General features: G+C 41.7%; 1 protein-coding gene and 1 pseudogene across 1 annotated transcript; both read right to left on the reverse strand.

Annotated features, from left to right (window-relative positions):
- Window positions 1–3768: 3768 nt before the first annotated feature.
- On the reverse strand, window positions 3769–38657 carry Tnfaip8l3 (TNF alpha induced protein 8 like 3). The gene is made up of 2 exons (XM_026393181.2): window positions 38574–38657; window positions 3769–4331 (listed from the first exon to the last, which is right to left on the reverse strand). The coding sequence occupies exons 1-2, from the start codon at window positions 38623–38625 to the stop codon at window positions 3769–3771; spliced, it is 615 nt and encodes a 204-aa protein (XP_026248966.1). The 5' UTR covers window positions 38626–38657.
- LOC113186235 (small nucleolar RNA U13) lies at window positions 20943–21028 on the reverse strand (annotated as a pseudogene).
- Window positions 38658–72089: the final 33432 nt, after the last annotated feature.

The raw sequence follows: 72089 nt of genomic DNA on the forward strand, positions 1-72089 counted from the left end.
GATCACAAGTTCCAAGCCAGCCTCAGCAAAAGCAAGGAGCTAAGCAATTCAGTGAGATCCTGTCTCTAAATAAAATATGAAATGGGGCTGGGGATGTGGCTCAGTGGTTGAATGCCCCTGAGTTCCATTCCTGGTTATCCCCCTGTACCCAGAAAAAAAAAAGAGTATATATGGGATTGGTTTGGCTCTGTATTTTTAGATGAGTGTGGGATTATTTGCCTGGACAACCCAGCTCATTCTGGCTGCTGTTAATAAACTTGGGGTACATCCAGCTGCCCTTGTAGTAGAGAACCCATTGGTTCCCTCACTGGGGGAGCCTAAGGCAGTGGAAAATGTTTCAGTCCATGCCACTATACTTGCTGAGACCTGCTGATGGAAACACTGATCTTTCCTTGCCTGGAATAGGAAGGACCGAGTTTCTTTAGATACTTGTGGGCTGTCAAAACCCAACACAACCTTCTTTCTACCACCACTGCTGTGCCTGTGGCCTGCTATGCCTGCAGCCCTCTTTGGCTGGGAATCCTGCCTTCTTTCCCCATTATCTCACATGGGCTAAAAGCAGTTCCACCCATTCCTTTTGCATTTGAGTTCTCTATAATGTCCACTTATTTAATGGAAAATGAGCCAATTTCTAGAATGATGTCTTGAACTAGAAGGAAGTCCTTAGTAAGACAAGTATACCTAGAAAGGCCTTAAAGCCTCTACCTGTGTAAATCCAGCTACTGCCAGACCAATGCCCAGCAGGCAGATGGAAGGAAGGGGAGCACTGTAACTGCAACTCCTACCAGGACTGCCAAATGGCCAGTTAACCACCCCAGTCCAGAGGTGCATAGGGCATCATCATTCAGCCCTTGAGTCAGAGAGGAAGATCAGGTCACGTTTGTGAAATGTGGAGAACAGGGACTGACTTAACTCTTCCATATACCTTAGTGGACATCGTTCCCATGAATTTACTGTGTTCTGTGGGTGAGAAGCTTAACTGGATAGTTTGCATGATGTTGACATAGGAGCCAGTTGAGGCTGAAGGGCCAAAGTAGGCTTAGTGGGTATGGTGTCACACCTCCTATAAACCATCTCTCACTGTTCACAATGCTTCTGCTAGAGAGAGACTGCTGCAGTCTGGCTGGGCACAATTCAGGAGCCACTTGTCAAAAGAAACGAACTTTATTTTTAGAACCACACACGCCAAACAAAACAGCTCCTCAGGAAAACCCCTCAGAGCCCAACTGCCACCACCGGCTTCCCACAAGCCTCTCTCCCAACCACCAGCCTCTCCACCTCCCACAATCCTCCTGCTCTTGAGGCCGATTGGCTGGGTCGCATGGGCGGAGCCAAAATAGTCTCCCAATGAGCAGCTCCGTAGTCTGAAAGGGCAGGGAAACAGCCCAATGAGCATCACCACAGAGGAGCCAATCAGCTAGATGTTGCTGGGGCCGCTGTGAGCCAATCATCAGCTGGCAGTCTGAAAGTTTGCTGTGTGAGTCTGAAAGTTTGCTGGGGCTAAACTGCTTGCAGAACTTGCCTGGACTATGTATCACTTGTATGCATTGTGAACTCACCTGTATGCATTGTGAACTATCTGTTGGTGCATCGACTTGTAGTAGTGTTGGGGTATTTTTGCTGATGATGTCATCGGTGGCACAATTTTCCCAAAAGGAGCCGTCAATTGGCTTGGTGTATCTTCCTCCCTTCTGCTTGTAATGATCGTTCAGCTAAAATTTGGGGGCCAACAGAGGTGAGGCAAAGAACCTCACCCCCGCGCTGGTACAAAGACCTCTCCACAGGTGTGGCTGTATACTGGACCGGTAGTCAGTGACGGGTAAGATCCAATTGCAATGGTACCAACCTAAGACAGGAGGCTGACACCTTGAGGTCAGCTCATCCAATAACGGGTAAGGACCATATGTACTATTGGACAACCTAAGGCAGGCACAGTCCCTAAGCCACATGCTTGTTGTTTAAACAGAGAGGGGGAGATGTTGAGAGCCACAGCCGAAGGGGCCCCAGCAAACTTTCAGACTGCCAGCTGATGATTGGCTCACAGCGGCCCCAGCAACATCTAGCTGATTGGCTCCTCTGTGGTGATGCTCATTGGGCTGTTTCCCTGCCCTTTCAGACCACGGAGCTGCTCATTGGGAGACTATTTTGGCTCCGCCCATGTGACCCAGTCAATCGGCCTCAAGAGCAGGAGGATTGTGGGAGGTGGAGAGGCTGGTGGTTGGGAGAGAGGCTTGTGGGAAGCCGGTGGTGGCAGTTGGGCTCTGAGGGGTTTTCCTGAGGAGCTGTTTTGTTTGGCGTGTGTGGTTCTAAAAATAAAGTTTGTTTCTTTTGACAAGTGGCTCCTGAGTTGTGCCCAGCCAGACTGCGGCAAGAGACCATGGGGCTGAGCTAGTGTGTTTTGTTTTTGTTTTTGTTTTATTGTTATTGTTTTTTGAGACAAGGTCTCTCTAAGTTGCCCAGGCTGGCCTCAAGCTTGCAATCCTCCTGTCTCAGCCTCAGGAGCAGCTGGAATTACAGGTGTGTGCTACCATGTACAGCTTAGTGTGGTTTACATGATCATAAGATATAAGCATCGTGCCCTGATGTTGATTAAGACTATGATGGCAAGATGCCCAGGGTCTCAGTGTGAAAGTGAGGCTGAGACATTTAATTACCTGTGTGTTAGCTTCCACTTATCCCCTCCAAGACACACCCACATGTGCTCCCTGGGGCTACTTCCCCTTGGGGTGTGAGTGTTGACCTCTTGCTCTTCATTTTCTTCTTTCTTCCAATACTTTTACTCAACTCCAGGGAATTTTCTTTTTGAATCACAACTCCAAGACTTGTTTGAAGGGTAAATTGAATTTATTAATGAATCAGAGAAAACAGCACAAAATGACCATGAAAAGCCAAGAAAGATGAATAGGGGTTCACTCTGCCTGACTCTCCCGTGCTTATTGGAATAAAGCCTCCCTGGGTCGAAAGGATGGAGCCCCTTCATGAGGGAAGGCTGGTCCTGCAGGGGGAGCATAGTGTTCCTCTGCTTCTGTGTTATGACTCCAAAACTCTCTCTCCATACCCTGTGGAAACTTTCCTTCCACTGGGTTATAAGTCTGCTCATCTAAGACCTAAACAACTTAGAAAGAATGTTTTTAAAGACTTTTTTTAAAATTTTAAGCATACTTTTTGACACCTTTGGATTTCATTTTATTTTGTTTGAAGCAGCATATTTAGAGAGAGATTCAAGCCCGACCCATTTTTAATGCTGCTAAACAATCTAGACCTAGGTTTATCCCTTTCACACTCAGAGAGAAAATATTAAGATCTTACATTAGACTTTTCCACATTAGCATGACCATACATCATCTCATTTGATCCTCACAAGAGCCCTGTGAGGTAGGCAGACAGGCATCATGGCTCCAGAACACAGAGGACAGAGTTGTAACTGGGAGAGGTGATAAGTGAATTCATGTCCTCTGGCTCCTGGTCCAGGGCTCCTTCCACTCTAAGATGAACTGAGCTCATCATTATGAGCAAAGCAGCCTTTTTGCTTAGAATAAATGAACTGTCATTTGGGCTTGCAAACACAGGCAATTTAAAGTACAGACCTCATCAGAGAACTACGGAGTAAACACACCTGAGCTCAGTTCAGCGTCAGCATTAGATGGATGAATAGGACAGAACATGGACATCTTTGACAAGGGTTTCTGCTTGTTTTCTTGATTCTCACCTGGACCATGTTGGATGTTGTAACTTTAAAGCAGCAAAGTCCAGGAGGAGAGTAGCCATTCAAAGGACTTTTTCATCTAGTAATTTATTGATTCCTTCACAAATCCTCTTGAGGTTGGGCCTACAGTCTCCATCTAGACTATAGAGGGTGGATAGGAATTCCACATCAGCAAAGTGGTTGAAGACATGGTTGATGCGCCCATGGGTCCTGGGCGTCAGGTGCCGCTGCACCAGTTCATGAACCAGTTCCTTGCACTCATGCAGGAGCTTGGAGAGCACGTTCTTATCGAAAGTGTATTCTACCTCATAGAAGCTGACCATAGTCATGGCGGTCTGGTTCAACTTCTTCCGGAACTTCTCCACAATAACAACCTCTTCCTGATTGAACTGGTTGTTCCTATAGAGAATCCCAATTTTGATTGCCACCTTGATTAAGTCTTTCATTATCTTGTGGGCTTCCTTCTTGTTGTGGGTGTGCTCTTTGGTGACTTTGTAGAGCTCATCAAAGATCTCACTGCTGGTGTCGTCAATCAACATGTTGACCACAGTTTTGCTTGCTATTTTGCTCAGAATCTTCTTCTGGGCTTGAATGGCAAGACTCTTTGAACTAAACACATCAGAACCTGTAGTAAGAAAAGAAAGAAATGTTATAGGAATATGAGAATTGTTAATTATGTTTCTAAAAACTCATGTCTTTATACCATAACTCCCTAACTGAACTCCACACAAGCCTGGTGGCCCCACATTCTCTTCACATGCTGTGCCTCTTTGCCCTTTGGAACCTTCTTAACTGTTCTTGTGCTCTTTGCAAGGGAAGTGGTCTCCTCTTGTCCAGGCTACATCTCACTATTTTGGATCTTCAAGCATAAAATATTTTTTTTTTTTTATTCTACTAGCTCATGGAGAACTCCTACAATTGCTGCCACCATGGAAACATTCAGTTTCACAAATTACACAGGAGCAAATTATTGCATAATGACAGGGATCAGTAGAACCAAAGCAGTAGGCACCAAGGGCCTTCCACGGCCCCAGTAAGCTCTCTCTCCAAAGTCTAAGACTATAGGATCTTTAAGCAACTTGACATCCAAGTGAACCTGACATAGTCAGGATTTTCCCTTCAGCCTCAGAGCAAAGAGAATAAACACATATCATATAGAACATAAAAGGAATGAATTGTGTCTCCTGACTACCCCCAAGAAAGCTCTGATTTCCTGATTTATGCTTTTCCAGAGTTTGAGACAAATGTTATTCTTGCCCAGTGTGATCATCCACTGTGGTCTCCAGACTTTGTGTGAATAACTTTTGCTCAAAAAAAAATCAAATATGTCCCCCTATGACAAATGTTTAGAAGCACTAGGATTTTCAAAAGATTGTGCTGTAAGCTTTCAAGTCAGTAATGGCCCTGTCACTGAAACATGTCTATGTCTCCTCAGGTGATTATTCCAAAAGGAACAATGAAATATAGATGGATCTGTCTTGAAATATAAAAAAATGAGTCATTACTTTATAGTCACAGCTTCTAAAAACTGCCTAAGAAAAAGGTCTGTTATCATTTGGATCTTTAATGTACCCTGAAAAGCCTATGTGTTAGGCAATTCCGGAATATTCAGAGGTGGGATGATGAGATTATGACAGCTGTAATTCATCAGTAGATTAATCCATTCAATAGATTAATAATTTGAATGGACTACTGGGTGGTAAACTGTAGTCTGGTGGTAAACTGTAGAATGGCTGGAGAAAGCAGGTCATTGGAAGCATGCCTTTGGGGACTATATCTTATCCATGGATTCTTGTTCTCTCTCTGCTTCCTGGCTGCCATGACCCTCTGCCATGATGTTCTGCTTCATCTTGGTCTAATTTTTAAAGAAGACCTTGCTGTGCACCCTTTAAATGGACAATAATGGATATCATATCACAATGGTACTTGAATTACCTCATACTTCTGATCTCTAGAAATATACAATGGTGCATTAGTGTTTTAAGCCACTAACCTTGTGATAAATAGTTACAGAAGCAATTGGAAATTAATTCAGGTGAGTAGAATTCAAACTTCCTTTTTTATTTTTTGAGACAGAATATTACTGTTGTCCATGCCATCCTTAAATTCCTGCACTCAAGCAATCCTCCTGCCTCAGCCTCCTGAGTAGCTGGAACTGTAGGTGCATGTTCATTTCCCAATATTATTTGATCAAGGAAATCTTTCTGTCTTCTTAGTAGAGCAATCACCTGTCAGGTGTGCCAGCAATCAGGAGTTTCCCAGATAGTGGACTTCACTGACAAATTTGAAAAAGTCCCAGGCAAATTAGGACAAGTTGGTCACTTTACTTTTATTCTTGAAGTATTAGTGATATGTGTATCATTGAGATTAAAAAATGAAGAACAGAGATGCAAAAAAAAAAAAAGAAAACATTTCAGAAAGTGGAAGCAGATAATGTTTAATTAATGGGTAAGATGCTTCCAGATACAGCAGGGTAAGCTGTACACTCTACATATTGCCACACTTCTCACTCCTTTCTACCTGCTTTTCAATTTTAGTGTCATGGGCTGGGGGTGTAGATCAGTGGTTGAGGGCTTGCCTAACATATGTGAGGCCTTGAATTTGATCTCCAGCACTGCGATTAATTAATTAAACTAATTCTAGAGTCAATTAATTAATTAAACTAATTCATTTTTATCCCCTTTAGACCAAGGACTCTTTATTCCTTTTTTTTTTCCTATAGTTATTCAGCACTTACTATTAGCTTGATTCTGTATGAAGTATTATGGAAAAATCCCCCCAAAAGTATTCAGTTGGGTCTTATTTTGAATATGGTTCTGCAGGGAGGCAAGATATAGATAACAAAACAAAATGCAGAAACATGAAAACAGCCTAAATTAGCATGAGTGGTAATTGTTGGCATGAGCTCTGAGGACTCTGAAGGTAGATTTGAATGTAGGTAGATGGAGACAGCTACAATGTTAGAAAGTAGTTTCTAAAGTCAGGATACAGGCCAGTAATTTTCACCAAGATGGTAAGTCCCTTGGTGGTTTCCCTGATGTTTCCAGTCATCTTTCTTGTAACAAAAAACCCCCAAAACAAAACAAAAACAAATAAACTTATTTTGTACCTACATGTGAATTAGGAGTACAAACTTCTAGGGTGAGAGCTTAGAAGGATCACAGTGTGAACAACATCTCTGAAGACTTAAAGATCAAAACTCTAGAGCAGAAAAACTCAAATGTTATAGATAAACAAAATCACTGGAAAGCTTTTAGGAAAAAAATTCACCACCAACACCAATGATCCCAAGCTGTCACAAGCTCCCTAAGTGATTATGACATGTTAAATGTGCCCCACCATGTATCCTGTGAGTCCTGTTCTGTCCTCTAGGATAGAAGGATCTGTAGTCAAGTTCAATGAGTTTGTAGATGACTAAATATTAAGGCTGGCTCTTGATGGTTCACCATACAAGTAGTTTACTAAGGCTTTGAGCAGTCCTGTAAGAAAGATAGCTGCATGTATGATTTTATTTAGTCCACTTCCCAAACTTTCTGGAGACACACACACACACACACACACACACACACACACACACACCCCACACACATCTTTTACATGTAGAAAATAATGGGAAGGATGAAGAGAAATAAAATAAAGACAGTCTGGTCAACAGAACACTTTTAATACCTCCCAAAGATATGTCAGGGCACAGTGGGGAGATGCCACTTCTTATGGTTTGGATATGAGGTATGTCCCCCCTCCAAAACTCCTGTTAATGCAGGAATATTCAGAGGTAAAATGATTAGATTATTAAACTGTAACCTGATCAGTCCATCCTAGTTTGAATGAACTGACTGGGTGGTAACTGTTGGCAGGTGGGGTTTGACAGGAGTAGGTGGACCACTGAGGGCATTCCCTGGAAAGTTTGTTCTTCCTACAGCCCCTTCCTGTCCTTCTTTTTCTGCTTCTGACCCATCTATGAGATGAGCCATTTTCCTGTGCTCTGGGCCCTTCCACCATGATGTGCTGCATCACCTTAGGCCCAGAGCAATGTGGTCAGCCATCTGAGGACTGAGACATCTGAATCTGTGAGCCCCAAATAAACTTTTCCTCCTCTAAGTTGTTCTTGTTGGGTATTTTGGTCACAGTGATGAAAAGCTAACTAAAATACCACCGTTCCACCATGCATACATGATGTTACAATGATTTGAGGGAGAGGGTGTGCCCTGAGGGGCAGTCTGATTCAGAAGATTTTGCACAAGCAAGGGAAATCTTGGCCTTGCTTCCATCCATCCTTTTGTCTCAGTCTTCTGCAAAGGGACCGTGTTGGTGACCTATAAGAAGGGATACTGTAGGCAGAGAGGAAGAGCATGAGTTAGGCTTTGAGAGTCAAGGTCAGGAGTATGCTTGGAATATTTGGGGGAATAGGCCTAACTAGTGGACATATGCTTCTTGGTGGAAAATACCAAGATATCCAGGATAGGCCTTGGCAAAACCCATTTTCTCATCCCTGTATACAATCCTGAGGAAAGCTCTTTTGGCTAAGGATAAATTTCTTTTGACTATGTTTGAACAAAAGTTCCCATTCTCTAGCGACGAAAGGTAAGAGATTAAATATGATACTTCAGAGCCTCTAAACATAGAGGTATAAATATGATTATACAGCAATAATATAGCTCCCCTGACCAGCATAATGAGACAACATTGATGAAGCTGAAAAATCCATCCTTGTAGAAAGAAATGGAAACTTTCTGAACTAAGATTGATGGGAGAGCTCGAGTAAAGGAATGTGAAGTCAATGCTTTGAAAGTAAGTATCCTTAGGACATTTATTAAAAAAGGAAAAGTACCAGGACTATGTTGGGAGAATGGTATGACAGGAATAGGGAACTAGTTTAGGGAGACAGAAAGCAAAAGATAATCTAAGTGGGGACTTCACTGGGACTAGTCTGAGTTACTGCTTTTATAAATGATGTTCATCCAGAGAATAAGTGATGTTTCCATGATTCTAGAAAACACCAACCTTTCTCAGATGGTGAAATGCCACCCTGATGGTGATAAACAGCAAGATCTTACCAAGCCGGATGAATGGGCCTAAAAGAGGCAGATGAGCCTGGTAAGATGAGCATGGTAATAACAAGGTAATAGATTTGAGGAAAGATGAAATAAATGATGATTATAGAAGATTATAGCCTCTGAGCTGTCAGCTATCGCCTAGGAGAGTACTTTGAGCCTCACCCAGGATGTGGAGGTGGAGAGGGACCAGGGGACAGCTCTTCTGTCACTCACAGGACTCTGCAACTTCTCTACCTCTATAAGAAGGGTGTGGAAAAAACTTGAATATAAATATGGAGAGTTGTATCAAAATTAGATAGCTTGAAATTATGTGTAATAGCCAGCATACAGACAGTATCACTTGACTTCTGTAAAAGCTTAAGATGAAGGCAGGAAAGCAAATTAGCTAAAAAATGTTAAGTCGAAGTTAACAGTGGACATGGTATCCAGACAAAAATAACCTGTGGTGCTTTATGAGCACCACCTGTCACGACAGAGGACCCAGGGTACAGGGAAGGTGGGAGGGAAGGCCCCAGGTCATGGGGGGCAGGGTAAGACCCTGTGCCAGAGGAAGATCTGTGGTAGTCCATGCTTCTGACTCTCGATCACTTACTTTAAATATTGGGGGGAAAACTTCAAGCAAGCTTCCTTGAGATGGAGCAGGCTCACAACTACTTTGAACTTATAGGAACTATCCTGCTCAACTGCTTATGCACCCAGAAAAGATGAGTGGTCCGGTTATGTTCCTCATGTTATACCCATCACTACTGATGAGGAGCCAGGAGCTGGAAGCGGGGGGTGAGGGCCTCCCCTCTTCCTTCTCATTCATTTCCTTTTCTCCTCTGGGTGAATGATGAGGAAGAGATTGGCTACAGGAGTAATGTAGTTGGCAGGAAGGGATGCCCATGACAAGAAGACATGGTTTCTGCTTTAATTCTTGGTTGTCCTTAAGTAGCAATGGGGACAAGATTATCAAGGAGCCTTGAGTAATGTTTTGAAATGTAAGTGTAACACAGTTGTGGTTTCCAGAAAGACTAACTGAGTTATGGCATCTTCAGGGGAGTCAAACTAGTTAAACCATTTTTCTTCACTAGTATAAAACTGTTATTTGTATACTACTGGAATATCAAAGAAAGAACAGGGAGCTAGAGGAAATAGAATAAAATGAAATTGTTAAGGGATGGTGGGGCCTTTGAGTTAGGGACAAGCAAAAACCTTGATCTCCAACCTCATGGAAAAGTGATCAAAGCTTAGAAGCTCATGAGAAATGCTTTTTGTTGATCTGATCCCTTTCATACTTGAGTGAGATGGTATTTTTGAGGCTTAAGAAAGACATTCAGAGGGCTGAGGTTGTGGCTCAGTGGTAGAGTGCTTGCCTAGCACATGGGAGGCACTGGGTTTGATCCTTAGCACCACATAAAAATAAAAAGAAAGAGAGGAAGGAAGGTAGGTATTATTTCCATCTACAAACTTGAAAAAATATTTAAAAAAAGAAAGGCATTCAGAGACATTTAAAATGCATCCACAATATAACTTAGATGAACAAGGAGGGTTAGGGTTAGTCCTTGAGGACTTCTGTTGGTTTGGTCTCTCCCTAACTTTCCAGAAGAGCCCCACCTGCCTTAAAGACAAATCCTCTGGTGAAATGATGAGAAAGGTCTTCTAAGAAGACTTGAGCTCCCCTAAATTTCCATTACCTGCAACAAGAAGAAAGTAGTTTGTGTGTTCTATGGACAGGGACACCATGACTTAAAGGGCAGCTGCCTCCACCAACACCACTGGTGTGGTGCACAAAATGAAAACATTAGAATCTTTATTTATGTTTTATTGTAATGGAGAAAATAAACTTTACTAATATCTAATACAGAGACTGACCCTGGTCCCCACTGGTGTGTGGCATTCTGAAGGAAGAAAAAGTTACTCAGCATGGTATGTGAGTGTGTGTATGTGTGTGTGTGTGTGTGTGTGTGTGTGTATGTGTGTGTGTGTAGTGGGTGTCTAGTGTATACCTCACTTGTCTGTGCCCTTTTAGAAGTTTTGCTTTATTTCAGCATATGTTTATGTATGCTTGGTTAAACAGGCTCACTGATTATATTATTTAGTTCTAACTAAACTAACCATTGCAAAACAGACTGGTGTTTTAGAAAGATTTCTGTAAGAAACAAAACCAAGGACTGAAGACCATGCATTAATCATGTAAGTACATGCAAACCATGAGGGGATGGCAGAGCTGGTGATTGTGTTCCTCGTGGCAAGAGCTTTTCCACAGCCAAACTATAAGGGAAAAGTAATGGTCTAACCAGATCTGATAAGAATTGAGCCATAAATATTTCAAAATTTTTAATAAGATGATTTGAAATATGGATTTCAAACACTTTTATTTGCCTTGAGTTATTTCCCAAAGGCAATAGGAAGACTTAACAGTTAACAAGACAATTTTTTTTGTATTTCATGTTTGAGGTAGGGTCTCACTGTGTTGCTCATGCTGGCCTTGAACCTAGGATCCTGCTCCCCGAGTTGCTGGGATTACATTTGTACACCATGGAGACTAGCTTTAGCAAAACAGTTAAATGCATTGTTATTGATCTTTAGCTTCTCCTTTGGGAGACAGGAAAAGCAATAAAGAGTGGCATGGATGCTGAGGGAGAGGGATAAGCCAAGGATGATACTGAATGTTTTTTCTAACCAGGAGACTCATTTGAGTAGGGGGACTTTTAGGTGCCATCAACTGAAATGGGCATCTTGGAGAAGCCAGTATAGCAGGAAGATGAATTCAACCTGAGTTGCCAGTGCCCATGGGTGTCTGGGTGGAGATGGGTGCACTACCCTGTTCAATCAGGCACCTTAAATCTCACTCATATGACCCCAAGCTTCCTATTTTCCCATGCAAATGCTAAGAAACAGATGATAAGAAGACAATTTTCCTGAAACAATTATCTAGCTAGGGACCCTGAGGGATAATCAGGCTCTTCCTTCAAAATGGAAATACCTGCTTATCCTATTAAAGTGGGTTCTCTATTCCCTGTAGTTAGAGCCACACTGTATAACTTCTTGGAATTCTCTTTCTCCCTTTGTGGCCCACCACAAAACCACCCTTTCTCCACCCAGTGAGAATAGGTGATTTAAAATTTAGTGTGTACTCTACAGAAAAAATAAAAACCATTATGCATGGAGAAAAAGATAGGGTAGAGAGGCAAAGGCAGGTTTGCGTGCAGGAGGATTGGTGTGGAGGGTGGAAGAAGGAAGGACTGAAATACCTGAGACAAACCCATAACAGAGGGTGTTGCACTGGACCATCATCACTCCTGAGACATGTGGTTAGTCATTTTGCCTCCAACTTATGCTTGAGCACCCCCAAATCTTGCCTTTTCCTCAAGCCTGTGAGCAGGCAGAGTTTGGCTTTGCCCATGGTAGATGCTTAGTCCTAGCAATTGATTCATTCAGAGACAGAACTGGGGATGGATGTGTTTGTGGGGATGAGGCATGGTGGACTTTCCTAGTTATACTGGACGTTTCAGCATGCTAAGCAAGGACATATAAAAGCAACTATAGTCAAAACAGACATTTCTTATAGGAAAGGAGATTCAGATATCTTCAGAAACCTTACAATGAGTAATCACCCTTGAAAAGCAGCACTAGACAATAAGAAGAAGACCAAGGGTCTTTTCATTCTTACTATCTTTCAATAACATATTGAAGAGAGACTGGCAGGGATAGTTGTGAAAACTTTTAGTTCATTATCTCATCTGGTCCTCAACCTCTCAGTCAAACACCTATCAGCACCAAGAAATATGTAACTCAACTAAGGATAAGCTAGAGATAAGGATCAAAACCACAATTTGTTTAACTGTTTTGCTAAAGCTGGTCTCAATGGTGTAAAAATGTAATCCCAGCAACTCAGGGGGCCAAGGCAGGAGGATTGGGGGCTCAAGGCCAGCATGCATAACACAGCAAGACCCCATCTCAAACACAAAATACAAAAAACTATCTTGCTTCCTGTTAAGGCTTCCTACTGTCTTTGGGAAATAACTCAAGGCAAGTAAAGGTGTTTGAAATCTACATTTCAAATCATCTTATTAAAGCTTTTTAGCATGAATTTGTACCTAAGGTGGCTTACACCGTGTATTTGAATCTCAACAATTCTGCAAGAGAGGAAGCTCTCTTCCATTGCATAGAGGAGGAGACTGAGGCACAGCCTGTAGAAGTAATTCACTCAAAGCTCTGGTGCTAATAAATAGCAGAGCTGCCATTGGGCCCAAGTTCACCAGACACCAAACAAAGCCTGCAATCTTAGCCTTTCTGAATCTACCTTCAGAAAATTGCTCTTGGCTTCCTAATGACTATGATTTCTCACTTATTAGAAATGTTAAGTGGGCTGGGGATGTGGCTCAAGTGGCAGCGTGCTCGCCTGGCATGCATGCAGCCCGGGTTCAATCCTCAGCACCACATACAAAGATGTTGTGTCCGCCGAAACTAAAAAAAAAATAAATAAATAAATATTTTTTTTAAAAAAAAGAAATGTTAAGTAGGCCTCAATTTAAATCTCCATGTAGCTAGGAGAGTTAACATCCCATCATTAAAAAAATACAAAAAGGACATCTTATGATAGCACAATATTGTGTATTCATCAAAACTTGAAGATAGATGTAGCATTTATTTTTAGAGGGGGATTATATATATTTCAACAGAATTATATATTGGTTTTGTTTTTCATATTGATTTTATAGCCAGCTCTGAAAAGTGAATGAGTGTTTGATAATTTTACTTACCAGAGCTAACTGAAGCAGACACTGTGAAGTCACTGGGGGGTGAATCATCTCCAACTCAACAGGTTAATTATGGAGATCTGAGAGATATTTTTGTCTCACTGCAGCAGAAGAGCAACCATCACTAAAACAACATCTACTTACAAGATTCCTTTAAACAAAGATTACCTACCCCCACCCTGTTGCATCTAACAAATAACTAGTATCTCTCTGAATGGTAGATCATATTCAGGTTCAATAATAATAATAGAATCTACTTATGTGGTGTTGCTTATATGAAGTGCTTCATGCAAAACAATTAATCATATTCTTGCAGAAACGAATCATCATCACCACTACCACCACCACACCATCATCATCATGGTCACCACCATTAGCAGCAGCAGCAGCAGCAGCAGCAGCTATAACATTTGAGATGAGCAAAGAGAGATGAGATAGCTTGTCTAAACCTACTACTTAGGAAGTGGCAGAGCTGGATTGTGCCATCTGTCTTATAGTCTTATGCTTCAACCCACCATACTGAACTGCCATGCAGGGGGTGACAAACCAATTAGTTTAAATGCTTCTTGAATTGCTGCCACTTAAAAATGGAGTTAGAGCAGTTTTATTTCCCCTCGGAAGAATTAATTTCTTTTTAAAAACCCACAGCACATCTAAAACATCTAGAAAAAAACCAAACACTTGTGTGGTCACCACTCAAAAGCAACAAGTCTTAATATTTTGGCCTTAAAGACAGGGGGAAGTAAGGAGAGGGGACCTCCCTCTCTTCTGCTTCTACCTCCTCAGATCTAACTGGAATCCAGGAGTTGATGTGCCTTAGCTCATCTCTGCTTTTTTTTTTTTTTAAATTTTTGCCTCATTGTACGAGTGTGCCTGCATCAACATTATATTGAAAATCATTTTTAAACTTCACATTAAAATGTGTCACTACATATTACACATATCCTTCTGCAACTTTTCATTCAACATCATGCTTTCTAAATTTACCTAGTCATTTAGTTGCCTGTATGAAAATATCCCTGTATTTCCTGTTGATGGGCATTTAAATTATTTCCACTTTCTGCACATTCACAACAGCCTCCCAGAGTCTACACCTAGGGCAAGCCTGCCAAGTCTGTAGCAAGAGCTGCCAAGTGCTCCCCAGTGACACTGCACTCATTTTCGCTCCCAGCAGCAGCGTCTGAGTTCCTGGGGTTCTGCTTCCTCATCAACACTTCAAGTGGTCCAACTTTTTAATTTTTGCCAATCTGATAGGTACAAAGTGGAATCTTGTGTTAATATGCATTTCCCTGACTGCTAGTGAAATTTGATGTTTTTGTGTTTACTGGGCATTTAGGTTTTTCTCTTCCGTGAAATGCTCATTCATATAATATACTCATACTTTTTCAATTAGATTGCATGTCTTTTTCCTGTTCACTGGTAACAGGTTTTTAAATTTTTTTTGTTTTTAGTTGTTGATAGACCTTTGTTTATTTATATGCAGTGCTGAGAATCAAACCCAGTGCCTCACACATGCCAGGCAAGTGCATTACCACTGAGCCACAATCCCAGCCCTTGATAGCAGTTTTATATACTAAGGATTCTTATCTTCCACTGATCTCACATGAGTTGCACATACCTCCTCCCAGTCTGTAGTATTCACTCTTACTTTTATTATGGTGCCTTTAGTCATACAGAAAATTTAAATGTTAACATTGTCACATTTTTCAATCTTTCCCTTGATGGTTGATGGGTTTTTATATCTCATTTTAAAAATTCCTTTCCTGCCATGAGGTGATAAGAGTCATGTATTTTCCAGAAGTTTTAAGGTTTTGCTTTTCACATTGAGATCTTTGATCCATCTGGAATCTATTTTATGATGTCAAGAATTTTTTTCTCCTCACAATTTATTCTTTTTATTGAATAGTTTATCCTTTCTGCTACTGATCTGTTAGCCCCTCCTTTTTCTTATCAAGTTTCCATATTTCATGCATCTGTTTCTAATCTTTTTACTCCTCCATTCCACTAGTATTTTTTGTTACCAATAACATATTTTCTTAATTACCAATACTCTTAAATTATGATAGACCAAAAGGAAGTCCCTTCTCTTTATTCTGCTTAGAAATTGTCTTGATTCTCACTTTTATTCTTCCATATGAATTTTTTTTTTGTACTGGAGATTAAATCCAGGGACGTTTTACCCCTGAGCTAAGACCCCAGCCCTTTTTATTTTTTGAGACAGGGTCTCACTAAATTGCTTAGGGCCTCGATAAGTTGCTGAGGCTGGCCTTGAACTTGTGATCCTCCTGCCTTAGTCTCCCAAGTTATTGGGATTACACACGACGCCACTGCACTGGGCTTCCACATGAATTTTAGAATCATTTGATCAAATGCAATACCACCCTTTATTAATCTTAAGTAAGCTGTTATCTTTAATATAGAAACTTCAAATCCATTAACATGATATTATTTCCACTTAGTTAGACCTTCTTTGTTCTCCAGTAATGTTTATGGCTCTTCTCCATAAAGCTCTTGCATTTTTTTTCCATCAGATTTCCTTTAAGGTAGCATAGAGTTTCAATTGCTCCTGTTAGCATAAATTTTTTTCTATTACAATCATTGAATGGTTGTTAATGATGGATAGGAATCCAAATGGTTCCTGTATATTTATCTCTAATTGAGAAATTTTGCTGAGCTCTGTTATTAGGTTTTATTTATATCTCTTGGATTTTTTTATGTATACAACATTGCTTGCATAAAATTTTTCTTCTACCTCCTTTTTTCTTGCTTGCTTTATGCCATGGTGGGAACACCCCATACAATTTGGATAGTAAGAATGCTATTTGGCATCCCTGCTTTATTCTTTAATTTTAAAAGGATTACCTCTAAAATTTTCCCAATAAATATGATGAGCTTTTGATGTGTTCCACTTATCAAGTTAAAAAAATCTTTCTCCTATTCCTATTTTGCTAAGGTTTTTTGTTTTGCTTTAAAGTAGAAATGCACACATAACTATAATACTTTCTTTGAACCTATTGAGATGATCATACAGTTTATCTCTTTTAATATGTGAACTTATCAATTATAAAAAGGCTTTTTTATTTAAACCATCATTGCATACCCAGGATAAGCCTTTCCTGGTCTTAATGTGTGTGTATTTACTATATTGGTAAATCTATTATTAATATTGTATTTAGCATTTTGAAGCTATACTCAAAAGTGAGTTGGTCTATAATTTCTCCCTGGTGCTTTCCTTGTCCCATTTTGATGTTAGAGTAAACTAGCCTCATAACATGAATTGAGTAGCTTTCCTTCTTTTCTTGTTCTCTGAGGTTGCTTATGTAAGATATGTAAGGTGGGATTAACAGTTTTTGATGCTTTTAGTAAAAATTGCCCACTTAAGACTAGTGTATATTTTGAAAAGGTGAGGACTCAGGTTATGTAATATTTGTTTATTCAGGTGTAGCAGGCAATCATCTCCTAAAACAGCAATACTTTTGGTATTTTATTTAACAACAGTCTTTCCTTCCTTTTTCCTCCCTCTCTCCCCGTCTCTCCTTCCTTCCTCCCTCACTCCATCCTTTCTTCCTTCCTCTCTCCCTCCCACTCTCCCTTCCTTCCTTTCTTATTTTCCTCCCTTCCAGAGAGCATCCACAAAGGAGGAAGCTGCTCTGAATGGCAGATCACTCTCAGGAATAAAGTGATAAATGTGATTCACTAGTATAATTTGTAATACTATTCTCCTTGTTTTATTTTAAGAGGGGGAGACTAAGCAGTTATTTCTTCTCAAAGTTGTTTCTTTCTTTAATAATTTTATCATCAAAAATGTTACATGAGCACTGCAAAAAGTCATAAAATATAGATAAGCTAACAGAAGAAAATGAGCCCCCATCATCCCAGTATGCATCACAGTTAGCAAGTGTATGTTCTTCCAAACATGCATATTCACAAATGTAGGATCTATGAACACTTGGTTTTTTTCACCTGAGTTTTCATTCAACATTTTGACAATGATTTTCCATGTCAATAAATATATATAATCTTTTGTAAATGACAAAAAATTTTTGTCACCATTACTTCTATCAGTTCCCTCTTTTAATTTTTTTTTTTAGTTTTAGAAGGACACAATATGTTTATTTATTTTTTATGTGGTGCTGAGGATGAAACGTAGTACCCCACACATGGGAGGCAAGCACTCTACCACTGAGCTACAAGCCCAGCCCCTATCAGTTTCCTCTTGATAGACTTCAAACTGTTTCCAGTTTTTGCTATTGAGAATCTGGGGAAAATAGCAAATGACTCAGCTCTATGCTTTGGGGAAAGTTGTCTAAAGGTATGTTTTTGCACATGATAGGAGTCCCTGCTAATGTCCCTTCCTAGACCATGAAATGGCTGGAGACACTGAGGAGGAGTCTCAGAAGCAGACCCTCTGGTTCATCCTACCCTCTGGTTCATTCCAGTCCTCCTGGCAGAGGCCTGCTTATCCAAAGTCAGTTAGAGAACATGCTGAAATTAGAAGTCAAAGGTGGCTCATAAGGATGGCTTTGCCCTAACCCACTGGCTGAAGACAGTTCAACAAGAGCCAAATACAGCAGATATCAGGCCCTGTGGGTCCTAGCTGCCAACCACACCCTGACCTTCTCATGCCTACAGCCAAGTCTGATGGACCCTGCCTAGGTGGAAGAGGCTCAACTGAAGCCTGTCTGTGGTGGCTGAAAGCCCCCTCCCACCATGAGCCCCTGGCCAACCCTCACTCCTTCCCCCAGGGAGGGTGTCCTTTGCATTCATCTTCACCTCAATCCTTTCCGTGCTGCACTGTAATTGACTCTGCTTTCCACACCTGGGGCTGAGTTCTTGGGGACTGATGCTCAGATGATTTATGTGACATTACAAGTGCCTGCTTTGTAGAAGTAATCCAATAAATGTCTCTTAAATGAGTGATGAAATGAGTGATTTACCATGGTCTTTCTCATTCCTTGAGGCCCACATTCTATCTGTTCAGGATCCACAGTTGGAAGTAGGTGTGTATTGACAAAATGCAGATCGAATTGCATATACTCCAATGCCTTCTCACCTCAGCACAGGATTTACCCCTTGCCTTTCACTCCATGCTACCTGCCTGGCCTAGTCTTCACCCCATCAAACAGCAGCATCACCTGGGGCCAGATGCATTGCCTACCACACCCTTAGTGTTTAATTCCAGCAGGAACCCTCTCCATGACACTAGCACCTATCCCTCCTGCCACACCTAGAACCTCCCCATTTGTGCCCCTTCACACTCATGAGCTATTTTAATATCGAGGAGTTGTTGGGCATGGGAATAGCACAAGCCATGTTCTGTCTCTCTGGCGATCCTCTCTCTCTCTGCTGGCAGCTCCCAAACTGTTCACCACAGCAGGCACTCAAAAACCCAGGCTCAGGCCACCAGACTGCTAACAAGGACGCCAGTAGGATGCCATATTCAGAGTCATGGGAGGATGCCAACAGGGTAATATGTGAAATTAGTAAGTAGACTGAAGCAATAAAAATGTCAGTCTGGAATTCAATTTTTGAATTCCACCTATAATGTTAAAAAGCAGGCAATAAAATGGATCAAAATCTAGTCTAATTTGAAAAAATAAAATGTGACCTGAGGCAATAGGTATCTGAGTCTAAAGGACTGAGGCTCCTGAAAGATACTATAGTTAAATACAGCAACATTTAAACCCTCAGTTTACTAAGGTTACAAAAGGTTAAAAAAAATAAAAATAAAAAAGCTGTTAGCTACATTAGGGAAGTTAGAACAAATGAGGGAGAATAAACCAGAAGGTACTTCTGGATGGGAGACATTTCATAGATAGAACTATGTCTTGTTCAATGTTCTACTTTATTTTGGAGGGAAGGGTAAAATATGAATTTTGTACAATGATATTTTGGGTTTCAGTCACATTGAATGTGTAACAGCAGGAAAGGGGATGATGTAATATATTACTTATAATATCCCTTATGTATATGTTGTAGTAAAATTGTTGGTTTTTTTTTTCCATGAATTTGAGATCTGAGACAAGAGTCAAATCACATTTCTAATTTCTGCTGGTGCCAAGCCTATGGAATGACAGTGTTGAGGGATGCAGTTTGTAGATGGGAGGTGGGATTGGCCCCTAAAGGGGGTCCTGAGATGGCTCCCAAGTTCTCCAGGGACACCTGTTTGGATGGAGCCAAGGGTCAGACCCATTCATATTGCCCAAGAGAAAGGACCAACCAGCAGTGGCAGCCTGACTTCCTGGAAGTTACTAAGAACTGTGTCTTTCTCTGAGGCTTCCTTTCTAAACTAGATTGTCCCTGTACTTGGTTCTACAGTAGGGAATGGCTCAGAATAAAAATTTTTAGACCTTAGGTAATGTAAAACAGTATCACCAAAAGGCTTCACCATTTCCCAGCCAAGTCACCAGGTATAGTCACTCAAAGATGCTGAGAAAGGCTGTCCTGAGGAGTGGAGAAGCCAGGATGTGGCATGGGGTTGCTCCCCAAAGACAGGGAAACACAGACAGCTGATCAGGGAACCTGACTCAGGCCACTGATCTGGGAGAGGAGGACAGAGTCAGCTGCCAGTCCCACCCCTGCACCCCCAAGTACTCATGGGGGCGCTCATCCTCACCTTCCTGATTTCTGGCCTTTTAAATGAAGAAGCTGACTAGGTGATTCTGCTGATTTGTTTTATATTCTCAGTTGTGACCCCTACAGAATCAGAAACTGAATATGTGCCTTTTTTTCCATTAAAAAACCAACACAGGGCAACATCAGATGTGAACATGGGCCAGGTCACCAGCTTTTTTTTTTTTTTTTCCTCATGCTAGCTCCCTGCCCTGCAAATTCTTGCCCTGTTCTACTCTTGCCATCTTCTTAAATGGAGTGCCCCCTGCTTTGAACAATCTGGCCTTAGAGCCTCTAGCTTTCCCTTCCTGTGGCTTTCCTCCAGCATGCCTCCTTCTCCCCCGTTTCTTTGGGGCCCTTGACTCCCAACCAGGCCTCATCCTGTGCTGACCACAGAGCACATGGGGCATGCTGGCTCTCCCCATACCTCTTACTGTGCTGGCCTCAGTGCCCACAGACTAAGCTGCAGACTGGTAACCCTGCCAGGCCTTCCAGCCCCAGCAAGCACTGATGCAGCTGCCTGTGGGAACTGTCTGGAAACCTCAAGGCCAGCTCTTCCCACTAGGCCTGGCATCCCTGTGTCTCCAAGAGAAGTTGCTCATCCTTCCTCCAGGATCACCCCATTTTGCTTTGTGTATCTTCTCCCTAGATCCAAGTATCACTTACTGTCCTCCAGCAACACCTCCCCACAGTGGGGCTTACTCAAGGACCTCCAGCCTGGCTTCATTGGCTTCTTCCCTGGCAGTTTCAGGATGGGGCACCTTTGACTGTTGTGCCACCAACATGTGTCAGGAACTTGATGATGATTTTTTTTTTTCTTTTTGTCAGGCGGGTAACAATGTTTAGAGGAAGGCACATCGCTCATGATAGCATGAATACCCAATCATCACACTTATGAACCAAAGGATCTTGATAATGAATTTAAACCTCCAAAAGCAAATGGCAACTGGTCAGCCTGGGGAACTGTGGTTTTGTCCTTCCCTGGCTTTCACTCGGAACTTGATAGTTACTGCTGTCACCAATGCCATAAATGGTCTTTTCTCTTTTTCTTTCCTTCTTTCTTTATTTCCCTTCTTCCTTCCTTCCTTCCCTCCCTCCTTCTCTTCTTTCTTTCTTTTTTTCTTCTTTTTTTTGGATTGCTGAATACTATTTTATTGTATAGCTCACTTTTTGGTTTTATTTTTGATTAACATGTATTAGTTATACATATTGAAGGAGTTCAAGGTGATATTTCAATATGCAAATATGCATATGGTATCCACTGATCAAATCCAGCCTCTCTTTATCCAACCCCAACCCTCTTCCCAGTCTCTAGTAATCAGTATTCTACATTTGGATCCTCTTCTAAATACATTTCCATATTTGAGAAAGAACATGTGGTATTCTCCTTTCTGTGTCTGATTTATTTCACTTATCATCATACCCTTCAGCTCCATGCATTTTGCTACACATGACAGATTTCATTCCTCTTTATGGCTGAATAGTATTCCATAATGTATGTGTACCACATTTTGTTTGTCCATTCATCTGTTGACAGGCATCTAGACTAATTCCATATCTTTGCTATTATGAATAGCAGTGTAATAAACATGGATATGCAAGTTTCTCTTTTGTATGCTGACTTCATTTCCTTTGGATATACCCAGGAGTAGGATAACTGGATCATGTGGTAAATCTAGTTTTAGTTTTACTAGGCATGCTCCCTACCACTGAACTATAGCCCCAGACCTCTAATTTTAGTTTTAAAAGGAATTTCCACACAGTTCTCCATAGTGGTTGTACTAATTTACATTTCCATTAATAGTGTGTGAGACACTTTTTAAAAAAATAGACATTTTTAATTGGAGTAAGATGGTCTCTCGTTTTGATTTGCATTTCACTGATGGCTAATGATATTGAACATTTTCTCATTTATTTATTGGCCTACCAAATGGTCTTTTAATTGTCTCTGAGAAGCGTTTGGAAACATGGGAGGGCATTTTTTATTTTCACAGTGTGAGTGGGTGTTTTTCAGGCTGTTGGGAGCGAGCAGGTATGCTAACTATCCTGTAATCCAGGACAGAAAACGCCAAGGGGATTGCCCTGAGACACCTACTTCTCAGTCTTCATCTAACCTGGCCTCCAGCAGGTCTCTGTCTTCCTGATCACAGCTCTGTGTCCTTCTCAGACTCCTTCTGGGCTCCTCTTCTTCTGACAATGCCTTAAGATTGTGTGTTCTCCTGGGTTTCCTTAAGGCCTTCTCCACCACATGCTCTCTGTGAGTGATAGGTGCCACTCCTCTTCCATGTGTTGATCCCTTCTCAATATGTCCTCAATCCAGTCTTATCTCCAGAGGTCCACCCCATTTCTAACTGCTTGCCTGGTTTCTTCACCTGTATTCCCAGACCCATCAACCTCCACATGTTCAAAATCTCATCATCTTCTTTCTTTACCCCCAGAAGCCCTCTCCTGGTATTAGGTGTGACTGCCCCTTGCCTCATGTCAAGACAGGAATCTGGGGGCCATCCTTGCCTTATTTCTCTCCTTTAGTTCCCACATCTAGTGGGGTACCAGCAGTCTATTCAGCTCCCTTCATTATCTTCAAATGCATCTGTTTTCCTCACACACTGCGTAGCACAGATCCTGATTATTACCCACCTGAATGCTTATCTGCCTCCTCACTCATCTCTCTACCCCAGCTTCCAAGCCTGGGTGCAGCTTGGATCATGTTAGTCCTTTAGAAGGAACCTTCACTAGCTTCCCAAAACCTTCAGGATAAAGAAAAAGCCTCTAGAGCAGGGCGCAGGCCACTGAGCTGATGATCTATCTACTGTTCACCCACTACATGTCTGAGTTTTCAACTCTGGGCTGCACTCTGGTCTTTCCTGTACCAGGCTCTCTCATGCCTGGTCCCTTTTGTCTCTGCACATTCAGTCCCTCATGCGTGGACAACTTAACTCCTCCCAGCCCAATTCCTACTCAACCTCCAGGGCTCCATTTGAAGGACCTTGGATCTCTGGGTGATTTCTCTGCCCTTAGCTGCCCTCCAGCACACTCATTCCCTTGTATAGCCATCTATCATCCATTAATCATCCACTAGCTAGATGTGCAACTTCATCTTCCCAACAGTCTGTGAGCTCCCAGAGGGCAGGAATCGTGGTTTATTCATGTTCCCAGCAGCTGCATCCCAGGATTGAAACATAGAAAATGTTCATTATGCGAATGTATATCTCTTAGTCCTGACATTTTATTGAAAGGCATTCGCACTCACGTCAGGAGCAGTAATGGTAAGGGGAACTGGCATATCCTTGGACACTGAAACCTATTTCCTCCAACTGGGGGCCTGAGGCCCCATCACCGTGCTCCTTCCCCAGTGAGAGGGACCAGGGAAGGGGACTATGTTTGCCACATTACTCCCTAGACTAACTGGCTACTTTTATTTTTTTAACTTTTTAAAATATTTATTTTCAAAGTAATACATAGTACATTATTACTTTCAAAGTCAAAAACAAAATGTGGCCTCTTCTGGCCTGCCTCTGACGCTGGCTCTTTAAAGAGAAAACATTTTGAACTGTTTTAGCTGTTTCGATGAGTAATTACCTCTATGTATTTAAATTACATGCTTATACTGTTAGTTCTTGATTTTATTGACTTTCAATTTCCTACTATGGAAGAAGAGAATTTAGCTCTCTTCCTCATTCATTTCTCCTTCCACCTTCCAATTTGGTTCTCTTTCAACATTTGGTTAAATCACACTTCAGCAATTATAGGACTGGGATTTAGATGCCACTCACAGCTTAGTCATGGCAGTCTGCATTTCCTTTCTTATTCGTCTTGTTTTCCCAGGAGTTAACACTTCTTGTTTATCTTTTGGTTAGTTTTCTATATGTCTGGAGCTTACTCACTCCCAAAGTTTCCAGCAGAATATAAAATTTTTCCTGATAAATTCAAACACATCAACTACTTGACTACTTCCATTTTTTTCCTTGGAGGTCCTCCTGGGAACCCTGTCCGGTCCCCGTACCTCATATCTGGGCATGTTTCCCTCTACATCTGATATAGGCTGTCATCCCAGCTTCTCCTTCCTTGTTTGCCTCTTCTCCCCGTGTCTGTCTCTTGGTTCTCAGATTCTATGGCTCCTCTTTCTTTATATCTTACCTTGTTTCCAGTGCAGCACTGTGACTAGCACAGATATCAATAAACTACCTTAAAACGCCAGAGAAGAAAGGGCTAAAGCAAAACAGAAAATATGATGTAGGTTCTTCTATATACACTTAAAGTGCAACTATTTAAAAATGTAAGCAATATCTACCATGTCTCACAATGACTTTATTCCACTTATGCACTTGACAGGTGGCTGCGCTGGATTGAGAACTCGGCCAGGAATCATTTACCTGGAGGATGCAGAGACATTGTACCACTGTTGTCCAGCACTCTGGTTGCTCTTTAGAATACAAGTATGTTGGTAAAAGGCCTGATTGATTTTTCTGGAAGCTTTTAAGACTTTTACTTCAGGACTAGTCTCCAGGAATGGCCACACTATTTGGAGTTTCTGCCGTCCTAGTCCCTCTGATGCCCAGAGGGCTCATGAGGGAGGGTAGGGGCCTAAGGCTAAGGAAATGGAGAGGAACTTCTAGTGTCCCAAATGCTGCAGGAGAAGGGGACAGCAGGAGGAGGCAGAGAGCTGGGACCAGGGGTTTGGGGAGGATGAGGAAAAGTCAGGAGGAGGAACTGCTTGTGGCAGGGGTGGGGGGCAAGAGGGATAGGGCCCCACAGGGAAGCACATTTTTCTTTAAGCTTCAGACTTTTTAAGGTTCAGAGGGACTATTCCTCCAGGAGGAGGGGCCCACAGAAGCTAGGGCAGCAATGACTGGATGACCAGCTGCAGGCCAAATGACTTTGGAGAAAATGGGCCTGTCTTATGGCACCCCTGCCACATGCCCCTGATGTCCTGATCATCAGGCCTGTGACTCCTTGTTCCTTGCCTGGCCTTGATTCTTCTAGTTACCTTCTAGTTATCATCCAGCTTGCTCAGACTACGTTCCACTCTCACGGGGCTATGGGAATTTGATGGAGATATTTTTTTTTTTTTAATGAGAAATCTTAATTTTTTTTATTGGTTGTTCACAACATTACAAAGCTCTTGACATATCATATTTCATACATTAGATTGAAGTGGGTTATGAACTCCCAATTTTTACCCCAAATGCAGATTGCAGAATCACATCGGTTACACATCCACAATTTTACATAATGCCCTATTAGCAATTGTTGATGGAGATATTTTTATGTGGAGTTTTTCTTTTTCTTTTCTGAGGTATTGAGGCTTGAACTCAGGGCTCATGCATGCTGGGCAATTGCTCTACATTCCCCAGCTTTTTTTTTTTTAACAAAACAACAAAGCACCCAAGATAGTTAGAAACACTTCTTTACCCATCCCTGAGCCTCATCTCATTATTTACCTACTCCTGGGTGAGGGGAAAATCTGGGTGAGGGGTACTTAGCCCATGATCTTACTGCACTCGCTGGGCCTAGTGTGTGCTGTGTATCGCTCTTAGCACCATGCCTATTTTTCTTATCTCATTCTGCCTCATCTTCTCTGATCTCTCCTTTAAAAATCGCACTGGTCATATCCACTCATTTGCAGATAATTAGGAGAGACAGTTTCTTAATAATAAGGGAACTGCTTTCCACTTGAAAACTAAGTGATTTTTTTAAATGAGAGAGAGAGAGAATAGTCTATTATAGTTTTTGTATATGAAAAGGGGTTAAAATAATAGTTTTTTAATAACATGAGCCAATAAAATAAATATAGACAAAATCCTGGCTGATAGGGAATACCAATCACCAATGGTGATTGGGACTAAGTTACAACTGGGTTAAGTTGCTGATAAATGTGAGCCTAACCAGTGAGCACTTCTTTTTCCTACAAGTTTCCTGACAGGGCTTCCTCTGTTTAGTAGGCTAGAGTGGAATGAGGAGGTAGGGAGATAATAAAGAATTGTGGCTACCATATGGTCTCTTATTTTCAGCTCCAAAATATACAAGAAATCTTCAATTAAATTTCTGTCTAATTACATTATACTTAATATCACACAATTCCTCAATGAATTTTTTTGGGGGGAATGAGAATGATGGACTCATGTTGATGGTGGCAACCTGAAAGCTAATAATCCTGTTAAAACAAACTTTAGATGTTCTTATTTTCCCCCTAATTTTAGAAGTAATACAAAATCCAAATATATAAATGAATATTGCTCATATTTAGGACAAGACTGAATTTTAGAAAAAGGGTCACAGAGAGAGTGAGGGTCAGAGACACCAGGTGTTCACATGCTAGTCAGCAAACAACTGCAAGTTCACATTTCAAGAAAGCCAAAAAGGCTGAGTCCACAAGCTCACCCAGCAGGTCCTATTAGCCTGCAAGGCACAGTGCTGTTGGCCGGTCTGTGACCTCAAATACATGACTTCATTACCTAACCTGTCCACACTTCTTCATGTCCAGGTGGGGCCCATAGGAGAGGATGGTGATGGGTGGAGGCACCAGAGAAAGAGGGAGCTGAAGTCAGGTCAGTGATGAGCGGGAAGAGGGCTGAGGACAGAGCCTGGATGATCCCCACTAGGTGGGTAGGGGAAGCCCATGAGAGCACCTGGAAGAAAAGACAGAGGAAGAAGAGGAACTGGGACAAGAATAAGATTGAAGGGAGAGGAAGGAGGGCACTGGGACGAAACTGCCAGAAAGTCAGAAGGACTAGCAGTGGACCAGACTGCTGGATCACTCTTGGATGTTGCTTTTATTTTGTTTTATGGTGCTGGGGATGGAACTCAGGGTCTTGTACAAGCTAAGCAGGCACTCTACCATGGAGCACACTCCCAGCCCTTGGTTGTTGCTTATAAAACATTTCCTGCTGAAAGCTATGTACACTTACTGAGAAAAAAATCTGGAAGAAGAGAACCAAGAAGGAAATTAAAATTACTAATAAATTTGTCACCTGGAGTGATTTATTTTGTTTGAGCATTAAAAATAATTTAAGTGGTTGTGTGTGTGAATGTGAGGGGTGTTTCTTCTCTACTCCATATACAAAAGGGTGTGTAGACAGAGGTATGTGTGTATGCATATATGTATATACATACATAAAACAAAATTGAGTGGCAAAGCGCCTGCCTTGCATTTGCAAAGCCCTCGGTTTGATCCCCCCAAAACAAAACAAAACAAAAAAAAGAACCCCACCAAAAAAAAATAAGATTAAAAAAAAAAAAACCCTTTTCAGGGCTGGGGTTGTGGCTCAGCGGTACAGCACTCACCTAGCGTGCTGAGGCCCTGGGGTCAATCATCAGCACCACATAAAAATAAATAAATAAAATAAAGGTACTGTGACCATCTACAACTAAAATAAATATTAAAAAAATTGATTGTTGATCCTTTTTTGTATAACATTAAAATGTGAACACTTCCCTATACCATTAAATGTTCTTCAAATTAATAAAATTTGAATAACAGCTGAATAAAATAGTATACTATGTGAAAATATCATTATGTATTTAATTATTCAGTAAATTAATATTGAATATTGAAATTGTTTATTTAGGCTGTATATTGAGTTCTGTTTTTCTCTCTAATTCCTGCCTTTTGGAGCAGTTATTTATTTATTTATTTATTTATTTTCCCAGCACTGAGGATTGAACCCAGGGGCACTTTACACTTAACTACAACCCCAGTCCTTTTTATTTAAAAAAATATTTTTAGTTGTAGGTGGACACAATACCTTTATTTTATTTTTATGTGGTCCTGAAAATCAAACCCAGGGCGTCATGAGTACTAGGCAAGTGCTCCACCACTGAGCCACAACCCCAGCCCATACCCAGTCCTTTTTATTTTTATTTTGAGACAGAGTCTAAGTTGCTGAGGGTCTTGTTGCTTGCTGAGGCTGGCCTTGAACTTGTGATCCTTCTACCTCAGCCTCCTGAGTTGCTGGGTTTACAGGTGTGCACCATGGTACCCATGTGGGACAGTTTTAAATAGTAAAAAGCGCCACTTGCTTTGTAACTGGGATAATTCAATGTCTCTGACTCTGTTTCTTTATTGTAAATTGGCATTAATAATACCTGCCTTATCCATGTCATGGTTTTGCTAAGAGATCATATGGGAAGGATATTTCATATATGAGTTCTAAAGAGTTTACTTTGGGTGACTTGGTGGCTTCTAGCAGAGCAGGGAAAGGTGAGGAAAAGACAATGGTCTGGATTCACTGTGCTGAGGTCTCTCCTGAACCATGAGGAAAGGCCCAGGGTCTCTGGAAAATGAGAATCTTGATCAGGAATAGGACTGGGCTGGACTTTGGCTTCAGGGAATCTTCAGTTTCATGTCATGAAAATGAATGGGCTTTTCCAAAAGAAAATGTTTTGTCAGAAAAGAGTAAGGCCAAGACCCCTTGGTGGGGGACACAGCCATGGGGGGGTGGGGGGTAGGGGAGGAGCCAAGAGGGTAATTATGAGGGAGATAGCAGTAGCCATGGAGGAAAAGCATAGGGAAATCAGGATGATATGCAGGCAGGGAAGTAAAATGTTTTTAAAAATGGGGGTGAGGTTGGGATTATGGAAATCCGTTTAAACAGTTCTGCCAGTGTCATTTAACAAGAACTAATCAATGAAATATGAAGTTAAATCCTGAAGGTAGAGAGGCCTAATGCAGATAAACAAATTTCCCAATTTCTTTACAATTAAAAATTAATCCAAAGAAAAATAAAACATAATTGGAAAATTAGAGGCCAATAAATTGTTTCTTGAAGCTAGTAGCTATTAAATATCAAAGTAAATTTACCTTTCAAGTTGTCACTGGACATTGTAAAACCTACCAACCCCATCTCAAATCTGAGAAAGGGGAGTGGGCGTGGCCCAGGGCAGGAGGCTGCTGGGCCAAGTGCAGGTGTGGGGGGCTGTGGTGGTCTGATCTCTGCGTGGATACACACAGGATGAAGAAACTTAAGACAGGAAAAGGAGGCAAGAGGTAGGGGTGATAAGAACACAGTGGAAGGTGTCAGAAGGGAAAAAAAGCAGCAATCTTTTGATATTTTAAAACCTAAAATGCCTCTGATCCTATTTTTTAAAGTTGTGTGTTTGGGGGAGAGGTTAGACAAGCTAGAGAATGTGGTCTCCAGTTGCAGGGCAGCCAGATGTTTTTTGGATCCCCACGTAAACATTTCAGAAGGGTGACTCTTGTTCTCTTATCAAACCCTCTTCTTTCCCATCTTTTCAGGGTTCCTTTTGAACTACTCTCTTTTCTTTGGGAAAACTACATTTGCTTCTGTGGCTCAATCCAATTTTCTTCTTTGTACTGTTTTCACATAGTCCACCTTGAGTTTGCACTCTTGTAGTCACTAAATAATGTCACTAAAAATCAAAAACTTAGAGACAACTCTGGAAACTAAACATGAGCCATCTAGCACAGAATCTCAGCTTCTTTCCACGAATGCTGCAGCCTCAGCTTCGAGTTTTCTCTCCCATGTAGTCCAAGTGGTCACCATGCCCTGCAGAGACTACATCTGAAATTACTCTAAATGTTGGTGTGAACAAAATTAGACCCAACTTAAGTCCACTCTGAAAAGGGAACATTTGTCTTTGGCATTGTTCTTCACTCTGTTTGTTGACCATATTTTTTTTTCCCTCTCTGTCTCCTCTCACCAGACCCCTATGGGGGATGCCCATGGCTCTGAGGTCTTTCAAGGACCTTTTCTCCCTGGCAGATGCTTTGTGCTGACTCTCCCCTTCTTCTCTCCTTCGGTGGTTTGAATATGTTTTGTTCCCTCTAAAACTCTGTTGAACCTTAATTGCCAATGTAATAGTACTGACAGGTGGTGGGACCTTTAAGAAGTGACCTGGTGAGGGGGACATTGCCCTCATGTATAGGTTAACATCCTCTTTGAGACTGGATTAGTTGCCATGAAAGTGGGTCATTACCTAGTGAGGCTGCCCCTTGTGTTTTCTCTCTTTCATACGTGCCCTTTTGCCCTTCTATTTTCCTACTCTGTGGTGATTCAACCATCAGATGCTGACCTTCCCAACCTCTAGGGCTGTGAGCCAAAATAAGCTTCTTTTCTCTATAAATAACCAAGTTTTAGGTATTCTGTTATAGCCACAGAAAACAGACTAAGAAACCTCCCCAAACACCCTTTAAGAGCCCCTGTTCTGGATCCTAAACCAGCCGATCCATGCCTGTGTGTTATTGGGTTAATGCAGGGAATGTCTGCAGCTTATAACATCGTGAGATACAATGCCCTAAGTAACAGAGGGAGCCCCAGGGTCAGGGTTCTGGGCACTATGGAAGTTGAATGAGGATGAAAAGCAGCCTGGTGGCATCCATCAATCCAACTATGTAGTCCTCCCCTTACAACAGAAGCGTCTTTGGATTCATTTCCATGTATGAACTGTGTAATTCTGAGCAAGTTACCTTTCTGTGCCTCCATTTCCTAATCTAGAAAATGGGACTATTTATAGTCCTTAGCCCAGAAAATGGCTTGGTATGAGGGTTAAATACCATACAATTAACTGAGTCTCTAAGACATTGAAAGTTCTTAGTAAATATAAGATAAATAATAAAAATGTAATATATCACTATTATTTCACCAGTATCAGCCCTCTAGGGATGGCCCTTAGCTGGCAAGACCATCTTTGTGGTTTCTCATCTTGTTTGACCACAACTCTTTAAAACTCTAGTTTCTTTTACCAGACAACTCTTATCCCAGTCTTTCCTCCCTGATTTTATCAATCCAATCCACAGAAAATCAAGGAACTAGGCCTCAAATGTGGTAGGAAAGCTGCCGCAGACAGCCACCATTTCTCCCTCCTCTATTCTATTCCATATTTGCTTACCTTCCCCCACAGAACCCGCAGACCCCAAATCAGGAGCATGGGAAATGCATGTTCACCAGCAATAGCTCTTTACAGAATTTTCTGCCTCATGTGAAACTGAATACCTTTACTATAAAAATATAAACAGGGGGTCTCCACCAGCTTTGTATTGCTAACATGCTTCATTTTGGGGGCTACAACAGTTCACAGAAAGCATATTTTACTTTTGAAACAGAACCTAGCAGCCAGTGGTTGCCCTTGTGGTTTTTCCACAGTTTAAAGCAATATTGGATACCACTAAAGTGCTTCCCCCCGCCCTGCCTGAGAACTGAATTACAAAATCCTGGTTTCTATTAGGGTGTGTCTAGCACTTTCTGTGCTGCCAAGCCCTCCATTTTTATAGTCTGCACACTGGTAGATTTTCCATGAACGGGCTCAAATTTATTCCCAGGCAATGATGTTTAGGAAACCCAAGATGAACGTGAAGATTGTTCTAAAGTAGCCTCAGAATTTGTGCCATACAGTTGCCTAAAAAGAACATTTCTGATGTATTAAAAAAACATATTATACTTTAGTATATGCAGAAGGAAAAGAGTATTCACTCTTCTTATATTTTTTGGGGGGGGGTTATTGGAAGAAGTTTATATTTTAAATTCTTCCTTCTTTTCTTCTTTGTTTCGGTGGTGCTGGGGATTGAACCCAGGGCTTGGCGCATGCTGGGCAAGCCCTCTACCACTGAGTCATACCCCCCATCCTACCCTTTTATTTCTATACTTGTATAGAATACAGCCCAAACACCCACCTACACAGGCATTTTACATAAAGAGTTGGAAGGCAAGTGACTGAAAACAAAACAAAATTATTTATATAGTGTTTTTTATAGAGATTTACATGTGGATTCCAAAAGGAGTCAATGGTAACTCTGGAGGAAAATGAAACAGAAAAGTGCTAATGGAAAGTGTGACTATAATTTAGTTTGGCTGACAAATGAAAAAGCAGGTGTTATATATATATATTTTTTAAAGAGAAAAATAGCATAGGAAATAGAGCTTTATATGTACATATTGCACACATTCTCCATTTCCAGAAGCCTTCCCATAAAACTCCAAAACCACATTGCCCCACTTGCCAAATCCTACATTATTTATTGCTGGTGCAACCCAATCTTACAGCTCGTTTTGGGTGAGTGTTTTTCTCTCCCTAACACAGCTACAAACTTCTTGAAAGCAGGACCACATCTAATTTCATTTCTGTATACTACCATAGCACCCAGCACCTCTCTGAACAAAAAAGATGATCTACCAATATCTGTTGGATTGTGGGGACTGAACAGTTGAGTGCAGAGCTATGAGGTCTAGGATGACTAATCTAATCCAGCAGTCTTCACTGTCTTAAAGAGGTCTTGGTAAAGTTAGCAGCTTGACAGCCATCCACTGAATTCAGCTGGTAGACAGGGCCATTGCCACTATTGAAACTTCCGTAAAGAATCAGGTAGGTCATTGTGCTATCATGTACTATCCATATCCCCTTCAGGAATGAAGGACTTCCTCCACAAGTTTCTAGGAGCTCTGCCTGCAGAAGCCCACAACTGAAGGGAACAGTCTGACTCAAGGTCACACATTATTAGAAGGTCTGAGTCCCTCATCCCACCTCAGGGCAGCTCTGAAGGACCATCTAGCTCCAGAGCCTTCTGTGGGCTCTTCTGGGGCTGTCATTGGGTCTACATTGCTGCTCAGCTTCTCCCTCTGCCCAGTCTGGCTCCCTCCCCCGCTTCCCTTCTGCAGGTATTAATCCTAAGAAAAGTTCCAAATAATCCTTCTACATGATAACCTCTGCCTCAGAATCTACTTCCTGGGGAACCAACCTACAACACTATCAATCCATGCATATTGCATCCATCTATCTCTCCAGCCAGCCAGCATCCTGCTACTGTGTTTAGGGCACCTGGATGGTGTGGTGGTAGGTAACACAGAAGAAAAAGATCCATTCCTTGCCCTAAGGGAGCTAACTAATAGTCCAGTACAAGAACAACTAAAAATATGTAATATTAAGTGGCTGGTGCCAAGGGAGAACACATAAACAATAACATTGTTGAGGGTGTAACCCTAGGCAAGGGAGGTCAGGAGTTTTCACACACTGGCTTAGCTGTGACTATCGGTACCTATGTACTGCCTCCCCATCCAATTTCAAGCTTGGGAGGACGGAACAGGCTGTGTCCTTATCTCTATTCACATTCCCCATAATTTCTAACAGAGTCCAAGACAGTGCAAGAAATCTTAAAACACCGGAAACAACACAGCACAACACTGAAGGAAAACTCTGGCAGTTCTAATTTATAGAACAGGTTTCTGGTTGCTGGTCTGGTTTTTAAGTGAAAAGTTTTCTAGAGGCTCCTCAAAATGCTTATTCATTACCAGCCCAGTAACATCTTGGGAACATGAAGAAGTACAAGTCATGGTCTTGACTCTCAAAGCAGCTACAGCTCCTTGTGTGGATAAGTCTGAAATCTTGCAAATTTCAAAAACAGGAACAAGAAATGGGAATATGACTAACAGCCAATGGTACATCATCCCCATGCAGTCCCTGCCCTTAGTTGGCCAATCTATCCATCATCAATCTGTCAACAAAGATTACTCAATGACCTCTATCAGGAACCCAACCATGGGAATCGAAAATCCCTAAACCTCACAATCCCTCCAAATGAAGGTACCTGTGGAGTCTGCTGTCTAAAGAGGAAAAGACCCTTTAACCAAAACATTACTGCCAAGTGTCTACAGGAAAAAGAGGTACCCAGTGCTGGTGAGCATGTATAGGGTGGCAGAGTCTGTCTTCTGCATATCTCTGCCTGCAGAACATCTCCACTCAGCTGTTCTGCCCTCACCCCAACTCAACATGCCACCATCTCCTTCCACTCTCCTTCCACTCCTTCTGTACAATCTGTCACTAACTTCTGTTGTTGATTTCTCTATAATGCCATTTGCATCCTTCCTCTTCTGCCTTGCCTTAGTGCTACCACCCTTTCAGATATTGTGGCCACACCCTGGAAGCTGAGGCTCCAAGACTTGGCAATCCCTGCATGTCTGTATCTCTGCCAAACACACCTTCAGAATACCCAGCTCTCATTTGGTCATGTCTCTGCTTAACAATCATGGGTTCTGTCTCCCCAGCTACCATCAGAATCAAGTTTATAATTCTTCTTATAATATGCCCTCACCTCCAATTGCCTCCCTTTTTTCTGTGCCTCTGCTCAAGCTGTGTCTGCCTCCTGAAATGTCCTATTGAAACTACCCATTGAGGGATAGTAGGGGATAGGAAAGGTAGCAGAATATAACAATTACTAATAGGGCATTATGTAAAATTGTGGATGTGTAACTGACATGATTCTGAAATCTGCTCATAACCCGCTTCAATCTAATGTATGAAATATGATATGTCAAGAGCTTTGTAATGTTGTGAACAACCAATAAAAAAAAAGAAACTACCCATTGAATCTATCTACTCCTTGTTACTTTTTCACCTGGACCAAGCTGAAGACTTATAGAGATAGGAAGGGCAGAGTTAGGGGTTGGCTGTTTCTAGTTCTTTTTTTCCTCTTGAAGTCCCTCTATCATACACAGACACCCTTTTTGTGGAAATGCTTTTCTTTTTTTTCTTTTTTCCCCTGGTCTTGGGGATTGAACCCAGGGTACTCTGCCACTGAACTACATCCCTAGCTCTTTTTAAGTTTGAGACAGGGTCTTGCTAAATTGCTTAGGTTGGCCTTGAACTTGTGATCCTCCTGCCTCCACCTCCCAAATCGCTGGGATTACAACCATGTTTCACAGTGCTTGGCTGGAAATGCTTTTCTGCAACACCCATCCAGGCACAAGGATGCCCCATCAGCTTAACTGCTTGGGACTACCTAGTTGTGGGTGGAAGGAGCTCATCTGCCTTCAGCAGACTATCTTGGTCTTCCAAACCAGAATGGGGAAAAAAGCTGACATGGCTAATGTTTACTCCCCTGTTGCTTCTTAGGAAAGACTCTTAATCACTCTCGAGTTAATACACCAAGCTCTAGGATTTCTGAGAGATGGATGGTGGGTTTGCCAAAGGGAAGACTGCCAAGTTGGGTCTCTGGAATGAATCCAGTGTTCCATAAACCCTGCCTCTTTCCTAATCATAGAAAGAACCATAAAATGACAGAAAGGCAGCAGAGAGCTGCAGGCAGCAGAATGACACAGAAGCATCAACCTGTTCTTCCTAAAAAAAAAACAAAACAAAACAAAAAAAATGCAGATCAAGACAAATCTCATCCCCAGCCCCCCAACCCTCTGTTCTGCGGGGTGTGATGGATCTTCACTGCACGATGTGGGAAGATTTGGTAGAGCTTCTTCAAAGGGGTAAAGAATGAGTGGCCTGTGAAGACTGCCTTGCTAACCAGCCAGTAGGTGATGGGAAGGAGACCAGGGAGATGGTCATGATGGACAAAAGTGGAAGGGAGGGAGGCAAGCACCTCCCATGCCTCCTGCCATCTGAAAGGGGTAAGATTTCTGGGGATGGGGAAGGAAAGAAGAAGCAGAGGGAAGGGCATTGTCACTCTTTTCTCATTTGAAGCCATAGGGAAGAAGGAACCCGTCCCATCTCTAGGTTGGCAGGTGGATTGAGTAAGAGGTTCTCTGTTTTATACAACTTTCCCTAGAGCTGGAGGAGAGGGTGGTGAAAGTAGCAGGGTGGGCTGTCCCCATCTTCATACCTTGAGCTGGAAGATGAATGCAGATAAGAGATGTGAACTAAAAATCTCTACTCACACATACACACACACACACACATGCAGGATGCATCTGCTGCAAAGGAAAAGTTTCAAAATATATCTCTTCAGGTAATTTATAGTAATGTGATCATAATGACAATATTACTAACTGCTTTATATATACCTAGTGATCTGTTTATTACAAATTAGTGTACTATAGTAGACTAGAGTTCACTATTTAGATGTAGCCTTACAAATAATCCAATCAAGTGATAATCAAAATAACAGCTCCATTTTATTGAATGATTACTAGGAATACCTTTCATGTGTTATTTTATGTAATCCTCATAACCTCCTTGTGGTATTGTAGTTATCCCCACTTTACAAAGGGGGAAACTGAGGTTGTAGAGGTTAAGTAACTTGTCCATCAAATGGAAACTTAAACTAAGGTCTTTATGATTCCAGAGTTCTGTCTCTTAACCTTACAAGATCCATTTTATGGCTTTTTCACAAGTTCCAAGAGAGAAGGGAATTGAGGAGGCAGCAGTCTTACATCTCAACTCCCTACAAGGCGCGTACACTCACACATTCTCACTGTTATCTTTCTCGGTTGCAGACCCATTCACCTTGAAAAGACAGAGGTCCACAAATCAATTTCAAGTTTCTCTTAAGGACAAAGATCAACCTCTATGGATAACATACCTGCCAATTAACTGGTGTCTGATTCTGCAACAAGAATTTCCATTTGATAGGATGCAGCCAAAGCAAGATGGAGAATTAGAATCTAGTTTTAAAGCTTTGTCACAAAGGAGAATACTTCAAGACTGAAAATAATGAGACTGAATGCCATTTAGCAGAATGGCTCATGACATTACAAAAAAATATTCAACTTGTGAGAGTCAAGCACATGAAGAAAGAAGAAATGATGGCAGAAAACAGTAATGTGCAAACAAATGGTGTGAGCTCATGAGAACTGGCTGCCCTGTTCTTCATCAGATGCATCTGACCTTAGTGATAATGTTTGCTGTCAGCTGTGCAGAGGTGCTTTGGACAGGAGCTGACATGAACATCTACAGGCAAGGATATTCAAAACTGAGGCAGGCTGGGGGAGAAGACACCAGGGTGCATGGGAGCTCTTTCCTACCCCTTTTCCCCAAATACCAAAGACCCTGGAGTTTTCCTGTCTTCCCACTTCTTTTCCCTCCTTTATCCTAAGCATTTTTATCCTCTTGCCTCTCTCCCTCAATACTTAACTTCTGCCACCAGAAGAGGTTATAGGTTGGAGTAGAGGTAGCATGAAGAATTCTAGTTACTGCGATTGAGAGAGTAAAGTGTCAGTTTCAGTGTTCCCCCTTCCCTTTGAGCTCTGGAAATATACTTAGATGTACACAAAACACTTACTGGAACTTTTAAATGATGAAAGAAGATCGATAAGCAACCTGTAAAGCCAAATCTTGGTGCTTTACAGTCAAAGATACACAGGCAGGCAAAGGACTTGAGTTTATGAATTATATCCTCACATATCTACGCAAAGCAGGTGGCTCTTGCACACACACATTAATCCTCACATACAGGCATCTTGGGGATGTGTCACATTTCCTTTCTGCTAGTCTTCCTTCCCACCTGCCCACCTAAAGGAGATGACTACAGCTGCTCTATGAGGGGTATGGTGCAGCAGAAGAGAGTCACTGGGCCTTGGCTACTCCTTGTGAGTCTGGCAAGTCCTTTAACCACTGAACCTCTACAAAATGTAGATAATCGCAAGGCTAGGTGTTATGTGGACGAAAGGGAATAATAATATGTGGGGTGCTATGCTGCCTGGCTCCTTAACCAGCCTTTCTGTACCCACTCCAGGTCGGATGGTGCCTCAGGTCATTTGGTCCCCACCCTTGGCACTCAGGTGTAACACTGGGGAAAGTGGGAATCAGACCCAGACCTCATTCTGTACCAGGAGGGTCCCAGCCTACAGGCACAGGGCTAACTTTCAGTGACGCCTAGGTCAACGGGAGCTGGGGGCGCTGAAGGAGGGCAAGCGGGTCCCAGGTGCCTGGACCTGTGGGCGGGGGGCGGGGCGGGCTGGTGGAGGTGGGCAGAATCTGCGGTAAGTCGACCCACGGTTGTGGGTGGCTTCCTCCTGTTGCTCAGTATCAGGGAGAGGCGGGGGAGGACATTCATTTTTTTCTCCTAAGTAAGCATCCTCCCATTGCTTCGATAACTATCGATTGTGAAAAGCCGGCGGCGCTTCTAAGAGGCGACGCCCGGTTCCAGCGCGCCCCCGCGTCTGTTTTCGGGGACCCCTCCTCGGGTACTTCCTTTGCCAGCTGCACGGCAGGGACCGCAAGCTCTTCTGCACTGGGTTGCTTATCAGCCTCGGGAACCGCAGCCACCAGCTGAGGCTTGACTCCTGCGGGTTCACTCGGGGGTCTTTTCTTTCCAGTGTCCCCTGTCACGCCCTGGGACCCGGTCATCTGCTCTGCTGCGTGGCTCCGGCATCTCGGGTTTGAGCACCCGGCTGGCGCTTGGAAAGTTATTTCAGAAGGCAGATGTCTTGCAACCCTCTCTGCAGCAAACTACAGGACTCGGATTTCCTAAACCCTTCCCCGCCCCCACCCAGCCCGGGCGACCCTAGCCCGCCGCGGGAGACCCACAGCACTGAAAGCCATCCGCAAATGCACCTCCTCTCCCTCCCGCCTGCCCCAGTGCAACGGGATGGTGGGAGGAAGCCCAAAGCAAACTCAAAGCGCCGAGCAATCCCCAGCCCTGGCCTGCAAGGGATCGGGCTACAGGGATCGGCCTCCCGTCCCGCAGCTCCGAGAAACACTCCAGATTTTCTGCCCCAGTCTCTGCTCCTCTCCAATCCCAGTCCTCCCAGCCGGGTTGTCGCGGTCCCTCAGTACCTGCGGCGGTCACGGGCTCCCCCTCGCTCTGTTCCCCGGAATCCGAATCCATGCTTCAGGCTGTTGGCCGGACGTCCACTGTCGCCTGCCCGTCTGCGGGGCGCTGGGGCCGGCGTCCCGGCTCGGGCTGCCGCGGCGCACTGGATGCGGGCAGCAGGGTGGCTGGAGTCCGGGTGGCGCGGGTTGGGCAGTGCGTGGCCGGCGGCTGCGGCCAGGGGGCGGCTCCGCTGAGGCGAGCGCCAGCGGTGTCCGGCTCCCCGCCGGCCGGTGCCTGCGTTAGGCGAGCGCGGGGCGGAGGGTGGGGCGCTCCGAGAGAGTGGGGAGGAGGCAGAGGCGGCGCGAGCGCCGAGGAGCGTCCGGCGCCCAGCGGGCTCCAGGCTGGGGTTAAATACCCCGCTTCCCTCCCCCACCCTCGGTGCCCAGCGCTGAAAGCCGGGAACCCAAGGTTGTGCGGGTCAGCGATGCAGAGACCCTTTCCTTGGGTGTGGCCAAGTTTGCAGGATTCTTAAGTGAAAAAGTGCCTCTACCCGCTTTTAAGAGGTTCGGTGTTTTCAGAGTTCTGGGACTGACCGGGTTCGAGTCCGAGTCCACCGTTCAGAGTCCTTGGAGGAGACCTGTGTGGGTCTGTTTTCTCACTCGGAAGATGGGAAAAGGGGGAGAGAGACGGCAGTTTCCTTCTCGTAGGAATGTCGTGGGGGAGTGAATGCAATAATTCATGTGAGGGACCAAGCACAGGGCCTGGCACCTAGCGAGGAAGTGAACAACACACGGCCAATAATGGTAACTCGAACTGTTCTTGGGCGGGACAGGTGAGGCAAGTCCTTGTGGAGCTGGTTCTGATGGCTGGGTGAGGCCAGGCACTGCCTAGCCTGGAAGGTACGATCTGCTCTGCCAATCAAGCTGCCCCACCACTTCGCATTCCCAAATTGAGAGGCAAGAATTGATTTTACACCTTTATTTTGTTGATGGGATTAAACAATGTAAAAAAACTTCCTCAATGTTCTCCTTCCACTTTCTAAAAAAAAAAAAGAAAAAGAAAGAAAGAAAGAAAAGCATTTGTAAATTTATGTACTAATTAAGAGACTAAAGTAGGAGAGAAATGCACAGAGCAGGGAGGCCTTAGTTGTTAATTCTTGATTATCCATGCATTTTTATTGTCTCCCTAATTTACAGGCTCCAACATTTACACAACTTCACGCTAACTTATATATATATATAGTGTTAAGAAATTGCAAACTATTGATCCGAGTAAAAAGAAATCAGTAATACAGGGTCCATTAAATGGTTCCATTTACAGTGTTTCCTGTGCTCATTGATTTCATCTGTATAAGGAACCAGTGATGAATTTAAGTAGAACCATTTGAAAATTCTTTTTGAAGATTAAAAAACATGGTGGAAAGTTGGCAATTTTGTAGAATTCAACCTATTTCTACAGATGTGGAAACCGAGTCTCAAATAACTTCCCTGTGATCTCATATCCAAAAAGTGGGTAAGCTGAGACTTGAAGTTGTAACTCTCTGATGTGGCCACCTCTTCCTAACTGCTGTGGTCTAGTGTCACTTAACAAGTGAGTTTTGGCTTCTGGGTTAGCTGGGGCTGCCCTCCTAATTTAGTGAAGGTCTAGCTTTACCAAGTGCAAATAACACTTTGCTTTGAGTTCTAAGAAAAAGTTTTCTGGATGACCAAATTCATGGACTTAGTAATAAAAGTTGGATGAAGGTTGACGAAATGGTCAAAAGAGCCCCCACACTTGATACATGCTCTAGAACAAACAGCCCACTTCTCTCTTTCCTCATGTGTTGGCATCTCCTTCATAGAGAGATTGTAAAAGAGTAAATTAAATAATGAGTGTGGAAGCTATTACCTAATGCCTGGCACACAGTTAATATTCGATAAGAAGAAAGAACTTTCATTCTTTGATCTGATGGATCCTGTTTGGAACAAGAAAATGTATTAAAACCACTTTCTAAAATGAAAAGAAACCGTAATAGCAAAATTTGGAAGCAAGTTAATACTCAGAAAACAAACAGCTAGAATGGTTTTAAAAGTTTGCTGTAAGAGCTTTTCTATCTTAAGGTAAAGCAACAGTGACAGCTTCACGGAACAGCATTCATTGGATTGAAAAGGCTGTGTCAAGGTTCAGGAATGTCAGACTTTCTCTTTTGCCTTAGAACTTCATTCCTTGCACTTGGCGGGAGTTTTTTTTTTGTTGTTGTTGTTGTTGTTGTTTTGTTTTTGGTTTTTGTTTGTGTGTTTTCAGTGGACAGGTGGTACAGAGTAAGGGCTGCACAGACACGTCTATATATAAAGTATAACAGCAGTAATTTAAACAGGGATGCTCCTGTACTGGAATGTGATAGCAGTAGACAAGAAAAGGGAATGCACATTGATAACACATATATGCCCATCAGTCATCAGGTCTTTATGGAATACCAGTACATTTTGGCCCAGAGATAAGTGCTTGTGGGTGGGGAGGAGGAAGCACTGGTCAAAGCATCCTGAAAAGTCTATGAAATCAGACTTAAAATAACAATACCTATTCATTTAGCTGTTCCTATGTTCACTTGTAGTATATTTCTGCAAAAGGAGGCAGGCATAGAATGAAAGATTGAGTGTGGAATTAAACAATGGAAAAGAGAGATCCAAACCAAATAATATCTCCGTTACAATTTCCTATGATATGCAATCTGTTGTCATGGGACAAGAAGACAAAGGGAAATGACTGTTGGCATGCATGTGAATTTAATGAGGAGCATTAGTAGAACATACCTTATCTGTCCTCTCAGTATGGAAAAGTCTGTGTTAGTGAAGGAAGTCCTTAAAATAGCATCCCCTGACCATCATCCCAACAAAAAACAGTGAAATCTCTGAAGTGGTGAATCTCCCTTTGTAAACCAATTCTGGTATTTTTCTTAAAGCGGGGTGGCGGGGGGAACTCTTAGGAAAGTGAAAAGGGGAATGGGTTTCTGCAGTTCCTCTGTATATTTTTAGAAGAGTGGCATCACTTTGCAAATTTGAAAATCTAGAGTCTGAGAGTTATAAACCACCTCTCTCAGTGTTTCCACTACATCTTTTCAGCCTGGCAACTCTTCAGATGCACAAGTTTGTAATTCTCATTGGTCATTTCTTAACTTCAGCAAACAAAATCGTTGGCTTTTAAAGGAAATTGCCTGTCTTGTGGGAAAAGCATATCTATCTGTAAGGTGTCAAGAAACAGATAATAAAATAGATCCATTTCTGCTCACACAATAATACTCCTTTAATCCGAGCCAGTGCAGTGACTCATCTGCCTGTCTCCTCTTGTGGGATGGAAAGGGAGCTGTCTGCAAACCTTCAGCAGAAGCAGGAGGGAGGGAGATTCCTCTCACGCTAGGACTGCTGCTGTGCTTTGAAAGCCCAGGGGCTCTGCCACTGCCTTTTTCTCTGGGCTGAGTGGCCCACAGCCCTAGGGTTTGGCAGGGGAGTACCATTTTTAATAACTCATCTCAAGTTAGACACTGATTTTAAGGAAGCTTCTTCCAGGATTCAAGGTAGCTTCCATGGGATTATAGATAATCTGGAGAGCAGGCTGCAAACTGGCTTCATATCCATTCAACTTCCAGGATGCCTTGAAAGAGGGGGTTTTCTTCTATTTTGCTAGCAAAAACAAGCTTTTATTATGCCCCACTCCGTATTTCAAAAGCAATGCACGTTACTGTTAAAAAAATTGGAAAAAGCATATAAGCAAAAAAGAGGAAAATAAAAAATCTATTCATAATTCCACTAGTTGTAATCATTGTTAACATATCCTTAGAAAAATTATCCTCTTTATATGTACAATATTCTGCCTTTGTAACTTGCTTTTTTTCTTTTACCTTTATGTTGTTAACATCGTTTCATTTACTCTTTGGCAACCTGATTTTTAATATCTGTATAGCAGTCTAGTGGATGGATGTACCATAATGTATTTGAACAATCCACTGTTGTCAGGCATTTATATTTTTCCAGTTTTCTGTTATAGTAGCATCAGTAAATACCCTCATGTCTAAATCGTTGCAGACATATTTAATCAATGTCTGCAAACCTTCTGTACCCTCTTTGGTTCACCTTAGAAGAGAGAGGACAAAAAATTGTAGGTAACAAAATAATTGCTGTATATATATATCCCAAGACGTTAAGTTTAGTAAGAATTCCAGAGGGATGATCACCACCGGTAGGCAGGGGGTGGGTTGTTTGAGTTCATTCTTGCATTCATTACACAATTGAGTTTGGAGGGGATTCCTATTAGTTTAGGAGAGGAGTAGAATGTTTCTTTCCACACTTTCTTTATGGGTGTGTTTTCTGTGCAGCCCCATCCAAGTCCAGACACCTCATGGGAGACAGAGGGTGGATGAGGCTGGTGATGCGGGCATTAGGCTGTTCTCCTGAGTTCTTAGCTTCTGTCCTCATGAGCTACCATAGGGTAGCTTCCTGAGAAGCTAATGCCATTTTAGTGATTCTAAAGCACTGACTCAGAGAAAAAGGGAAGTTGACAAAGAAGGAGAAAGAACAAAACCTGAGACCAAACCTCTGTTGCACCCCAGCCCAGCTTCCTTTTTTTTTTTTTTTTTAACCTTGAAACAGCAGCACCATGATGAGAGGTTCCTCCCCATGGGATGTCTCCCTGATCATATATGGTGTCTGGTCCCATGTGTGACATTTACTTTGGGAGCTGCAGGATGTGACTATGCTGCTATGCTATAACTATTCTTCCAAAGATCCACACAGCCCCTATGCAGGCAGCCTAAGTGACTATTTTGTTGTGCCCAGCCTTTCTTCTGGACCCCTATACAGCTCTGTGACATAGGAAGGGTCAGTATTATTCCTATGGGAGAGAAGTTAGAATCAAGCCTCATAAGGCTTCAGAAAGAACTAGAATATAGGCAGTTTTCAGGAAACAGAAGAGTACCCAAAGACTGGATAGGGGCAATGTTGCCCCACTTTGTAAATAAAAGAAAGGAGTGGATCTCAGAAATAATCCACTGGGGGATTTCTTTTGTCACTCTCTAATAATTTTCTTTAGCTTCAACGTAGCCAGTATTAGCTGAGCACCCCTCTACTTTAGGTGCAAGATAAAGGGAACAGATTGCCATAGACATCATATATTGTGATTTAAGTAAAGAATATGATGGTTACCCATACAATTCCCTTGCTGCTCAGTGGACCTGGAGCTGGCTGAACAATCCTACCCAGTGAGCCCTGACTCATGGCAAAGGGTTAACTTGGAGGGAGGTCTTCAGTGGAGTGACACAGAGCTCTGCCCTTAGATCTGGTTCAACCAAACAAAAACAACAAAAGTGATTTATAGAAAAATTTGATGATTCTGTTCATCAAATGTGTAGATTCCCTAGCTAGGACAAGTCAGGGAAAGTTTGGAATCATGGAAAAAAATATGTGGGTCTTCATTGTCTATAGATAAAAATGAGTCAACAGAGGGATAACTTGTAGCTATATTGCTTCCAGAAAGCTAGGAATAGTCCTACTATACTGGAGCTGGTATTGTGGACACCTGGGGTCTTAGGAACATGTGGTGCCACATTTTAAGGAGGCATATCAGGGAGGTCCCTGAAGAGGGAGTCACAGGATGATGAAAGAAATTTGGAAACCATTCCTTATGAGGAAGTTTGAATGTCACTCTGGGGAAGGAAAAAAGCAAGGAATGACTGGATTGATGTCCTCAGATGCATAATGGCTTAGATTCCACATAGGTGCAGTACTAATAATGGAAGTTATGAGAATGTGAATTTGGATCTTGGACCACTCCTGGCATGTCTATCCTCAGATCCATTCCTTGTCCTTTCTCTGTTCTGTATGGAAGAAGGGTTGACCCTGTAGGCTGCATTTGCCTGGTTCTGTGCCAGCTGGTTTCTGGATCCTGCTTATGGGAGGCATTGGCAGGAGACTGGAGCACAGAGGAAGGATAGCAGGGATGTTCTTCCCAATCCTCTATCCCTGAGTCTTGGCAGCTCTGACAGTAGCTGTACCTCCTCTGTGGCTCCAGCTTCCATCAGGTGAATCCAGTCTCTGGGTTCCAATAACTGCATCTCCTTCCTCTAGTTATGCCAGCCTGGAGTGTCAGTGGCTTCCTGCAGTTATTTAAGTGGTCTCATTGCCTTCTGCTTTGTTTCTCAGCTCTTTGATGACCTGTCCAGCCAGTTCCCTGTGTTAGCTCTGTCAAAAATATATAAAATGCTTCCCGAGTTAGACCCTTTTGGTATAAAGACACAAGAAGAAGAAGTTTTTAAATGATTGTGACTGGATAGTCACAGGCAGGGGTACCGTGGGAGACTGGAATCCAGAATCTTTTGGATTCCTTTGGAAATTGAGGCACAGAAAGGAAATGATATTCCCAAGTCCTTGAAGTGGCAGAGTTGGCACTAGAACTCAAGATTCTTCATCTCTATACCAGCACTCCTTTTATTTGATGTTGGCTCTCTCCTCCTGCACATATCTTTATTTACCACTCTCCCATGGTTTATGTTATTCATCCTTCTGATCTCTATGGAAGGGAAAATTGAGTCTCCTAAATTTGTGGGTTTCCCCCCCCTTTTAATTCTCTTGTATTATGTGACAATCCAGTTCAATAATGCTTACTTGCTAATTATTTTACAGAACAAATATTGCTCGCCAAGTGTTGAGTAGAACCTTTTATTCTTCCCTTTGAAACATTTTCTACATAGAAAAGCTAAATACATGTTCCAATATGGAAGGTTCCACTTATGTTTGTCTGATTTCATAACATCTATGTTGAATAGAGGAGTGAAAGGGGGACAGAATGTTCAAGGTCACCTACTCTAATGCTATTGATATGCCTTTAGAATAAAGAAAGAAGTCCAGAAAGATGGAGCTGCTTGACTAAAGTTAGAGGGAAACTGGGATAGAAGCAGGTCTCCGGGTCTAGTTTAGGATGTCCCACCACATTACCATTCTCCTTTATGGTCCTTCTACTCGCCTTGCCTGCATCCTGTTTTCAGTTGGCTTCCACATACTCTGTCCTCAACACTGATCTTTCCCATCTTTTCACCCCATCCAGTGGCCCATCTTCACCTGGAATGGAACTATCCAAAGCAAGTCAAACATCTCTGTTCAATTTCTTTTTAAAATTTCTTTTCAATTTCTTCATCAATGACTCTCTACTCTCCCTTCCCTTTCCCTTCTTTCATGGGTTTTCAAACTTTCCATTCCTCTCTCCTGTCTAGCCAGCATTTTATTTTCCCCAGTTTTCCCTTGGCATTGTCCTTTAACTGATCCCTCCCTTCTGGTTCAAGGCCAATCTGTCTGGTGGAGCTATCCACACTCCTAAGGGAGGAATCTTCCAAGCACTGGATCTGATCCCTGCTTGCCATAAGCCTTTGCTCATTCTCTGAGGAAAGGCATAAATTAATGTCATTTCTTAGATTTAGGACCCATGGGCCTATCTCTGTTACTCCCTGGCTCTTGGCTGTGAATGTGAGTATCTTAATACCTCAAATACTATTTGCCTCTTGTAGTCAAAATGTCAAATTTATTTTAATTCAAACCATTAACACATATCATCCCATGAAAGGGTTTCAACAAATTTTTCCTTTGGCTCTTAGTATCAATCTTATCTGGTTTTTAAATCTTGCCAAATTTGTGTTATCTAGACATCCATAAGTGGTTAGATTTATTAAAGCTTTTTCAGAATAATGCCATTAGAATATAATATTTGAGTCACAGTGACCTCGTTCAAGTGAACTAGGATTTTCCCAACACAGACACATTGACCAGATGTTTCCATTTGGCTTAATGCTGTTCTATCATTCCCAAATAGGTTTCTTTATTCCTGTGTGTATTTTGTCTCAGGCACATAATTGTTGAGAACCCAGGAATTAAGTTCATCCTCCACATTCCTAACTCATACTTTAATTTCTCTTGATGAATTTGATAGGTCCAAAAATCAGGTACTGAGTTTGTGTCCCAGAAAACAAGTGTTCAGGACACCTGCTTTCTTCCCTAGTATAGGTGATACTGCTGCAAGACTTAACTAGAATGGGGAGTTACCGGCAGAAACAAGGAAGGCCTCAGTGGAATCTCAATAGGAATCTCAGGAATCTGAGCCTCACAATCCCATCATGACTTCCTCTGACAGAGCAGAGGTGGGGTCAGTGCAACTAGACTCTCAACTCCAAAAAGATGTCTTTCCAAAGTCCAAGGTGCCAACGGCCTCCCAGTTTCCCAGGATTACAGTCTTAAAAATTAATTCCCTTATTTTTATCTTCTATTTTGGCACCCAAGTTCCCATCAAATTTTAATGTTCTTTTTAAATCAGCGACTTTCTATGTTGTCCAGGTTGGTCTTGAACTCCTGGGCTCAATGAGCCCAGCCTCCTGAGTAGCTACAATCATAGGTATGAGCCACCATACCCAGCTTTTACCCATGTCTTGATTGCTGCCACATCTCCCTTTTGGTTTGTCTCCCCTTCTCCAGCCTTGCCCAAATTCAGGGACACCAAACCAAAGCTCAAGCTTCTGCAGCTGTCAATCTTTCTGGTCTGAGAGCCTACTTCTTAACAGTCTTAGTCACTCCCCATCCACAAAACAAAGACCTACCTAGAGTCTAGGCAGTGAGAGGTTTGTCATAAGCCAGCCCTGTCCCATGTCCACTCTATTTCAGTCTCTCTCTACTGCCTGCCCCAGCCACACTGCATTTCTCTGGCTCTGTCTGCAGCAGCCCATCTCTGGTGTGCAGGCTGCCAGAGCCTCCTCCAGCTTGCGGCCTGCCTCCTCCCTGCCAGCTTTGCTGTGGTGGCTGGAGGTTTGGACTCCCACTTGGCCTCAAGCCCTTTCCCGCTTCATTATCCTCATGGGAACTTCTGGCCAGCCTGCCCTGGTGTTCTGGAACACATATCCTCTTCTTGGCTTTGCCTCTGGACAAATAAGTGTTGGGTAATTTCTGCTGTGTTGGAGTGAAGACACCTGGGTTTTTGTCCTGGCTGTTCATGAACTTGGTATAAGTCAAGGGCTGCCTGTCACAGCCCTCTGCAGATGACAGTTCTGAGTACCATGCATTCCTGCTCACCTCCAACCCTTCCCTGCTAGTTCCTGTGCCAGTCCTGGCCAAGGCCTTTCCCCACACTGAAGTTGAAGGAGGAGACATGCTTTGTTTGTAACCTGGTATCCCTCATCCTCGGGCCCCTGCACATTCACTGACACACAGTTTCCCCTGGGTTCTATCCCAAAGAGCCACTACACCAGTGTAAACCAGCATGCTTGGGTTTTGCCTCAGTGCCTCCATTTGCATCCAGATGCCATCTGTCTTGGAACAATAGCCCGGACCTGCACACTGACTCTTACTGAGGTGGAAACATTTCCCCATTACTTGAAAGAACAGGAACTAAGTCAGTGTTCATCTCAAGGGAGTTTATCTAACACAACCTGCCATTTAGTATATTTGTACTTTGATTCAAAAGCTAATTTGATTGGAGATATATATATATATATATATATATATTTTTTTTTTTAAGAGAGAGAGAATTTTTAAAATTTATTTTTCAGTTTTCGGTGGACACAACATCTTTATTTTATTTTATGTGATGCTGAGGATCAAACCCAGCGACCCGCTCATGCCAGGTGAGTGCACTACCGCTTGAGCCACATCCCCAGCTCTTGATTGGCTATATTGAATGACAAAAACTTGGGTTTTTTTGTTTGTTTGTTTTATAAACTATTAGTTCCCTTATAGCACCATTTAAGAATATAACCAAGAACCGGGGAGAAATCATAGAGGAAGTGTTCCTGAACTATTTGAAAAAAGTTATCTTTTGCTCAGTGGAGAGTCCCTTACACTCTCATTCATTGCCTAGTTATCTTTTTACTAAAAATCTCTGTGAAGTGTGAGAACCAGAGGGCGGCGGAGCACCAGAGTGGGGCGTAGAAGCTACCTGTCCTCGAATACCTACCTCAGAGTCTGCTTCTGACAGAACCTACCCTGAGATGTGCTGCCAGAATGAAAAGCCAAGAAATGATGCAAAGAGAAAAAGGAACTCTGAAAACACGGAGATAGGAATGGAAGTATTTCAGGGCCCTGGGCTTCTTTACCAGGGGCCCCTGAGACATGTGGTTATGTGACAGTTTCCGTACATACTGAGGCTATGGTAGTGACCTGGGTGCACTATATTCTCTTTAAGAGGCAAAAATGTTGAATAAGTTCAACATTTTAGAAAGTTTTCTACTTGAAAGAGTCAAAAACAGGTTGTGATGCTTAAAGGAATAATCAGTTCATTGTTATCTGGAAGCCTACGTTTCCTGAGGACCTCTTGTCCTGATAGTAAAGACTTACTGGATTTTCAGTTGAACTGAAATCATTGCTTCAAGCTTCAAAGCTTCTGGGCCCAACAGTTTGGTTCTTTCTTTTCTTTCTTTCTTTTTTTTTTTTAAGTTGTGGATGGACACAATATCTCTGTTTTATTTATTTATTTTTATGTGTTGCTAAGGATGGAACCCACTGCCTCACACGAGCTAGGCAGGTGCTCTACCACTGAGCTATAACCCCAGCCCCAACAGTTCAATTCTTTTAAGATTCATATTCTTCACATTTTTCATAGCCTTTGATTTCATCCCTTCCCATCTCCTGTTTGCATAATGGAGTTCTTTTTTTAAAGTCTGTCTTCCCACGGAAGCTTCCTTTCCGCCTTGACCATTTCAATGGCTCTTCTTGTGCACCATTATCTCATGCCTGGGGTATGGGGATCGGCTCTGCATTCAGAATTCCAAGGGGGCAGTGCATCAAGATTTGTACTTCTGTTTTGTTTCCAATCCAAATTGATTATTTTTTTTCCAGTTTTCATCCAGATGTTTAATATCATGTAAACACAGCTTGAAAGTGTTCCTGAACTGCTTACAGATGTATGCCAGTGAAACCCTTTCCAAATTATATATAATGATGCTCTGGGTCTATTTTTATCTGTGTCATAATCTCAGGCTTGAATTTTGGCTATAAGAATAAGATGGAAAGAAAGTGAAAAATTCACATGTATGGGTGATTTGTCTACTTGCTTAAAGACTCTGGATATTTGGAAATATTCATTGATTGATGTCATTTTCTACTGAAGGCTAGTATGTCTGTAACTGTGGTGCCATTGTCAAAGGTTTGTGTCCCCCACAAGTTCATATATGTGAAGCCCCAGCCTCTATGTGACAGTATTTGAAAATGAGGCCTTGGGAGGTAATTAGAGCCAGACAAGCATGGGTTCTATTATTATTATTTTGAGTTGGAATGTTGCTGTGTTGCCCAGGCTGGCCTCCAACTCCCAGGCTAAAGTGGTCCTCCTGTCTCAGCCTCCTAAGCAATTTTTTTGGTAAGATTCATCTCTGTGTGTCTGTGTCTCTGTCTCTATTTCTCTGTGCTTTCACTAAGAAAAAGTCAGAGAAAAGGTGTCTAGCTGCTACCCAAAGGAGAGTCCTCAACAGAGACTGTCCCTGATTTTGAATTCCAGCCTCCAGAATGGGAGAAAACAAATTTCTGTTGTTTAAGCCACTTACTCTATGAAGCTTTGTTATGGCAGCCTGAGAAGACTCATACACATGAAGACCCATATTCTGACGATTTACTTAGCTCAGTCACTGTGACTTTCAAACATTCTGCAGGCTTATTTAGATCTCTTTACCTACTGTTTGACACCAGGAAGACACCCGTTAAGCCCCTTACATTTGCTCAATGTTCATCAAACCTTGGTTGTAAGATACAGTATTAATGGGTGATTGTGGTAAAAGGATGTGGTACCTGATTGAATTTTCCCAAGATGGCAGCAATAATTCTCCTATCCACATGCTTTTCTACAATATGAACTTGACATGTCTCACAGAAAGAAGTGGGGTCTTTATCATCTCTCCTTGAATCTGGGTGGCCCGTGACTTGCTTTGTAACCAACCAAATGCAGTCTGGCTCTCTAGGACGCCCTCCTTTGGATCCCTGAGCTGTCATGTGTGAATTTGGACCACTCTGAACCTCCAGACAGTGAGGTCACTGAGGCCATATGGAGAGGCCTCGTGTGAGTGCTCCCGTGCCAGCCAACAGTCATGTCAACTACCAGACATGAAGATGCCTCCACAGTCCAGCTTTCACCTTGCCCTAGGTGAGTCCCAATACCATGGAGCAGAGATCAACTATCCATGTTGTACCCTATCCAAATTCCTGTTCTACAGAATTATAAGCAAAATAGAATAATAGTTTTAAGGTACTAGGTTTTGGGGTAATTTGTTTAGTATTTAAGTAACACTAACAAACATACTTAATTTCTCCTGTGAGTGAAATCCCACCCCTGATCAAGGGAAACCAGGAGAAACCCACCTTGCTTGGATCTTTACTTTAGCAGCCCTCAGGTGCATTGCCCTTGCCCTTGCTTGTACCATCAGGCAGGATCAAAGGCAGTGATGAGTGTAGGAAAAATAGTTTCTATGGTATCTTGCAAGCATTGTGGATTTATTATTGCTTAGCTTTCCCTCTTTGCTTTGCCTTCTAGGAAGCTTGGGACCAGCTTTGTGACCAACTTATAATTATCTTCTTCCTTTGTATCTGGCTGTATTTATTTTTTGAAGAACCTCAAAATGCTTTTGGAGCAAGGGGGGATAAATGTGAATTCATAGGGGAAATAAATATCTCTTAAATTACTTTCATATCTAAAAACTATATTGTAGCACATAGCTTTATTATCACTAAAATCCTTTCATATTTTATCTTTTATATTCTTTAAAAGAAAAATGTAAGAAGCTAAAAGGTACAGCCTAAAACAGAAGTTAAAAGAAATAATAATCATTGCAAAGTAATCTAATATTATTTAGTAAGCAAAACAATGAGGTGCTTAGAAAAAGTAAAATTTCTTGAGCACATACTATCTTCTAGGCATAGATTTTCTATGTCTTTTATGTATACAATTTCATTTAGTCTCATTTAATTCTGATAAAAGAACTCCATGAGCATGTGTATATCTGTTTTTGCTGGAAGGCAAAGATCACATCCCATTCTCCTGAATTCTGTCCAGGTGCAACTCTTTTGTGGGGATGGGGTTTCATTGTAGTAGTTCATGGCCCAGGAGGGATTCTGTGTAGCAGGCAGGGAGGGTGGAGCCCCAGGAAAGGGTGACACTCCAGCAAGGGACAGCCTCTTACATAGCCACTACTTTCTAAGCTTGCACTTTCATAACATAGCATTTCAGTTTTCTTCTCTTTCACTTTGTGACCCCTGTGCTCCTCCCTTCTCTGGAAAATCATTGCTTCCTCAAGGAGGCTCCCTGGAAAGCCTCCAGGCTGTGGGCCTGACTGAGGGGAGGCTTCTGTCACTCTGCAGTCTGAGCGCCTGCTTGTTCCTGGGCACTGCTGCACAGTGAGGCGTGTGCCGTTTTCCCCATGTGTGGACGGGAACTGGAGAGATGTGCTCTTGGTACTGAAATAATTCCTCTCAACGGATTCAGTCATGAGCAGATCAGCCTAGCATCGTGACCATGGGCTTTTGGGTGGGGCGTGGACATTCCTGCATTTCTGTGTCATAAGTTGCTCACTGTAATGCTACCCTGCTTGCTGCCTCCTTGGCACGGCAGTGATCTTAAACACCAGAGAGGAGAACCCAGACTTGTGGGCAAGAACTCCAGCCAAGGTGTAACCACAGCTGTCATTCCTCGGTGGAACACTGCTAAAACTGACTTCGATTCTCAGGTTTCTCTAAGGCTAGACGGCATGTATCTTAAGTGACTCAAAGAGTCTGATTTGAGTCAGCCAAACAGTTTGCCATCTCACCTTCCCTGCTGGCTACGATGCCTGTAGTTCCACCATCAGTAGGTCACACCACTGAATCCAAAGGAATATTCCAGTGTACATCTGTCCCCTAATAAAAATGCCCCAGGACAGATTTTGAAGCAGGTGTCCAGGAGCCCCAAGGTGAGTTTATTCCTTAAAAAAATTTAATCCCCTTCTTTCCCTCTCCCAACCTGCTAGCAAGTAGTATATACAACCTCTACTTGCTAGCAGGTTGGTTTGGTGCTGGCGAGTTCTGGAACCAATTTAGAATGTTAATGTTCTTCACATAACAGCAGCTACGCGTGGCAGTTAATCACTCCTTCACAAATTCATTGACCCATCAAAAATTCATTTGAGCAGAAACATGCTCAAGTGCAAGGTGTCTGGCTGGACTCTGGAGATACTGGAGTGAGCAGCGTCCTTGCCATCATAGAGCTTGTGTAGGAGGAAGAGAATTCGCCAGTGACGTACAATGAGTCACAGGGCGATCAGCCCTTGAAGAAAATAAGGGGACCGGAGAATGATAGATGGAGAATAATGGGTTTGATATTCTATGTAGCTGACAGGGACAGTCTTTTGGCTAAAGTGACAATTAGGTAAGCTGTGTGTGGGCCTGTGAGCGAGCCACAGGGATGAGCCTGGTGGGAGAGGGAGCAGCTAGGGAAGGGAGGCCTGGTCGGCTGTGGGGAGGGCTGAGAAGGGTGGTCTTGAGGAAGGCAGAGGGCGGGGCAGGCAGGAGCAGTCACTCCTAATGTCTCAGTCCTAGAGCCTGAAAGGCTTGGGTTAAGCCCTGGTAGATGAGAGCTCAGCCTCTCTCCAAGAGGGCAAGGGAGCTCCAGCCAGAGAGGCTGCTTCTGGCAGAGGCCCTGGAAATGCCTGTCAATTACTTCAGGGCTGTAACCCCAGTCCTCCTCTCTGCGTCAGCAGGCCCATCCAGGATGCAGCTTCTCTTCACAGCCCTCATTGTGTGATGGCCCACAGAAGCCTTCAGTCAACCACCCCCAACTCCCACCTCCCCTACACCAGACCAGGAGCAGGCACCTTTCAGGCAGTGCTCTCAGCCCTAGTCCGTCCCTGCCCCAGCTTCTCTGCTTCCCCTATTCTCCCAACCATCCTCCCACCCCATTATTGAGCTTGGGCCATGATATCACCAAAGAGGCTGTTAGCAGGGTTATGGACAAACACTTTCCACCTGGCTATTGTGGTCACCCTAAGTTAAGCCTCTCCTGCCCTTCTGAAATTCTGTGAGTGCTTGGTGTGTTCCAGGCACTGTGTTTTACAGGTGTCAAAAATTGTATGGAATCTTCCCAACTTCCCAGTGAGATTTTTTTTTTTAAGAGAGAGAGAGAGAGAGAGAGAGAGAGAGAGAGAGAGAGAGAGAGAGAATTTTAATATTTATTTATTTTTTAGTTTTTGGCGGACACAACATCTTTGTTGGTATGTGGTGCTGAGGATCGAACCCGGGCCGCACGCATGCCAGGCGAGCGCGCTACCGCTTGAGCCACATCCCCAGCCCCCTAATGAGATTTTACCCATATTTTACAGATGAAAAATGGAAGCTTGGAAAGGCTAAGTCAGTTGCCTAAGATTACATAGTCAATGGTGAAGTTTTTGTTGAAATACAAATCTGTCTTTCCTCTGAGCTTCTTTTACTTGAATGCATGTAGAGGGAGGTTCTGAATTGAGAACTTTAATTTAATTGTCCTGGGCATGGACAAGTGGATCTGTGTATCTTGCCTGTGTTACTTTTCCAGCAAGAATAAAGATCCTGAAAAAGCTCCTACCATCCACCACCAGTGGTAGTTTTCTTATTACAACATACAAAAAGGTGCTGCTACTCTGTCCTGGAGATTTCCAATTCCAAGGAGAAGAAGGCCTGCATTTGTAGGACTTCCCTCTATGTTTAGAAGTTCTCTTTTCCTGGCCCTGATGCCTAGCCTTTTACATCAAACATTTGTGGAGTGCCTTCTGGGTACCAAGGACTGGGGAACGCAAAGCTAATTACAACCTGGACCCTGCAGTCCGGGGTTACCCAGAACAGAGGACCAAGTAACCTCTTGAGATGGCTGTTTTCCTGAGGAAAAGCCCACTCTGCTATCTTCACCACAATTCCCTCAGATCCCTAAGTTCTCAGTGAGAACACATGATCTCCAGCCTCCAAAGGTCACAGTGAGAAATGAGATTCTCTAAGTCTGAAGGATTAATTCGTTAGTTTGGCGGGGCAAATGAAAGGCCCATGCCAGACAAGAACCCCAAACACTGTGCTGGCAGGCAGAACCTACCCTAGGCCGCTTCTTGACAAACAAAACAGAAAATAAGCAAAGACAACACTATTTCAACAAGAGCCTGCCATGAAAATGGAAATTATATTAGCTTTTTATATAACATTCAAATGGTAAATTATTTTGTAGTAAATTGGTCTTTCAAAAATTTTCCGCATTTACTTCACATGGATTTTCAAGAGTTTTCCAGTAGATTAGGCAGCTCCTATGCAATTGTTAAGGTTAGTTTTGTTCGGTCTCCAGATGTGAAACTCATAGGGAAAATTGATGCCCATTTCCAGAAGTAATGACAAAAACAGAATCGTACACAGTTTTGCTGGTCTCAGAAAGTGTAACTTGTTTTCTGTTGTGGTTTCATCTGGGTCTTTCCTCTTCTTCAGGAGAGATGATGAGACTGACAGATGGGGAGAGGGTCCATCAGGTACAGCTGAAAGATCATTCCTTCAAGGTCACCTGTGGGCACAAGGAGGGAGCAGCAGGCAGGGTGATTTGTAAGGGGCCAAAATGCCCTCCCTGCCACCAATAACCCCAACAGCCTTACATGTTTTCTAAAATTCCAACACTAGGAACTTGTTTATTTCTTTGATGATGTTTCCATACTCTTCTGGGGAATGACAGAATGCAATGGAGCTCTTTTTGCATTTAAATGTCTTGTACCAAAGTCCCAGATGTATGTGAATTAGGTGTGAATTAAGGATCTCCTTCTCTCTTTTTTCTAGGTGACATCCTTTAGAAATCTTCCTCTCCCAATCTGAACTATTTCCCAAGTTCAGTGAAGCTCTGGGGTGTGGCAGTTTTGTGGTCCCTCAGTTTTTGGCTTCCACATCCCATCTCTCATCCATCCTGATGCAGAGATAAGCCACATCCTGGTTTTCATAGGGGTGACCATCATGGTAAATGCTTTGTGAATTTTTCAGAGACCCCTGAAAATTTTCAGGAGAGCTCACTGGCCCATTAGGCTCAACTCTTTGTCCTCTGACTTCTCACAACCTGATTCTTCCAGGGCTTCCAATTCTTCTCCCTGCACTTGGACTACTCTCAGGTGCCTCGTGCTCTGCTTGGTCCCAGTAATCTGTCTTCATCCTCAGGAAACATACCCGTCCATCTTCTACCTGCTACTGAAGCCAGGGGCCAGTCATCCTTGCTTCCTCTTCCCTCTCTGTGTCCCACATCCAAATACCCAGTCCTGTCTACATTAAATGGTCCTATTTCTCCAGGCTGGATACGGGATTTCTACTTGGGCAGCCCAGGGAGTAATCCTCTGGTGGAAGGCGATCGGGGCTTATTTTCTAACTACAGTTGCATAGCCAATGCATTGTTTTAAATTTGATTGTTAATTTGGGGTGACTTTTGGGAGGTGACTTGATGGAGACAGGGAAAATGGTGAACATTTCCCAACCCCTCCACATTACTCCTCTCAGTCCCCATGGTCACCATGGCAACCCCTTTCTCACCTCCCAGGGGTTGGTACAATTGTGTTGCATTCCATCCTGGGCCTCTGACATTTTTGCTCATTTCTGAAAATTGAATCCGATCATACTGTTTCTGAGTTTTATGGGTCTTCACCTTTCTGCTGAAGACTCACATCCTTAACATGACCTACAGAGCTCACCAGTCTGGGCCTGCCTCTTTTGCACTGCTCCTGCTCTTGCCTCTCTTTGAAAATAGCCACCCAAACCTGTTTTTAGTGCCCCAAGTTTATCTGTGGTATCCTCATAGGTTATTCTCTCTGCTTGTAGCAGTCCACACGCCATCACCTGGTGAAGCCCTCTGAATCTCAACTTAGGTGCACTTCCTCTGCAATGTGTCCCTGATGTCCAGGCTACCTCGTTAGAGTTCTGGTGTGGGACTTTTTTTTTTTTTTCTGCTATAGATAATACTAATAGCCTCTCACTGAGGGCTTCTCACCCCTGCTGGTCTGAAAGGCCATTTTGTCCACAGTTGCATCCCCAGTATCTGGCATAAGTCTAGTATATTGTTGGTGGCCACTGAATACATGCTGAATAAATGAATGAATGAATGAATGAATGAATGAATGAATGAATGAATGAACAGGATGTAAAAGGAATGTATGCATGTGAAAACAGATCTTTTGATGTTTCATTTGCAAAAGAGACAACTGGGGAAGGGGGGCGGGGAGCCTATGCATGGTTGTTACCTTGTGTTGCTTCCAGAGATTGCTGAAAGATTAGAAATAAGGCACATAGAAATAAGGCACAGAGCCCAGCCGCTGGGACTCAGCAAGCTTCACAGGAGAACACTGTCTGTCTCCTCTTGTCCTCTGTGTACCCATCTCCAAGTCCCCTCCCCCTAACATCTGGAGTGAATTAGAAGCAGCAGAGAGTTCAGAGAGCAGATTTCTGTTCTTGGGAGGGAGAATTTTCTGACAGAGCACTCTGGATATGGATTGGATCTGTGATGGTGACATCCCTGTATCATATGATTGTTGAAATGGGGGGCACTCTATACCAGAATGGATGAGCAGAGGTGGACCAGATGTCCTTTAGGTTTCTTTCCCTCCCCCAAGAAGCTCTGATTCTGTCTCCTTTTTTTTTTTAATTCTTTTGTTGCCTTGATTTAAAATAGGTGTAGAAATGCTGCAAATTCAAAGATGAGAGGAATCTCAGGAAAATTACGTTACTAGGAAACCAAAAAGGTTTGGCATTCTTTCAAGAGGAATTTCTATTCTGCCACCATACATTGTTCCTGAGGTTCTGCCAAACCTAATTCTTTATCCGTGGCCAGTCTTCTTTGAGCTGGATTCTCTCCAAAATTGGTTGGGGCTCAACATCTCTGAGCACCAAAAGCTACTTGTTAGCCTTGGCTTTTCCTCCTCTTTTAGGTATCAAAGTATAAAGCAGAGTTTCAAAGCATGCTTCTTCTTCTAAGTAATAGTGTAGATTTAATGTGAACATTGTGCTCTGTTAATTAAACATATAAAATGTCTAATTTAAGGTTTCTCAACCTTGGCACTATGGCATTGTGAGAAGATGGTTCTTTGTTGTGTAGGCTGTACTGTGAGCTCTAGGATGTTTTAGAAGCATCTTTTACCTCTACCCACTGAGCTGCAGTAATACCTCCCAGGGGTAGCAACCAAATTGCCTATAGATAGCCAAATTGCCTGCCAAATAGCTCATGGGGGAGCTAAATTGATCCTAGTTGAGAACCTCTGGTCTAAATAAAAAGACTAGAAATGAATAAATCATCCATATAGTCTGTTAGTATGATAACTAACCAAATTACACCTGAACTCCAGCATTTCTGAGGTCATCACCTGGATTCAGCAGGCAGTACCTTAATATGATTAAGATCAAGAATTAAGATGACAAATGACTAGCATTCAAATCTCTTAAGTTATTTGCCTCTGTAAATTTTACTTCCCTAGGGGAGCTGGGGTTGTGGCTCAGCAGTAGAGCACTCACCTAGCCCATCTGAAGCCCTGGGTTCGATCCTCAGCACCACATAAAAATAAATAAACAAAATAAAGGTATTGTGTACAACTGAAAAATAAAATATTTTAAAAAATTTTACTTTCCCCATCTATGAAATGGGTCAATAATATCCTACTGGATGGTCATAGGATTCAATGAGATAACGTTTGCAAAGTGCTTATCACAGTGTCCAACATTGAATAAGGGTGAAATTCATGTGACTTATTATTACTTGTGACAAAACTCCCCAGGCTGAAAAGGATGATCTGTTCATTGGCAAATAACTTAAAAATCTGCACCCATTATACATTGGGAAGCATAGGCTAACTGCTATCACCAATAACCCAGAAGCTTAAGTGGTTGAACACAACAGAGTGTCTCACCCACCCAATGATCCAGCACAGGTATTTTTCATAGGGCTGCTCTGCTGGCATTTCAGCTGCCAGTGGTGACTTAGGGTCCTGGGTTCTTTCTGCCTTATGACCCCGCCCACTCCAGAACCTTTCCCAAAGTTTGAATGCTCCATGAAAATTTAAAGAATTCTGAGGTCAAATAAATTTGAGAAACAATATACTTATAAGCTCCATCTTGGAGACTTGAAGTGTCCATTAGCCTGATGAGTGTCATCAGTAGAGATGCCTATTGGACTTAGCTAAACCCCATGTCAAACTTCTGTGAGCTTTTTAAAAATGTTGGCCTGTCAGCTATTAATAACCCACGGAACAGGCATCCTGTGGGAAATCTGAATGTTGGCTCTGAGTGGAGGAATGCCATGGACAGGCTGATGTTTTCAGGAAAGGAACTCCAGTGACAGCTTGAGGGGTAGTGTGTCAAGCTGAGGAGGAGGCATGCGCCACAAGCAAGCAAGCAAAGGCCTGAACCAGGCAGGGGCAGTGGAGTGGGAGAAAAGGGCACCACTGTGTAATGTGGGCATTTTTTAAAAAATCAATTTTGCCTCAATAAAGCTGAACCAAAAAAGGGGGCACATTTCAAGTCTGGGGTTGTTGCTCAGTGGTACAGCACTTGTCTAGCACTGGAGGAAAAAAAAACAAAGAGAGAGTTCAGGGTGGGATTACCTGGACTCAGTAGGCAGATAGCTGAGGAAGTGAAAATGCCAGCGTTGTCTGTCTGTTATGACAGAAAAGACCAGATGCTAAGCTGAAAGAGGAACCTTGGAGACTTGGAGGGAAGCTGATGAGCTTCTGAAAGGTAAGATTGTCCAGGGAAAGAAAAGACGTGAAAGAGGAGAGCAGAAGGCCCAGGACAGAGTTTGGGAGAACAACTCATTTGGGATGGTAGGGTTTGGAGATGAGCAATGAGAAGGGAGAAGAAACCTGGGATTGCAGCTTAACCTAGAAGCCAGGGAGAGAGTATTTCAAAAAGGTCATTGCAGATGTCAGATGCTGAAGGACCCTTCCAGGAAAGGCCATTATTAGATTTGACATGCATTTAAGAGCATAATATGATAGGGTAGGGAGTGGAAGGATCTCAAGACTCAGGGCAGTGAAGGCAGACACCTCTCTTGGAAGGTTAACTGGAGGGGAAGGGAGGGAAGGGGATAGAGTCCTGAACCTCTTTGCAAGGGAGGAATTCAGGGGAAGGAGAGAGGTAGAGACACCTGAGCAAAGGGGCCAGGGAAAGAGGGAAGTAATTCTGACCATTGCAGATGGCAAATGTTGAAAGTAATGTAGAGAAATGATGAGATATGTGCAGGGAAAGGGGGCGTGGGGGATTCCCTTTCTTTCTAGTGTATAAGAGGGGATCTTCTTAAAGAGATGCCAAAATCGCCAAAACTTGTTTTACAAGCAGTTTTCTTGGAAACTAGAAAATTCCTTATTGTTTGTGTTGATCATGAGTGATAATACTTATACAATATCCAATTATTCAGAAATATAGACCAGGTAATGGTGAAATTTGTCTATATACCAATCCCAGAAATTAGCACTCTTAGGTATGTATCTTTCTAGAGCTCTCTCTCTCTCTCTCTCTCTCTCTCTCTCTCTCTCTCTGTCTCTCTCTCTCTGTCTCTCTCATTTCTATTTCTATTCTCTCTTATGGTTACAAAAATGGGACTGTGATTATAACTTTGCACCCTGTCCCCCCACCTCCCAGGAGGAAAAGTTTACTCAGTGCTCATAGTTTCAAAGTCTCAGTCCATACTGGACAACTTGTTTACTCTGGGCCCATGGAGAGACAGAGTATCAAGGTGTAAAGGTGTGGCAGAGGAAAATGGCTCAGTATGTGACAACAAGGAGAGAAAAGGAAGAGAGAAGAGAGGAGAGAGGAGAGAGGAGAGAGGAGAGAGGAGAGAGAGAGAGAGAGAGAGAGAGAGAGAGAGAGAGAGAGAGAGATTGATTCTCTGCTCACCAGGGACAAAATATATACCTCAAAAGTATGCCCCCAGGAACCTACCTCCTCCAGCCACATTTTATCTGCCTACCACACCCTAACCTCTCAGTTTATCCTTATAAGTAGATTAATGTACTGATTAAATTAAAACTGTCACAACCCAATCATTTCACCTCTAGACATTGTTACATTGTCTCACACATGAGCTTTTGGGAGATACCACATATCTGAATCATAACATTCTGCCCCTGGCCCCCCAAAACTCAAGCCCATTTCACAATACAAAATACATTTAGTCCATTTTTCAAGAGTCCCCACAGTATTAAAGATCCAGCATTGCCCTTAACAAGTCCAAAGTCTCCTCTCAGACTCAAGGCAATCTCTCAGCTTGAGCCCCTATAAAAATCAAAATCAAAAGTTACATATATCCAATATATAAAGGCACAGAGTAAAGATTTCCATGTGGGAAAATAGGGGCATAGAAAGAAGGGATGGGATCAAACAAAGATAGAAATTCAGCTGGTCAAACAAGTCCTGTAGCTCCACATCCAGCATATGGGATACATGAAATCATGATGTTCTCTCCAAAGGGCTTGTATAGCTTTGTCCCTATGCCCTTGTTGGTTGTAGCCCACATGGCCTCTCTCTTGCCTTGTTTCTTCTTGATGATTGCAGCTTTCCTTGGCAGCCATCACATATTACCAGCATATCTTAATCTTGGGGGGTCTCCACTGTAGCTGTACTTTACTTCTGACATCTCCATGCATTGCTCTGTCATAGGTTGCCCACAGGGACTCAAATTCTGCTGCACTTTGCCTGGTCTTCTAGGCCTTCCTTTGTAATCTTGGTGGAAGCCTCCAGGACTCCCCAACTCCAGCATCCTATATTCATGCAGAAATAGTACCATGTATTACTGCTTAAGATGTATGCCACCATCTTAAGCAGTAGCCAAGCCTCCTGGGACCATGGCTGCCACAGTCTTTGCCTGGGTGGCTGAGCATGGTGAAACAACTTCCTAGGCCCTCCTGGTCTTTTCTCAAAGAAAGTTTTACTTTTACATTCTTGACCCTGATATGGGTGTGATCTTACCCTCAAGCCATTTCTTTAAAAGCTATCATCATTTTAACAACTAAACCTTCTATAACCCCAGTTGTATTCAGAGTTTTCTGGCCAAATTCTAAATTTTTCAAATTTTTCTGCTCTGTTTTCTGCTCCTGATTATCACAGTAAACTTGACTAAAAGCTACCAGCAATATCCATTCCACTCACTGAATGCTGCCTTAAAATTTTTTCTGCCAGATTAATTATTCCATTATCTTTAGATTCAGCATCAGCAAAAACCTCAGGACATGGACAAAATGTTGACAACTTCTTTGTCAGAATGTGACATTAATGGATTTGAGGCCAATTTCCAATGGAGTCCTCCTCTTTCTCTGAAACCTCATCAACCCCGTCTTTAATGTCCATAGTCCTATCAGCATTCTGGTCTTCTGAGCTCCCACCAGAATTTCCCATTAAGCTCCACTTACAACATTCTAAAACTTGTCCAGCTTGCATATCTAAACTTTTCAAAATTCTTCCCATAAATTCCAAAAAGCTCTAAAAGCACTTGAACCACTTGCTCAGATTAGTCACAGCAATGACCCCATTTCTGGATATCAATTTCTGTTTTAGTCAGCTTTTTCATTGCTTTGGCCAAGATAACTGACAAGAACAACATTCAGGAGAAAGAAGTTTATTTGGTGATCATTGTTTCAGAGGTCTTAGTCCATAGACAGCCAACTCCATTTCTCTGGGCCCAAAGTGAGGCAGAACATCAAGGTGAAATGGCATGGCAGAGGGAAACAATTCAGGACATGACAACAAGGAAGCAGAGAGAGATGTACCCTGCTTTTAAAACTGTATTCTGAACATCTTTTCATGTCTACTCATATGATTAGACATTATCATTTTAATGGCTGCATAGCATCCAATTTTATGGATGTATCATAAAGATATTAATACAGAATTATATTCCTTATAATACATGATTTTTAAAGTTTTTAAAAGTTAAATGGGGGTTACATGCACTTAGGACTGGACACATAGAAACATTAGGAAAATGGAAGAAGAAAAAGAGGAGGAGGAGCAGAAAGAGAGATAGGGAGAGAAAGCCTAGCCCCCAGATCTGGTGCCATCTTGGAAAACAACTCCATTATTCATTTGTCCCTCCATTCAAGAGCTGTTTGTTCTATTTTTTTTTATATCTAAACACAATTTCTACAGAATCATCCTCAAAAGAAACAGTCCACATAATATATTTTATTTTCAAATGAAAATATGGTACTCTGATATGAGACATGGAGAAGGACCATGGCATCATTTGTGTGGCATTGCTGTCAAAGGCACGATAAAACAGCAAACAAACCAACATTTGGAATTCTACAAAACAACTAGCTACTCTTGCAACTTTTCTAAAGTCTGAAATTATGTTTAAAATTTTAAAAATAAAATAAATTTTAATGATAATATAAACTTAAACTCTTTCATTTTTATTCCTGTCAGAAGATTGAGACATGAAGCTTAAAATGTTTGGAAATTGTTGACATGGAAATGGTTGATTCATGACTCATTAACCTTGAAGAAAAAAAAAATCACAAAATTTAGCTTTCTTTGTCAGTGTTGCCGATCACTCACCATCTTTTCTGCCAGCACTGATGACACACAATCCATTAACTCACCAGTGTCTCCCACGCTTGCCCTTCCTTCATTGAACTTGTCCATCCACCCACAGGCTCCTCAACATCAAAACACTGTGTCATATCCAATTTACCTGACCATGGTTTTGTGTGTATCTTGGTAAGGTTCTCCCTGTGTGGATCATAACAGACAGAATCTTTGGGAACACTTAACATCACTAGTTCAGATCAGTAATTGTAGACATTTTCCTAAGATCCCAAATTTTCCTCAGTACCCTATCTCACAGTGATTCAATATACCCATCTCTTGTTTTGATTTAGAAAATGTTGTCTTTACACCTCAACTTTTGCTTCCCACATGCCAGCCTCTCCCATTTCCATGATAGGGGAGTAGGGGAGTTTCCATTTGTCTAAAGGGTTCTGAGAATTTTGCAATAAAGATTGAAACAGAAAGGTTGAAGTGGGAGGGGAAAGACCAGAACTAGAAAACTGAAGTTGATTGTTACAGTAAAATATAGAGAGAGGAAGAGAAAGAAGGGAATAGGGCAACAGAGCTCATAGCATAGCAAAAAAAGAGGTTATGAAGTAGTATGTTTGGAGGGGACAACAAAGGGTTAAAGAATTGCTGGAGGTTATTTGAGAACATGAAAATAAAAAACTAGAATTTTTTATTTTTTTCTTTATTTTTGTTCATTTTGACTGGACTTCTTTTTTATTGTAAAATAGAGACTGGACGCAAGGATCTGGATTTATGATTATGTTATTCATAATCTTTCAGTATCTCCCTAGTACCTATAAGTTAACTTGCAAACTTTTTAATCTTGTCACTTGAGCCTTCTACTCCATCCTTGGTTTGGCCCTTTTCAACCTAATCTCTCTTGTAGGAAACCTTCCCAGGTCAATTCACTGTCCCCCAACTGTGCCATGCAGTGCAGTGCTCACATGGTACCTTTGCTCACATGGCTCCCATCTGGAGTCTGGCTTCACTTTCAAAACCTGCTTTGCTGGAATCCCTAAGCCTAGAAGGCTTACATTTTCTGATGTGTTACTGGCTCTCTTTGGCTTGAAAAGCTCCTGAGGGCAGACATACCTCTCTCAGTGCCAAGCTCAGTGCCTAACACTAGTAGGCTGCAACCCTCCTCTGACCTCAGTGGCTGCCCATTTGATTAAACCACTTTTCACACCCTGACTTTGGCATCTACAGGCTTTCTGAGAATTTCTCACAGTCCAGAGAGCCAGGCCCTAACTACATTGCAGCCCCTTCCAATCCTTTTATTTACTTTAAAATATTTTAACAGATACTTACAAGCAGATTCCATGCTCCTCCCACAAGGCTATTCCCTTGGCTAGGAGTTTGTTCTTTGTAGATTTAACTTTGAAGATGCAGCTAAGATGCTATGGTAATCATCTCCTCACAGATACAGTAGGTTGAACAGCCATTTGTACACCAAATTACCTTCACAAGAGCAAGGAAATCAGGTAAAAGGCCATCGAGCTTGCTTTTAGTATAATAAGATGAAAATACCTATTGAAAAAGGCAGGAGGGGAAGAGTTACTTGCAACATTCTTCCTTCAATCTCAAGCAGCCCAGCATGGACAGAGATGCCTCCTGCTTGGGTGAGGGAGAGAGAATTAAGTCCAGCTCTTAGACTTGAAACCTAGTACCAGGCCTTCTATAGTGAAATCCAGTGCTGGGCAGAGCCTCACAACCACTAACCCAGACCACTACCCACAACTGAGTCACTAGAAATGAGCCAGGATGCAGAGACTGCTTCTACTACCTCTTCTCTAAACATAGGTGGCAGAGTGAGGAGCACTACTGGGGAGCAGAACACAAAAGCTAGGGATTTGTCTTGGAGCCTAGTACCATGCCTGTCATGGTAGACCCAGCAACTCATAGAAACTGAAGGTGTCATACATGGGCTGGCACTCAGAGCCTCTATGACCCTGGCATCAGAAAGAGACCTGTGTACCAAAGGACAGACTTGAGTTTTAGACTGCATCCTTGCCAGCCTTGAAATGGCATGGGGAGCACCTACCTTCTCCTACGACTATGCTAGACCCTGTGGCTATGAGACTCAGATACAACCTAGATTGGCATCAGCCTCAATGGTTGAGGGACTATTTCTACCACAGCAGTGCTTAAGATGGCTCTGGAACTGCTGTCTAGAGGCAGAGATCTGTGCCTCAGTGGAATGGACTTGGGCTTCAGCCTGCATCACCTCCAGCTGTGGCACGGGCCTCAGTGCCCCCCTGAGACTGTGCAGGTACCTATAGTTATGAGATTCAGGCATGACTAAGTTTAGGGTCAGCCTCAGTTGCCAAAGGACTACTTTTACTGATACTATCGCACAGTTTGATAGTTCTGGTGGCCACAAGTAGGACATAGGAGCCTGGGGCTGGTCTATCCATGGTGATTTTGCCCAGAGCCAGGCAGAATTCTACAGTGCCTGACAATAGCCTGCCTAGAATTTCTGGAAAGACAGGCACAGACAAGGCCAGATTATATATTATATAATTATATAATTATTAACTGGAATAAATACCTAATTCTTCAATGCCCAGATGATGTCACATGCCAACAAGTATCATGAACTTTCAGGAGACCGTGATATCACCTTATGATCAAAATAAAATACCCCAAACTGACCATATAGTAATCATATGGGAAAACTCTCAGAGAATTTAAAACAACTGTTGTAAGGAAATTCAATCAGCTTGAAGAAAAGACAGAAAAATGTTAGTATTCTAACAAAGAAATTTAACAAAGAGATGGAAGCTATTTAAAAAAATCAAATAGATTTTTTTCCACATCAAGTCTTACTATGTTGTCCAAACTGTTTTAGAACTCCTGTACTCAAGGGATCCTCCTACCCCAGGGTTCTGAGTAGCTGGGACAACAGGTGCTTGCCATTGTGCCCATCTACAAACAGAAATTCTTGAGATGAAAAATATGATCAGTGCAATTAAAATTGAGACAGAAGGCATCTATCATAGCATATATCAAACAGAAGAAAGAATTGGTGAGTTTAAAGGTAGAGGCCACTAAAAACACATGTTGAAGGAGAAAAAATAAAAAATAGAAATAAAGAAAGCATACAGGAACTCTTGAATAATACTAAAAGAGCAAATATTTGGATCACTGGGGTTCAAAAAGTTCTGGAGAAGGCCAAAGGAGTATAAAGATTATTCAAATAAATAATAGCATCAAATTTCCCAAACCTACAGCAGGATACAAATATATAGGTGTAGGGAGATTAAAGGTCACCAGTCAGATTTAATTAATCCAAGTCTACCCTAAGACATTTTATTATCAATCTCTTAAAAGTGAAAGATAAAGAGAACATTCTCAAGGTTGCAAGAGAAAAGAAACAACACATAAGTATGTTACAATTTGCTTGACATCAGATCTTTCAGTAGAAACCTTATAGACCAAAAGAGAGTAGCATGAGATTTTCTCAGTATTGAAGGGAGAAGATTGCCAACCAAGAATATTACACTCAACAAAGCAATCCTTTAGAAAGAAGAAGAGATAAAAACTTTCCCAGACAAATGGAAGCTGACAGAACATATCTCCACCGGACCTGTTCTTTAAGAAATGCTAAGGGAAACTACAGATGGTGGCACATGCCTGTAATTCCAGTTACTCAGTGTGCCAAGGCAGGAGAATTGAAAGTTCAAGGGCAACACAGAGTGAACTTAAAAAAAAAAAAAGATTAAGAAAGAAAGAAATGCTAAAGGGAGTTATTCAAACTTAAAGAAAGATGTTAAGGAGTAAAAAAAAATACATATATATGAAGGTATAAAATTGCTCGGAAAGAGCAATTATGTGATTATCAAATGAATTTGCAATGTTCTAATATTGTAAGCATGATGCATCAATCTTTAATATTCTTAGTATTAAAATCAAAAATGAAATTAAAATAATAACTCTATTAACATGTTAAGACGTAGATAGTTTAAAATGTAAAATGGGAGCTCAAAAATTCAAAAATTTGGAGAGGTATGAGTGTAAATGTATTTTTCATATTAGCATATTTTCTGTTGTTCTTTAGTTTGTTTTTTGTTCTTACCTTTATAGTCCTTAAGTTACTATCATTTCAAAATAGATTATTATAATAAAAATTTCTTTTTGTAAGCCATATAGTAACTATAAAGCAAAAATCTGTAATAGGCAAACCAAAAATAATAAACAAGAAATCGAAACACACTTCTAGAATAAATCTCTTAACCACAAGGGAAGATGGTAAGAGAGAGGAAGAAAGAAAGGAGCTACAATAATAATAGAAAGAAAATTACAGGATGGCTATCATAAGGCTTTATCTATTGGTAATTATCTTGAATATAAGTGGATTAATGTCTTCAGGTAAAAGACACAGAGTGAGTGAATGGATAAAAAAATTCCCCCAAATATGCTTCTTACAAGAAACTCATTTCACCTCTTAGAATACACAAAGACTGAAAGTGAAGGGACAGAAGAGATTCCATGTAAATGAAATCCAAAAGAAAGCAGGAGTAGCTATGATTATATCACATAAAACAGACTTTAAAAAGAAGCAAAGAATGTTACATAATGACAAAGGGGTTGATTCAGCAAGAGGAAATAACAATTAAAAAATATTTAAGTCCCTAATATTAGAACACAAATATTTAAAGAAAATATTAATAGACTTAAAGACATGGAGAGAAACCAATACAACAATCACTGGGGACTTTAATACATCATTTCCAGCAATGGACAGATCATCTAGACAGAAAATTAACAAAGAAATGGCAGGCTGAAATTGTACTCTAGATCAAATGAATTTAACAGGCATATAAAGAAATTCCATCTAACATCTGATGAATGCATATTTTTCTCCTCAGCACATAGAACGTTCTACAGAATAGATTTGTGATAGACCACAAAGGAAGTCTCAACAAATTTTTAAAAATCTAAATCATGTCATCTATCTTTTTCTGGCCACAATACAATAAAACTAGAACTTCAACAAAAGAAAAACTTTGAAAATTATACAAATACATGAAATCGAACAACTTACTTTTGAACAACCAATGGATCTAGAAAGAATCAAGAAAGAAATTTAAAAATTTCAAAACCTATGGAATACACTAAAGCCAGTATCAAAAGAAAGTATGTAGCAATCAATGCCTTCATAAAAGTAAAACTCAAATAAACAATCTATTGGTGCATTTCAAGGAACCAGAAAAATGAGAACAAATCAAACCCTAAATTAGTAGAAGGGAAAAAATAACAATTGGAGCAGAAATAAATGAAATGGAGACTAAAAAATTAATACAAAATATCAATGAGACATAAATATATGCAATAAGTGTAACTCCACATCATGTACAAGAATGGAAAGTTATACTGCACATATGTAAAATATGTCAAAATACATTCTACTGTCATGTATATCTATAAAGAACAAGTTAAAAAAGGTTAAAAATCAGTGAAACAAAGAGTTAGTTCTTGGAAAAGATATACAATAGTGACAAACCTTTAGCTTGACAAGAAAATAAGAAAACAAAAAATAGAGAAGACATTATAATTGATATCACATAAATACAAAAGATCATTGGAGATTATTATGAATAACTATGTACCAACAAATTTTATAAGTCAGAAGAGATGAAAAAATTCACATTCAACTTACCAAGAAGCAAAATCCAAACAGACCAATAACAAGTAATGAAATTGAATTAGTAATAAAAATCCTTCCAGCAAAGAAAACCCAAGACCAGATGGTTTCACTGCTGAACATTTAAAGAACTAATATCAATTATCCTAAGTTATTTCAAAAAGTAGAAGAAAGGAGTTCTCCAATCTCATTCTATGAGGTCCACATTACCCTGATACTAAAACCAGATAAGGAAGGACACAACAACAACCAAAAAGAAAACTATAAGCTGAAATCCTTGATGAACAAGATGCAAAAATGCTCAACAAAAATATTAGCAAATAGAATAAAATGGCATTAAAACCATTATTTACCATGATCAAATGTGAATGGCTCAACATATGCAAATAAATAAATGTGATACACCATATCAATAGAATGAAGGACAAACTCTACATGGTCATCTCAATAGATGCAGAAAAGGCATTTGATAAAATTGAACATCCCTCATAATAAAAGCACCAAACAAATTAAGTCTAGAAGGAATACATCTCAACATAATAAATGCCAGTTATAATAAACCAACAGCCAGCATTATACTGAATAGGGAAAAGCTGAAGTCCTTTCTCCAAGGTCTGTAACAACACAAGGATACCCTCTTGCACTACTTTCATTCCACATAGTCCTTGAAGTCCTAGTCAAAGTAATTAGAGATATAGATAAATAAAGAGATAAAGGGCACCCACATTGGAAAAGAAGTCAACTTGTTACCATAGAAAATCCCAAAAATTTCACCAAAAATTATTACAACTAATAAATGAACATAGCAAAATTGTAGTCTACAAAACCAACATATACAAATCAGCAGTGTTGTTATGAATTATCTGAAAGAGAAATCAAAAAAGCAATCCCATTTACAATAGCTACAAAAATACCTAAGAACAAATTTAACTAAAAGTTGAAAGATCTCTACGATGATTATTATAAAATATTGATGCAATAAATTGAAGAAGGTACAAAAAAGTGGAGACATCCCATGTTTATGGTTTAGAAGAACCAAATATTATTAAATAGTCCATACTACCCAAAGTGATTTATAGATTCAATTCAATTCCTAACAAAATACCAATGACATTCTTCACAGAACTAGAGAAAGTAATCCTAAAATTAATATAAAATCACAGAAAACCCCAAATAGTCAAAGGCATCTTAAGCCAAAAGAACAAATAGGAGGCATTATACTACCTGACTTCAAATCATAGTACAAAACTTTAGCAATCAAAACAGCATGGTAATTGATATAAAAATGGGTGTACAGACCAATGAAACCACATAGAGAGCCCCGAGATAAACCCATGCATCTATAGACAACTGATTTTCAACAAATATGCTAAGAACACACATCAGAGAAAGAACAGTCTCTTCAAAAAATAGTGTGGAAAAAATTTGGGTATCCACATGCAGAAGAATGAAGCTAGATCCCCATCTCTCATCATTTACCACGATGAACTCAAAATGAAAAGACTTAAGTGAAAAATTGAAAACTATGAAATTACTAGAAGAAAACAAAGGTGAGACACTTCAGGACATCAGAATGGGAAAGGATTCGGGGGACATTACCTGCAAAGCAGAAAAAACAAAAGCAAAAACAAACAAATGGAATTACATCATCATTAAAAGCTGCTTCAGAGCAAAGGAAACACACTTCTCTCTCTTCGTATTGGGTATGCTGAACCGGAGCCTCAAACACGTGATCTGCTTCCAGTTAAGATATCTTTTAGTCCTCGTTGATGAACATTCTTCTTTATTTAGCTATCCCAAAATAACCTCAATACTTAAATATCTTATTTTACAGCAACTTTTAAAGAAATCAGCATGCCTATATGTTGCTTTATTAAACATTCCCCTTTCACCTGCAGGAGTCAAAAGCCAATCTTGCATGTTTCATTCTCCATATTTAGGCTATTTGACTTTAAGATTTTTCTGGCCATTTATTTCTCTGCATCAGAAAATTCTAGGCATTAAGTGTCTTCTGATAGCTTCCAAGTAAATCAAAGGGAAGATTATACCCGTATCTGTTAATCCCCACCTGCCCTTCTCTTTATAAAAGAAACAGAAATTTGATGGGGGGTGTGCCTGTGGTGAAGGTGTAACAGGGCCATGCTGTTAAGATCTTTCCAATCCTGGGACACCTTCTCAGTAAATTTAATTTCCTCTCTAATTTCTTTTCTAACTTTTAGAGAAGAAGCCCTTCCATGCAGATGGGCCCATCACTTACCAGTTCTATGACCGAAACTCTCAAGAGAAGAGTTTTTCCTTTTCTCATCTATATGACAGATGCCACCTTCTGAACTAGGTGACTCTAAAGATTAAATGAGATATAATATAATAGTTATATATCATATCCCATTTAACATATAATATTATATATTAAATATATAGAATATAATAATATAATAATCATACATATTATATCTCATTTAATATAATCAAAGAGCCTATTATGGTGCTTGCTGTATAAGAAGAGTTGGAGATGTGAGGTCTTTACTCCTCCCTCCACCTAGACAACACCTCAGGACAAACTGCCTTTTTAATCAGAATGTGATTGTAATACAAGTAGTTGACAGATCACATTCTGAGAGATCCTGCTTTAGAATCATAAAAGTATCTGAAGACAGAGCTAGAAGAGACTGCAAATTATCTCATTCAACACCTACTTCCCATTTTGTTGATAGGGAGACCAAATTTAGGTGACTCACCTAAGGTCACACTAGGGAGGCAGTAACTGGGCTAAAATAGGAACTCAGCTCCCTAACTCATAGTTAGGGTGACTGGCTACACCAGGTGGCTACCTCCTCTGTATCAGGAAACAGTGCCTTTCCTCGCTCTGGCTAAGGTTGCCTCCAGCAGCTCCTTGGCTTAAGGTCTCAGTTCTTTTAGTCAAGTCTTCTAGAAATTGTTTCTGTAAGGATTACTCCTTTATAGCAGCCCATATATATATATACACCGAGCCTTGTTGAGAGTATTTTCAAGTTACAAAAAATTTTCTTCATTTATTTCTTTGATTACAGTGAGTGCTTTGCTATTCTTTAACATTTTCCCTCTAGAACCTTTCTTAATTGAGGTGACATCTTGTTGTAATAGTCCCTTTTTCATCATCTTTTTTTTTTGAGTCTTTTCCTTCACTAAGGGTTTGTCAACTTTATCTTTTCAAAGAACCAAATCTTTGTTAAATTGATCCTTCTTACTGTTCTTTTAGTTTGTATTTCATTTATTTCTGCCCTTATCATTATTATTTATTTCCTTCTACAGGTTTTTTTTATTTTGTAGCACATTTATTGAGGAATAATTGACACACAATTGCATAAAGTATCTAATTTGCAAAG

The sequence above is a fragment of the Urocitellus parryii genome, chromosome 6, assembly GCF_045843805.1.
Source record: "Urocitellus parryii isolate mUroPar1 chromosome 6, mUroPar1.hap1, whole genome shotgun sequence".
Lineage (NCBI taxonomy): Eukaryota > Metazoa > Chordata > Mammalia > Rodentia > Sciuridae > Urocitellus > Urocitellus parryii.

Excerpts from the sequence above, each read along its gene's own strand:
- Tnfaip8l3 (XM_026393181.2), bottom strand. The coding sequence starts at position 38,625 with ATGGATTCGGATTCCGGGGAACAGAGCGAGGGGGAGCCCGTGACCGCC. Across the intron at positions 4,332-38,573 it reads GGAGCCCGTGACCGCCGCAG|GTTCTGATGTGTTTAGTTCA; the intron begins GTACTGAGGGAC and ends TTCTTACTACAG.